Source organism: Sardina pilchardus, chromosome 9 (assembly GCF_963854185.1).
Source record: "Sardina pilchardus chromosome 9, fSarPil1.1, whole genome shotgun sequence".
Lineage (NCBI taxonomy): Eukaryota > Metazoa > Chordata > Actinopteri > Clupeiformes > Clupeidae > Sardina > Sardina pilchardus.
The window spans coordinates 30,074,913-30,147,001 of record NC_085002.1 but is presented as its reverse complement, the minus strand read 5'-3'; the positions used below and the strand labels follow the sequence as shown (position 1 = coordinate 30,147,001).

General features: G+C 43.6%; 4 protein-coding genes across 5 annotated transcripts in view; all 4 read right to left on the bottom strand.

The window, feature by feature from the left end:
* Window positions 1-1,262, bottom strand: part of LOC134091924 (ubiquinol-cytochrome-c reductase complex assembly factor 1) — a 17,459-nt gene extending 16,197 nt beyond the window's left edge. The window contains exons 1-2 of the mRNA XM_062544662.1: window positions 1,038-1,262; window positions 340-435 (exon numbers count right to left, since the gene is read on the bottom strand). Of these exons, the coding sequence (XP_062400646.1) occupies window positions 340-435; window positions 1,038-1,112 (171 nt within the window). The 5' untranslated portion in view covers window positions 1,113-1,262. The remainder of the gene's footprint in view (window positions 1-339; window positions 436-1,037) is intronic.
* Window positions 1,263-26,100: 24,838 nt separating this feature from the next.
* gdf5 (growth differentiation factor 5) lies at window positions 26,101-30,214 on the bottom strand. Its single transcript, XM_062545109.1, has 2 exons — window positions 29,225-30,214; window positions 26,101-27,879 (listed from the first exon to the last, which is right to left on the bottom strand). Exons 1-2 carry the CDS (start codon window positions 29,964-29,966, stop codon window positions 27,011-27,013), a joined length of 1,611 nt encoding a protein of 536 aa, XP_062401093.1. The 5' UTR covers window positions 29,967-30,214; the 3' UTR covers window positions 26,101-27,010.
* A 10,961-nt stretch (window positions 30,215-41,175) lies between these two features.
* On the bottom strand, window positions 41,176-53,803 carry sdc4 (syndecan 4). 2 transcript variants are annotated; one of them, XM_062544660.1, is made up of 5 exons: window positions 53,596-53,803; window positions 43,879-44,050; window positions 43,713-43,744; window positions 43,410-43,602; window positions 41,176-43,200 (listed from the first exon to the last, which is right to left on the bottom strand). In XM_062544660.1, the coding sequence occupies exons 1-5, from the start codon at window positions 53,647-53,649 to the stop codon at window positions 43,049-43,051; spliced, it is 603 nt and encodes a 200-aa protein (XP_062400644.1). In that variant the 5' UTR covers window positions 53,650-53,803; the 3' UTR covers window positions 41,176-43,048. The 2 variants fall into 2 exon arrangements, with proteins under 2 accessions (XP_062400644.1, XP_062400645.1); XM_062544661.1 differs by having other exon boundaries at window positions 43,879-44,047.
* An 8,478-nt stretch (window positions 53,804-62,281) lies between these two features.
* On the bottom strand, window positions 62,282-65,205 carry oser1 (oxidative stress responsive serine-rich 1). Its single transcript, XM_062544659.1, has 4 exons — window positions 64,826-65,205; window positions 63,874-63,983; window positions 63,530-63,640; window positions 62,282-63,435 (listed from the first exon to the last, which is right to left on the bottom strand). The coding sequence occupies exons 2-4, from the start codon at window positions 63,948-63,950 to the stop codon at window positions 62,646-62,648; spliced, it is 978 nt and encodes a 325-aa protein (XP_062400643.1). The 5' UTR covers window positions 63,951-63,983; window positions 64,826-65,205; the 3' UTR covers window positions 62,282-62,645.
* Between the last annotated feature and the right edge of the window lie 6,884 nt (window positions 65,206-72,089).

Below are 72,089 nucleotides of genomic sequence, written 5' to 3'. Positions count from 1 at the left end.
GCTCAGGAGGCACTAATGAGTAGTGACTGACTACATATTCAGTCCAGCTGGAATGGCCCACTAAGCATTCCACAATGATGCATCAATAGTATTGTATGCATAGCAATAATATGTGACGTTCCCCAGCTCTCTTTTAGTATTGAAGCCGTTGAGTGAAATCTTCATCAAGGGCTAAACCCCATCCCTGGTACTGTGTTTTACGATTCAAACAACAGAAAGATATAACATAAGGTATGGAACACCTCTTCACTATATAAAAGTAACAGAGAGGTGTTAAGAGAAATAGTCCTAAAAACATCTCATTTAAGACCATTCTCATAGGAGGAGTCCTTGGCATACCTGTCTACTGCTGTGCAATGTCCTGCATTGTGTCTGTGGGGAAGGGATGGTGGCTGCAACAACTAAAGCTTTGAGACAACCATCTTGTTCAACTGCCTGTAAAATATAAAAATACGCAATAAGTCAATTAGTGTATTAAGCCATGTGTTTTCATCTGACATGGTGAAGAAAAAGACAACAGCTCTACCACAGACATGGGGTGGGCATTTTTCAACTTGAAACTTTATGGAAATGTTGAGTCTTATAAATGACTATACCAAGTGCCTTTGCTCGCTGTTTGTTCTCGGTTAATTGTCTCTTCTTCCGCTAGTCACCATAAAAATATCATAATTTTATTCTCATATATTATTTCGAATATCTCAGCAATCTTGAAGGATACACTTCTGCTGGATAAAGTCTGCTGGCGTGCAGGTACGTCCTAAGACTTAAGGTAATCACTAAACCAAATAGCTAACGTTAAAGTTCCTCCACAATCAGCCAAGTTCATCCAACGTTATATGGTTAGATAGAATGGCTAAACTGTCTACGACAGCTCACTTGGATGTGTTGTTGTTTTGATTTTTACATGGTTACATTTGAAAGAAAACGCTCTTCGACCACTGACATACAATACATTATCTGATAATATTAACGCTAGCTTTCGAGCTATTAGTGTCCATGAAAATGACTTGGTGTTCTAACGCTAACGCTAACATTACCTTTCCGAGAGTGGCCTTGGATGCTGAAACGCTTAAAATGTTCCTGACGGCGGACTGTATTGGTCGCCGATACATTATCCCGCTAACAGTTACAATATTTTAATATTGCAACTTTGAAGCGGTAAACAGTTACTGTTTACACTAAATAATTGGAGCGACAGTGTTACACGTTTTGTAACACCAATATCGTCCCTCCTCTTCTCCCGCAATGTCAAAGGAATCTGCCTGTCCCACAGTATAAACGTTCCGTGCTGAAACAGTTGGCCTCAACACATTCCCAGTGTGTGCAACTTGTGAAACAGCCGGCCTGAGCAAGTCAGAGTCATGCCCGATGTAAATGTCACACACAGTGCACTGGACGTTTTAAGATGACTTGTGGAAAATAGCCTAAGGTTATGATTCACAATATCAGTTATGTTAGCAGTTAGCCCAACGTCAGTTCACCACAGATAAGGTCTAATGTTTTATCCATAGTTTATTAATAGCTCATGATTACTTATTAGGACAAACATTTGGCTTGCGTGTCCATGTATAGTGACGGTCAAGTAAGTAATCCATTTTACTTCCTCCCGTCGATAATTAGAGTGCATGAAAATGCACTCTACTGTTATGCTGTTTATTCTTATTATCGATATTATTACAGTGCATGAAAATGCACTGTACTGTTCTTCCTAGTCTTCAACTTCTTCATCTTCTTATTATTCTTCTTCTAACGCACGCAATTCAGCTTGAACCGTTTAACGTAGAAACTTCATTCAAACTGTGTTACGTAGATCTTACTTACGCGATGTGGGCTTTGTATATATCAACTTTGTAACTTTTATACTTTTTAAACTATTAGTTAAAAACTATTACAATTTCCCCCATAGACTTAACATTGCTCATTATGACATCACGGCAGCAATTAGAATCTTACGCCAGGTGGCCGGCCACCTGGGCACCAACTGTCAGTTTCTCTGGCTTTAAGCATACAGTCTCTCAGAAGACTACATATCCTGTTAACTGTTTCCTCTGTCCACAACTGTTTCAAAATAAAAGTCCTCACTGCAATAATACACTATTAAATCATTTAACCATTGAAACTACTCAACTATTGAACTGTTCAACCATTCCAACTGTCAGTTATCATCCACTATGCCTCCAGTCAACTACATGAAACCTCCATGTACCTAGCAACCAACATAGCAACCATTAAAATTAAGTGTTCATGACCGTTTCCATAGCAACCAACATGATTATACTGCAGTAACTTCTTGTTTCTTGATAGTGGCCACCATGGATACCCTAGCAACAAATGTTTCAAAATAAAAGTCCTCACTAGCAAGTTAGCTAGTTAGCATGGTTAGCATAGTTAGCATAGTTAGCATTTTTAGCATAACTGCAAAAAATCATCAACTAAGTCAGCTAATCAACCTGGTTAGCATTATTAGCAAATTTAGCATTGTTAGCATTTTTAGCATTACTGCTAGAAATCATCGGTTAAGTTAGCTAATCAACCTGGTTAGCATTGTTAGTAAAGTTATCATTGCTAGCATAATTAACATTTTAGCGTAACTGCTAGAAATCATTACCTAAGTTAGCTAATCAACATTTTAACATGAATAGAAATCACTAGTTAAGTTAGAGCTGGAATGTTTCATCTTTAAACTGTCTACTTTCACACTATCAACTCTCTGTAAACTATGCAACCACCATGTTTACCCTAGCTACACCTTAGCAACCATATCTACATTATCTATCTATTTTTGCATTTTCATGCACTGGTAATTCCTTGGAATTGCATTTCTAGTTATTATTCTTCTTCAGACACTTTTTGTGCGTTCAATTCAGCTTCAACCGTTCGACGTAGAAACTTCATTCAAACTGCGCTGCGTAGGTCTTACTTAGGTGACTTCAGCTATGTAATTTTCATCTTCGAAAACTTTATCGTTTATTTTATATGAATTTTTTAAAACATTTTTTCTCCCATAGACTTAACATTGGATTATGACATCACAATGAAGTCGTTAAGCAATTAGAATCTTAAGCCAGGTGTTCAAAGCCACCTGGCAGCAACTCTCTGTCTCAGGCTTTCTGGCTCTCTTAAGCTCTCTCAACTGTTTCCTCTACCCACAACTGTTTCAAAATAAAAGTCCTCATCATTTTTGCATTTTCATGCACTCGTAATTTCCTTGGAATTACATGTCTAGTTTTCACTGTGACAGACAGACATTCGTCATTTTGGCGCCAAAGCAAGCACCAAATAGCCTAGAACTGCCCAGGAAGAGCATAGCCTATCGAAATCAATCATCAGACCTCTGTTTATTTTATAATCAGACCTAATTGTTTCTGGAGCATGGTCCAGTTTTGTTTACCAATGCCAGAGTTTAGAAAAAAAATATTAAATGATTTTCTGTCTGGCTTGCTGAAAAGATGGGCTGTATCTGAATTTGCGACAAGTCTGCTTGCCTAGTGGAACTGGAAATTATAAGAGCTAATGCCAGTTTAGGGATTCAAAGCAGTGTGTCATATAGCCTAACTCATTAGATGAGAATGCACTCTTCATTTGAGCACTGGTGTGGGTGCATTTTCAGCTTTTGAATGAACTGGAATGTTACAGGATATTGCAGGCCTATTTAATTCACCACATTCATTCACTGCAGCCTGCTCACAATGTTATTCCCTTTTCTACAATGTCCTCAGTTTTAAATGGGCATGGGCAGGAATTCAGAATAGAGACATTCAAGACTATTTGTTTGGCCCAAAACATAATGTCTGACAGTATTCTTCATTCATTACTGTGGTGGTCTAATACGAACATCTATACTGGGATACAATTTAATGACATCAAAATGTACTGTAGTGACAAGTAGCTGGCCTGGGGCATGGACTAAGATTAATGTTGGATAAGTACCTGATTTCACAGCTCCCAAGCCACTGAGCAAGCAATGCCACGCATCGTTGCGTCCACAAATTGTTCAAAGGCATCCAAGCATTGGGGCGGCTTCCTGCCTAACAGCATCCAAAAATCACAAAATATGTAATGCACTTCTGCCTGAAAGATTGAGAAAAATAATACGTAAACCCCCACACTACACATACGTAAAAGTACCAAAAACACACTGGGCTTTGAAGTGGGGATGTTTTCACAGCGGGGAGCAGATGAGGTAATGTTTTAGTTGTCTGTGTGTTGCTCTCCAAGGCCTGTTTATGGTAGGTGAGAATTTTCCTCTGCGCATTGGACTTTCACGTAATGTCACAAGTAGCCGGTTTTGATGTTTTGATTCAGGAAGAGGCATGTCGCCCTCATTGCTGATGAAATATTTGTCTAGCTCTCACCACCACTTGTTTGTGCACTCGAGACAGAGGGAGCTTTACAGCATGCATGCAGAAGAGTCGGGTTCAACAAAAGGATTGTGGAATGACTTGATAATTAGGTTTAGAATGGGACGTCTTCTGGGTGCAAAATGTGCAATGTACAATCACCCAGTGTACCATAATTAACCCTCTCTTACAGCATCACATTGTTTGATCTGCTTCATAAACAATGGCCCAAACGTGATGGGAAATTATGGGTCAACTAAGTGGTGCTTCAGCTGTGCAGTATCCAAGAAGACTGTTTAGACTTGTACACCAAGTTTTGACTCATTGAGTCAAGCAAACAGTCTGCTGAGATGAAGAGCAAACAAATGTGTTGAAAATAACACAGCTTGTGTTGTTTTAACACATCTTTATGTCCAGATTGGGACAACACAATTTGTGTTTCTAACACTTTGCCTTTGTTATACTGTGCACACTCTTACAATGAATGTGTTGAAAATAACACAGCTTGTGTGTTTTTTTTTTTTTTAAATTATAATTTGTATTGATCACATCTCCATGTCCAGATAGGGACAACACAGTTTGTGTTTGTTTCTAAGACATTCATTTTAGGGGGTACATTGATGACTGTTTTTTGTGTTAACAACTGAAACAACTAAACAAACCTTTATGAAATATCCTTTTTTTTTGCGTATGACCAAGCTTCACTCTGAAAAGTCTCATTTGTCAAACTACCATTTCCAGTTCAGGGAATAGAATTCTGGGCTCACTCGCTTATAGTGGACCACACGTTTCTGAATTGACATGCCTATACAGTCTTTTAAACAAAACCACATCACTGGACACCAAGTCTCACTCCCAGCACAGGCGCATGTAGTGAGCGGCTGAAAAAGCCAGTGACATGCCCTTCACATTGTTGCAGTTAACTTTTCGGTTCTTGTTTGACTGGCACAGTAAAACTGCACTGTCAAACAGGGCGTTTTTTGTACCTTCTTGCTGCTGGGCCTCAACATTTGGGCACTGAACTTTTTATCACTTCTCATTCATAGGCCACAGTGGTCCTTAAAATTCGCTTGATGACTCAATGTGAGGTGTTCCTTTTTTTCCCTCCTCCTCTTCCACTCAGAAAACAAAATCACCCTTTTCCTCGAGTGGAATACGGGTCTTTTCGCCATGTTTGGATTAATAAAGGGTGATTGATGACGATGGGAGAGGAAACGTCGGATTCCTCGTCTGTTCCTGTTCCTGTGAGAAACCTTGGGAAAGAAAGCAGCCATAAATAAAGAATGTCGGAGCGCTGTGGCCATCCTGCTTAGGAATTCTCCAGCGCGGGCAGAGGGAGGGCTGAGGCCTCATTCATCCTGCTCAAAGCCTGATGGCATGGCTTTGGACGCCAGGCAAGGAAAACACCCAGTGTACACGTATACAAACAAACACACGGCATGGCAGAGCTCGCGCTATTCACAGGCATGCAGTGTGTTTTACAGCACACCATTCCAGACACAGGCAGTGATGGATCGCCAGACCTGTGTCAAACAAGCATTAGAAAACACATAAACTTTTCGCAGATGTATTTGAAATAGAGGCCCTCTGAATGCTGGAATTTTTTGGGTTCTCTCATGTGCACATTTCTCCAAAACAAGCATTTCTTTATCATAGGGTGAGAGATGCTGTTAGATTATAGTGAATACAAAAGGATTTAAAAAAAAAAAAAAAAAAAAAAATGGGTTTGGTCCTGGCATTGCTGTATAGACTCACAGAGGTGAAATCCATTTATCTGTAAAATGCAGGAATTGGGATATCTTGGACCGGCGTGGGGAGGAACAGAAAGGGTCAGCCTCGTATCATTGCATTTCGCCGGAGTGACGCACACGTTCGTGAAACAATAAACCCAGTTCTCATTAGGGGTCTTGTCTGAGCAGTCGCTGCCTTAGAAAAATAAATCCACCCTGCCATGTGAGTGTTGCCCAGTGAGCCGGCCGACGGTGGTTGCCCCGGTGGAGACTTCCTGAATGGAGTGCCATCGCTGGGTTTCGCGCCTAGAGGACATCTCACTGACCAAGCCAAGACACTGGCCACAACACAGAGAGAGCTTGTGAGAGAGGCGCTGTAAGAGGTAGGGGTCAGTGACAATTTGTACAGAAATCCGAAACGTGACACGACACGGAATCTAAAACAGAGGTCCTGGTATTCCAGCCATCATACGCAGAATCTCGCATGGGAAATATCTCCAGAAAGATCTAGAAAAAAAAGTAATGGTCTTGAGAACATCTTGATATGCCCTCATGCCATGTGGAGAATGTTTTTTTGGATGATGTTGCAGCACACAATCTAAACTAAATGTCTATTGATAAAACATTGCCAAGGTCTCTCAGAAACATGATTCTCTTTTGCAGTCATTGGAAGCCTGGGAATTTTGCATTGCCAAGAGTCTGAACTTGATAGAGACATTTGCCAGAACAAAGAAGTTTATGAAGGTGAGAGTACATGTCCTTGCAGGGATTGGACAGCGGTTTGTGTGTTAGTTTGTGTTAGTTTCGAAACAGATGCTTGGGGGCAATGCAAGTAGCAAACACTGGCATCCCTTTTGAATGCCTTAACGCCAGTCTTAGGTCTAAGCTCAACACCATCCATAATGTTGGCTTAGACGATGGCCAAGACATTTGGCTGCAGGAGTGTTGACTCTTCAGCAACTCACATTATGTTTAATCTTGAAGAGGTCTTTGGTTGGACAGCACAGATCATTTAGCTGTGTTCCCCATTTGTGTGCTGGAAGGGATTGCTCAAGTTTATGGACCAAGCATGACATTTTCACTTAAAGTCTAAATACAGAGTCACACAAAGGTGTTGATAGCTATTCCAACAGCCATATGAGGATAAACATATTTAATGACACCAACAGCAGACCTTTGTGAGTTTGTACATATTACACAGTAATATACTAATATTATAAATCATCTAGATGTTCTACAGTACAATAGCCCTGTTGTCTGAACTCGGTTGACCCTATGAAACCTTGTTGTATATAGCTCTATTTAAACTAGACCTTTTGTAAATAGCTCAGTGTTTAGTGAGATCTTGGTTTAACCTGAAACTTTCGAACAGTAATTTATTGAACGTGTTGAACGTGTGTTTAAAGGCTGTCACACTGTATCCAATGCCAGTGTGATCACTTTTGAAACATGAAAAGCAGTAAAAATGCTGTTGAGCCAGTTTCCTTGACCTGTCAAAAGACACTCAATCCTGTTGGAACATTTATTTTGAACTGCTTCAGTAGGAGGCTCTGGGTTTTCCCAGCGGTACCTCAGCCATTACTGTAATCGCTGGGGCAGCCAGTGATGTCTTTAATGCTGCAAGGTCGACCTTGGCAAGTGCCTCTAACTTGGAGTGATGCGGGAAAAGCGAGCGGGGTTGAAAAACAAAGTTGTGAAATCAATCTCCGAGTTCCACTGATGTCTGTTGGCATGGTGATTAGCACCTCCAGCGGCGGAGCCTCGATCCCTGGGTCATGGACCCCCCCCCCCCCAAACAGGGCACGCAGGAAACCAGAGAGCCCCCTTGAACTGGGTCTCTCTCTCTCTCTCCCTCTCTCTCTCCCACTCTCACCCTCTCTCTGAAGCCAGCAATTTTCAGGGCTCCTGACGTCTCTGGTTAGTCTTGCGCGGCGGCGGCCCCTGCGCCGGGTGCGCCTCATTAGCAGCGAGCGCGGGGAAGCGTAATCCGATGTCTCTGTGTATTTATCCAGCGGACGGGGCGCGGCGCAATCACAGTGCCGCCTGTGCCAAGGTGTGAAAGGGAGGCGCCAGTGGAAGGCAGCTGCTCTTTACGGCTGTTTTTAAGGAGACCTCGTGTGGGAAGCGGAGCAGTGGAGATGGTGTGTTGGAGCAGGATGAGTGTGTGTGTGTGTGTGTGTGTGTGTGTGTGTGTGTGTGTGTCTGTGTGTGTGTGGGGGGGGGGGTGTTGGGGCAGGGGGGGGATTCAGTTTACAAGTTTTTGTTTGTTTTTGGCTCCGTGGTCGTGATGGGGTCTCACACAATCGCACACCGGGGTGAAACACATTGTGTTGACTTGAGGCCCCCAAGAAATAATTGGCAAAGTTGTTCCATGTTGCAAACTCAACTCAGAGTGGCGCTCAGCACCCAGTAATGATTTAGAGGCGCGTTGGCGGGGATGGGCCTTAATCAAACTGGCTGGCCGGAGTGGCGGCCGGGTCGTTTTTGTAACTGGGTGAGAGTGATGTCGTTTGGCTCCTAAAAGGAAGGGTGACAGATTGCTGTCTGGTTAGGAAAGCAGCGTGGAGGGGCCATAGGGATTACAGCAAGAAAATATGAGTCATTCACAGAAGCCATGCCTACTGGCCTCCTGCACTCATGCGTACACACACACACGCACACACACACACACACACACACACACATACCCACACACACACACACACACACACACACACACACACACACACACACACACACACACACATATACGCACACACACACACACACACACACGCACACAGACACACATGCACATACACGCGCACACACACACACACATATACGCACACACACAAACACACACACACTCATGTCATTCATTCGAATGCGTCATCATCCACACAGATGCATATTTTGGATGTACCAAAACTCTAATGTAAACAGAATTATTGGCAGTGATACAGTGACTGCGTGCCTCTTCTCTAATGCACACTCACATGCTCCAATGCATGATCTCATCCAAACATACACATGCATGTACACACACAAGCTCTCAGGAGTGCTCACACCCATGCATGTAGAAAGTCACTCCATTGCTTACGTCCAACGTTGAACTCTCTCTTGCTCTCTCTCTTTCTCTCGCACACACACACACACACACACACACACACACTCAGGGGTGGGGGAGGAGGGAGGGGGGGGGGGGTGTAGTGCTGGCTGCGCTTATTCGGTGTTTCCTGGCTTGGAGCAGGTCATGCTTAGGTGGGGAAACTGTGACATGTCAGAGACGCCCTTAATAATAGGGCCCAGCGAAAGTGCAGCCAACAGAAACACACTGCCATCGTCTGCACACGGGCCACTGGCCGGCCTATGGGTCAGATGGCCACACAATCCCCAGTGCAGCGCTGTTCTGTGTAGCATGACCACCATCACGTCACAGTCACAGAGAGAGAGAGAGGGAGAGAGAGAGCGAGAAATAAGGCGACAAAAGTAAATACTGGTACTGGTAGTACACACACACACACACGCACACACACACACACATAGAGACTCAGGAGCGCACACACACACACACACACACACACATGTATGTATGTGTATATATATATATATATACATATATATATATATATATACACATACATACACAAACACACACACACACACACACTGAATAATCTGTTCTTTAACAAAGGGCCACCCCACCTGCTTAGAAATAGATGCAAACCCAAATAAGCAGTGCCTGTAAAAAGCATACTTAGTGAATATTTTCTCAGCGCCTGGTGATGAGGGATTGGATGTGGTAGTTCTGCCGACTTTCCTCACCTCTGCTCCCCTCCAAAGCCCAGCTGGCAAATGGGCCAATTTTGCCCTCCGCTTTTACTTGTTCAGGCCTGCATGATACAACCCAGGACGACGCAATGTCATTCAATCTCCCAGAGCACGGCAGCATTGATTTATGCACTAAAGCCGATACAAGCCAAGCCGGCTCCAACGAGGGACCAGCAGCAGCACAATATATATCCAAATTACTCTTTGGAGAATCAATTAAGAGTATGGTGCTGAAAGCCGAGATGCTTAAAAACACTTCTGGTAAACTGCCAGGCTTGGGAAAGCAGAGGGCAAGGGCACTTATTTTTTTTCTTCTCCTCACTGCCTGTGGCTGGGTTTGCACGGTGGCGAAGGTGCAATGTTTTGCTTGGCATGGACTCCAGGGGCCCGAGCGCACAACAAGCCGAGGTGACCTCATATCTTTAAAGTCCCCCTGTAATGTATAATCGTTCCCCGACTGCTAAGCAGCACACGTTTAAAAGGCTTTGTGAGGCCTGTGCAATGTGACGTCCTGCTGCCTCAGGGCTCTGCCCCCCCCCCCCCCCCCCCCGCCCCCCTCATGCTCGCCTGCTAACTGCAGGCCCTAATTGGCTTTTGTGTTTTATTTGAAATTACCACCGCGTATAACTCGGCAGCGCGCGGGGCATGCGAGGAGGACAATGCACAATGCGTTTTGTTTCATGACGCACTTGCTTTTCTTTTCCCTCGCGCCGCGACTGACGCACTTGATAACGCCACGTCGGAACAAAAAGGTCGAGACGGTAGGTGGGAACGGGCCGCGCGCGGCATAGCCGCAGGATGCACTTTGGAATGCACCGGGCGGGTCCAGGAGCGCCTCTTATCTCTTATCACTGACCTCCGGGCGGGCGGCCTCGTGTGCAGTGTCACGCCGGGAACACCGAGGGGTGCTGTTGCCCCAGCTGGGCCGTGGCCGACGGGGCCCGGGCAGAGCCGAGGGCCCTCGCCCGCACTCACCCGCCGCCGGCGCGAAGGGTGCATCCGCCGCCTCTCATCATGGCAAGCGTGACATGTTCCCATGCCCAAACCGTGGCGTGAAATCCGAGCGCGGAGACCAACTCCAAGTTTTGTCTTTGGGATGGCCCCCGTAAAACAATAGCATTTTCCACACATGTGTTTACGGTTTGTTGACATTCAGCGTAACTGTGCAGTATTGTGCCCTGCCAGGCTTTGTAGGGGGGCCGCTCTATTCAGTGGCTCCTTGTTTTGCAGTCGCTCTCTTTTTTTTTTTTATTGCGGCAGCCTGGTTTTCATTGAGTGTCCCATCAGACTCTTAACAGGGGCAGCTACGGCTCCCCAATGCTGCTCCCAGACAATGGTGCTCTAGAGGAGCCACAATCGCTGGGCCCTGTTAAACATCCAGGCCCCTGATCCCTCACCGGCCCGCCAGCGGCCCGCGCCCCCACCACGCTCCCCCCACCGCGCAGCAGACCTGCACCCCCAGTTAACGCTGCACTCAGGCCCGGCGTCATTGTGTTGAAGCTAGTTAAGCCTGCAAACTTCAGTAATGCACCGCCACTGTTAAAACGTTAACAGTCAGTACACACACACACACACACACACACACACACACACAAACACACATAACACGCATGCACACACACAAACACACACACACACACACACATACACACATGCACACACACACACACACACACACACACACACAAATACACACGCACACACACACACAAGCACACACACACAGGCGTGCTACGACGATTCTAAGGGCCCAGCACTGACAGGGCCCCAGAGAGCATATAGAATATATAGTATTATTGGAATATAGTTATTGGAATGATCGTCTGTCATAGGGCCCACATTTTCTACCAGTGCCCCTGTACACACACACACACACACACACATACACACAAATACACACACACACACACACACACACAAATACACATGAGAGTTTCCTCAGTGGCCCCTTTATTGTCTAATAGTAGTTTAGATAATAAAAAAGATCCCCGGCCGTGTAAACAACTCCGACGTGCAGTGAAGTGCAGTAAAGTGCAGTAAAGTGCAGTAAAGTGAGCCCCTGTGAGTGATGTCAGCACACAAAGGTTAGTGCGCTGGCGCTCTCCGCTCATAAACGAGGCATTACAAAAACAGCACTGGACGCGTGACAACCAGAATGAGAGAACCCAGAAGACAGAGAGAGAGAGAGGGAAAGAAAAGGAGAGAGACAGAGAGAGAGAGAGAGAGAGAGAATGGGGGGAGGAAGAGAGAGTGACAGTGAATGAGCAGCTCTCGGCCTCTCCCAGTGCCCCACGGCCCATAGCCACAGGAAGAAGGAGCACTGTGAGAAGGAGTGCCGACGCCAGTGTGAACCGGGGGAAGCTGTTAAATGGCAGGGGAGGGTGGATGTGGCCACCGTTGTTTTCTTTGGGCTTCGCGCCGCACCCTCCCCGAAAACAAAACAAAAAAAAAGAAGGTTTAACGGGAGAATCACTGGAAAAGTGGCAGATAACTGGAGCAGGACCATTGCTGGATGTGAGGTCACTGTTATCTCTGGGAACAGTGCTGTCAGGAGAATTGTATGCGTGTGTGTGTGTGTGTGTATGCGCACACATGGGTGTGTGTGTGTATGTGTGTGTGTGTGTATGTGTGTGTGTGAGGGGGGAATGTGGGGAGAAGCAGTCGCTGGAGGACTCTCTCCCTCACTAAAGACAAACACCAAGGAGTTCAACACTGAACACCTGCTTGACTTTCCTGACATGTTCTTTAAAAAGAAAACAAAAATCAGGAATCCAGCTTCATGGTGTGCTACTCTTGCATGTGATTTATCTCGGCGACCTCAGTTAACAAAAAGCTTTTTTTTTTCCCCGAAAAGGTTTGAACAAATAGTCCAGCAGGAACCCTTCACTGTTATGCTTTTTAGACTTTAATGACGTATAGGTGTGTGTGTGTAACAGCTCATGGCGGAGCACAAGCGAAGGCCTTCAAAAAGGAAAAGCAGGGTGAAATTGCAAAAACGCTTTTCAATGAAATCAACACTTCAGCTCAAGCAATCTTTAGCTTTTTCTCTGGTTACTGGTCGTTGACAAGCTGCTGACATCACAGCTGACTTGGCCTCGCATTTGCACACAGATATGGCCACGCTCTCTCTCCTCCCTGGACGTCAAAACAGTAGGTGGTAGAAATAATGTGTTATGTACTGAAAAAGGAAAGCAAGAAAAAAAGGTCATCCAAATAATTACGGCGATTCTGTCAGGATTTATTGGGCCACGTTAGAGGTTCGTACTCTCCGTCGGGCCGTAAAAAAGGGGCTGATAAGTTAAAATGAGCGCTGGGACAATGACATCATGAAAGCCAAGAGAGCAATGTTTTCTTTCTCACCACCATTTTTTTTCTCCTCCAAAAAAAAAAAAAAAAAGCCCAAGTGTACCTTTACATTTGGGGTTCACGTCTGGACCAAACGGAGGCAAAGCCATTCATCGGATGGGGTTGTGAGAGTGCAGGAACCTTGTCTGTGTGGATATGAGACGTGACAGCGCGGTGAAGGAGGCCACCTCACCAGTGCACTGTGGCCTTCCAGAGAGTGAAAGTGGACTCGGTAAAATAGCCAGTCGCCCCAAACCTTGAGAAGTCATCTGCTGGACAAAAAAATAACCGTTTGCATTGATTTTGGACATGTTTTCCCTTTGCAATATCACATAGTATACACACACATCGCAATATTTCACATGTACACAGATGTTTTTACATCATGATCATGATCCACCAGTCTCAGTCTCAGGTGTACTGTCGTGTTTGGCAAAAAAAGCACACTTTGTGTAAATCACACACGTAATCACTCCTGGGGGTGAAGCTTCAGAGCTTCCTGTTGAAATCCAGACATGCTCATGTCCTTTGTGCATCTATCACACAATTGTCAACCAGTCTTGGACCTGGCAGTGAGATTCGAGTCTATTTGCCAAATGTGCCGAGAGAAATAAAATTCTACATGTTTCTGGTTTCTTGATCTCTGCAGTGGATCAATGTGGCAACACGAGTCAAACAGAAACAAACAGAGCCGTTAGGTCAGCGCAGAAAGCAACTTTAACAAACTGCAGACGAAAAAGTCAGCACACATTATCCATGCCTGCTGACACTGACTGCAGTGAATACCACTGACAACTTGATAACAGCTCAAAAAAAAATGAAATCGGATTGGCAGTGTAACGTGACAGGCAAGGGGAATTCTTCAGCCAAGGCATTGCTTTTCTTCTCTTCTCTCTTTTTTGGCTTGTTCCGCAAAGTATGGGTCCTCGTATGCATACAGTATAGCGAGCTCCTTGTGGCCTATACTTAGAGCACGTGCCATTGTGGGTTACATCTGGACCAAACGAATGTTAGCATGCCAGGACTACTCTGTTGTTCAAACACCGCTATGCAACATTCTACAACAAGGACAAAGGGCTCATGCTTGGCCCTCGCTACTGATAATTCTCAGGGCCTTTGCCAAAGGAGTCCGATAAGCAAAAAGGGGCCAAAACGGACTCTATTTGAGGAAAAGCAGCAGAGAATACATATTGGTCAATGAGGATGTAATGTAAGGATTTATTGTCAACACTCAAATACATTTGGAGCGCTGAGGGCGATAGCATTTCAGACTCATTCACCTGAGGAGTGGCAAAAAGGGATTCTCTCACACGTATTCTCATTGACTTTCTCCCGGCTGTTCCTGGGGAAGGGTTAACGACAGTGAGAGTTTCTCTGAGCCGCACACATCCCAAATCTTCTTTTATTTGCCTGTAAATGTTAAGCGCATCTTGATCAAGTGCAAGTTTACATCAACGGCAAACTGGACAGCCTGTTTATTTCCAAAGAGTGCACTGTCTTGAATTAATCACGCAACCTCTTGCAAGAATGTTGGTGGGTTTACTTTACATTGTCTATCTTGTTATAAATTGTGTTTGACAAGGGAATTAGATTAAAAACTCAAAGGCTTATTTTCATCAGGGCTGCCTTGAATCACATGTGACATGTACCGCAAAACATGGTGGGGTGGGTGAGGAGCGCAGCACTGGGGCACCTGAGACATTTTACCCCACAGACGCTCAGCCATCAAAAGGCTCCACTGCATGTGAGAAAGAACAAGTGAATGAAAGAAAGAAAGAAAGAAAGAAAGAAAGAAATGAAGAAACAGAGAGAGAGAGAGAGAGAGAGAGAGAGAGAGAGAAGCAGAGAATAACAGTAACATACACTGACGACTCATGAAGCAGTGACAAAATAATGAGGTGGCTGAACTTGCCTCATGCAACCCGAGCAATAAAATTGGCCTTAATAGTTTGGCAAAGCCGATGCCACAAGTGTTTATTTTAGTGTTTAACAGCCACATTCCACTTGGGGTATCTCTGGGAGGAGCTGGGAGTGGGTGCCAGACAGAACTGCATGTTCTACATAATCATCATACTGCGTAAAAAAGAGGCGATACACAAACAGAGGAGTTCACATGAGACGGATCTGGTCGGGAGAAATAATCCGGATCGGGTGCGAAACCCTCCCGTGCCCCCCTCTCAACCCAGCAAACCCCAGGAAGGACTTTGTAAAGTGACTGATTTGAACACAATGTTTGTTTATAAAATTTGATCTAAGCTCCTAATTACCTTAAACCTGATTAGGCAATCGCAACTCTCAGTGTACAGCTGGAACTGTTTTGGCACACTCTGTGGGGAAGTGGGAAAGAAGGGAGAGGAGAGCGAGCGGCGCGAGAGAGCGAGCCAGAGAGAGAATGGAGAGCAATCGGCTGGGCCCGAAAGAGAAGTCATGTTTTTAATTCTTCGCCTGACGACGTTCCACCGCCAGATAAGTGTGTGTGTGTGTGTGTGTGTGTGTGTGTGTGCGCGCACCGCTTCAGGAAGTGCAGAATTCGTTTCTAGAATGTGTCTCGTCGCCATCAACTTAACTGGGTATTGTTTCCTCTGTGCTAAGATCAACCGTTCCTGACTGTGGTCGGGTCATAAACTGCACTTTCATCCATTCCGAATCCCTGTCAACTCACCTCCTTTACAATTTCATTTTCTGAAGGTGTGCCTTTATTGAAAGCAAATGTGGCCCTGTTGCTTTTCGTTATATCAGAATTGAGACCGAAATGGTGAATGGGAGGCCTATGCACAGCCGTGGGGGGCAGCTGTATTATGCTGTTCACACACACACACACACACACACACACACACACACACATGCACACATGCACAAACTCACACACACGAGTAGAGTGACAACTAACTTTGAACTGCTGTTGGGAGTCATTGCAATCTCTTGACAGATGGACGTCACGTTGCCCATAAACAGATATGTGAAATAACCCGGGGAATAACCTCGGCGAGTCGGTCTCTGCATGTTTTTCCAAGTCCCCAAAATTCTGCTCCCACGACCTTTCTCCATCTCGGTGTTCGTGATCGTTACGTCTCCGTAACTCATCCTCTTTAAGTTGTCTTTATCTTCAAGGAATGCGTTCATTTAAACACTTCTTTATATACAGCGCTTTAAAAGCCCTTCTCTGTTATTTATTGCTAGGAGGGAGAGAGGAGTTCCTGCAGCATTTCATCTTATCATTTAGGTCCTCCAAATCATTTTAATGCAGAAGCCTTCACAGATGGAGAAGATCTGTTGGACGTGCTTCTCCGAAACTCGGGTGGAGGACGGCTTGGTTGAGGGTGGGGGTGGTTGAGAGGCAGCCTTCCTCCCTTGTGACAATAAGGGGCTACTGTGGTCAGGAATCGAGTCTCAGTATTACGCCAGGTAATTAATGAAGAGGCCGCGGTTAAGGGAGGGAAGTGGTGTAGCCATTTCTTGTGTGTGTGTGTGTGTGTGTGTGTGTGTGTGTGCGTGTGTGTGTCTGTGCGTGTGTGTGTCTGTGTGTGTCTGTGTGTGCGTGTGTGCTCCCCAGAGCATCAGTCTGCACTGCAGCGCTCACGGAACCCGTCATCCCCCTCGCAACTTAGCGGTCAGGCGGCGGCGCGCTCCGGCGTGAAAGGAGCCCTTTCTTTCCCCCAGCACCCTCCTGCGGCTGCCACTTTCACTAAACACCTCGCAGCGCGAGGGTTCCTGCGGCTCCAAAAAAGAGAGAGGGAGAGAGAGGGAGAGAGAGGGAGGGAAAAAAATGAAACAAAGGCACCGGTTATGTGGCTCTGCTCCTGAAGTGTTCTACCTCAGCCCCTCCACCTCCACCTCCAGCACCCTCCCCCCCACCCCCACTCCACACCCCCGGAGCTCACTTTCACCTCTCGTTTTCAACTCTCTCTTTCTCACTCTCGTTCACCTTGCTCCTTTTTCCTCTCCTCTCTCCTTTGACTCACTTGCTCCCTTTTGCCATCCGTCCTCCATTTTTCCTCTATATCCCTCCATCCTCACCCCCTACCCCCCCCCCCCTTCCTTACACTCTTCCCCCTTTTTTTCTCATTCTCACTCTCGTTCTCCCTCCCCTCCACACCTCCTCTCAAACGCTCCGTTTCTGCCCCCCCTCCCCTCTTCACCCTGCGCCCCAAACCTTCCTCTCGCTCTTGCTCTCCTCTCCTCTCCTCCCTTCCTTGCTCCCACTCCTTTTTTCGCTAGTTGGCTACAACTTTATTGTGCTGGTTGCCATCTGTTTTCTATTGATGGAGCTGAGAAGCCCAGTATGGAGCCCTTGGCCACTGGCCAATAAGACCCTGTGTGGGAGTCACAACAGCAGAGGGCCTGAGGAGATGTGCAGGGCTGGGGAAAGAGAGAGAGAGGGAGAGAGAGAGAGAGAGAGAGAGAGAGAGAGAGAGAAAGAGAGAGAAAGAGAGAGAGAGAGAGAGCGCAGCTAAAAGCACCCCTTGCTAAACCTGGGAGGGCCAAATATGCACATATGGAACCACCCAACAATTGAAACACTATCAGGCTGCACGATAATGCCGTAGTAATGCATGTCTAAATGGAGGGCCGATCAAATCATGGTTTGCCCAACAGGTTTGCCAGATCAAAGGGCCACGCGCTGCACGGGCTTATGCAGCGTTTTAATGGCCAGGGCGGCCAGATGCTTTGATTGGTCGACGCTATTAGAAAGCGTCGGCGTGACATCATTTGGGCGATTGTAAAAGGCGGCGGTAGCCCGTAGCAACAATTTATGTATTCGGTCAAAGACACCATAACCGCCATAACCTACCTACCCTCCGACCACCCTCCGATGCACGATGCCTTCAAATCAAACCCGTCTTGTCTCCAGAAAATAATTGACAGATGAGAGCTTTAGACTCTCGAGGGGTCACAGTGGAGGCATATGCTCGTATTTAAGCACTTGTCATGCAATGTGAGGTTTCTGTTTCTTTCTCTTTTTTCCTTCTCTTTCTTTCCTTCCTTCTTTCTCTCTTTCTATCTTTCTTTCCGCACTGTGAGTTGGAGTGTGGAGGGCCCCGGTGCTGTGGTCCGTGTGTCAAACATGTGTCTCCGCTGATCTACCCTGTTACCCTCCACATCGATGCCCCACCTGCACCCCCCTCCCACACACACACACACCCTGACCCCCCGTTTGTTGTGTTCAGAGGAGTTGACAACAGTCGCTGTTGTTGTTTGTTTTTCTGGGAGCGCCTCGTAGCGGAAAGGTTGCCATGTTGCGCAATGGGATCCCATCGCCGCGACAGTTCAAGGTGAGCAATGATGATAGATGACCATGGAAAGTGCCGGAAAGGAGCTTTACTGAGGAACATCAAACGGGCGTCGTTTAGAGGGAAATGGCTGTGATCTTCAGATCTTCTCTTTTGTGTCTCTGAGAGAAACCTTAGGCACATTGTCCGGCCTGTACACAGTTACACACAAGAGAAGGACTATTTTTGGTCTTTAGAAGGTCAACATTTAAATGCCGGCAATTCCCAAAAATGAGAAACTCAAACAAAAAATGAGAAACCCTGTTAATTGTAATGTCTGTTGTTTTGGGTGTGGTTAGGAGTTACATTTTCAATATTGCTTAACGGCATCATATGAATAATCTGGATCAGCAGACAAAGGATCAGTATTAGTTTGCCAGTTCCACGCTAATGCAGTCAGGGGGTTTTCCTGAATAAACATGTAGCTATTTTTGAAAATATTTTTCTTCAGATAAATAAATAACAAAATAATATGCCTGTCTTGCATTGAGTCAGCAAAGACCTTTTCACATTTCCCATCCTCTCTGGGAGTACAAAAACAAACGTGCTGTCAGACTGTGACAAATCACTTCTCATTTTGGGTCATTCAGTTCTTAAACAACTTGACGGTCATTCAGATACCACCCTCACTTTGGAAAAAAAAGAAAACAGTCACTCATGTCAATCAAAAGTCCCTTTCCGAACAAGAAAAAACTTTTATTCCTCCTCCATTTCTTCGTTTACTCCCCATCCCGCCCCGCCCCACCCCACCCCAACGCACACACACACACACACACACACACACACACACACACAAACACACACACACACACACACACACACACACACACACACACACTTCCTGACAGTGCACTTCAGAGTATGGCTCCGCTGAAGGAAATTGCTTGGGAGAGAGTGCATATTTTCTCCTTTCACAACGGCGTGTTTACCCAGCACCTTGCGGAGAGAAAACAGTGTTTTCTTAATGACGGGTAATGGGTGAAAGTGTCAGCGGGATCGTGTAGCCAGAGGCCCCCGGGGTCTACGGCGCAGAGTTTACACTAAGCACCAGATGCAGAAACCTTTAGCTTTGCTGACTTTGATGGGCCACAATCGGGGGGCCGAGGGGGAACACAAAGGCTGCTTCTTGGACACTGCACCCAAGGGACGGGGTGGGAGGTGGGGTGGGGGGTCAAGGTGGGTGGGGCAGGGAGGGCCACACCAGAGCTAAAAAGATTACCAGATATTAAAAAGCCCTCCTTGGGAACACTTAGCCCCTACTCTATTTTTTGGCCTTTCGGAGTAAGCCTATCCAGTCTTCATGCCCCCCCCCCCCCCACATACACACACACACGCACACACACACACACACACACACACACACACACACACACACACCCCACAGTCGCTGTGAGCTGGTCACTATTCAGACATGACACCTGTTTTATCTCTTTTTAAGGGTGGTTGGGTTGTTTCTACACAGGTGAGTGGATGGGAGGAGATGGCAGCAACAGGGCAATAAATAAACATGGCAAAAGCATCTCTTGTTTAGATGCATGAAACCTCCATTATTGCATGTGGGCTTTTGTGCTTGCCCCTGAAACCTACAGCCTGCGTGATTTGCACAAATGTGAAGAAGTTGTACTGCTCCTCTCCAATTGAGTTTGAGGAGTGGAGAAGATTGTTTGTTATCCCGGGGGACACGACGGAGCAATCTTAACTTGGTCTGCGCTCTTTTAGCCTCTTCTGTCTAAATGGAACCGAATGGGCTGCAGATGCTGTTAGAAGTGTTGCTTCTGTTCAGATTTACACTGGATTTGTTATACAAAGTTGGGTTACAAAATGTACGTCAAGTCATGGTGCCCCAAGTGAAATAAACAAGATGAATGATTAGCCTGTTCCTTGATCACCATGTGCTGGCCTAAAGTTGTAATAGTTACACCCACATATGGCCAGCATGGAGGCTAGTGGAGGACCAGCTCAGGACTGAAGGGTTTTCAGGTGGTATTTGCTTTAGCCACATCACCACCAGGGCGGCGCCGGCGGCGGTGGCACAAGAAGAGATGTGACCCTCTGCTCATGCACGCTCTGCTTTGCTCTGCTCCGCTCGGCTCCACACCACGGAGGCCCTCTGATTCGGGCCGCACATGCACGCCAGCTTTGATTACTGGCAATGAGATCCATACGACGGCCTCAGAAGAACAGTCTGAAACCTGTCCTCGAGTCGCTGCCCTCCGCTTTTCTTTCTGTTCTCGGAAACCGCATGTTGATGTTTCTTGATTGAAGAAAACAGTGTAATAAGCAAGATTGTATTATTTTAGGGCCATCTATTGCTTTCTCTGTCTCTGTCCTTCTCCGTTGCCTGCTGACACACTCATACACTGATGTCAAGCCATTACTAGTGATTCCAAGTAAAAACACCTTTCCTTGGATCATATGAAAAGTTAATATGAGTTGCACATATGTAAAGTTTCTATAGTTTCTATGTGTGTGTGTGTGTGTGTGTGTGTGTGTGTGTGTGTGTGTGTGTGTGTGTGTGTGTGTGAACTTGCTGGTGCGTGACAGCGTACATGCACGCATCTGTGTGTTGCTGAGGCGCAAACCAGGAATAAGATGGCCAATCATAACAGCTGAGACTGAGGACATGTTTGTCCAAAAGCTGGAAATTTTCTTGCGAGATTGAGGAGCCTTCACGGCCAAAAATGATTACAGGTATTTGAACAGATGCAGGGGGTTGGGGTGAGTGTGTGTGTGTGTGTGTGTGTGTGTGTGAGAGAGAGAGAGAGAGAGAGAGAGAGAGAGAGAGAGAGAGTGAGTGAGTGAGTGAGTGTGTGTGTGTATGTGTGTGTGTGTGTGTGTGTGTGGGGGTGGGGGGGTGGGGGGGTTTGGGTGGTGTTGTGGCAGGAGTATATAAAGAGCTGATTTGTGGTAGCCTGGTATTTTTTGCCCTTCCTGAAAATAGCCCTCTTCGTAGTGCGGTCCTTTTCTGCTTGACCCAAAGAATGCTGGCGTACTGGTCCAAATCAAAATTAAGCTTAAAAACATCCAACCCATCAATTATGCATCTTTATGTTGCCATGGCATGGATGCGGACCATTATGTTGTGAGATGTGTCTGTCCTCATTACTGTCTCTCTCCCACAGCACTGTGAAAAACATTGTGTTTAAGGTGCACAAAATAGACCTTAACTTTTATATTCAGCTCAACGTGGTAAGAGAAAAAAAGATGGATAATTCAAAACATTTTGAAGGAACAAACGTCCACCCAAGTGCTCTTTCAACACTGCTTTGTCAATGGAAATGGCCATATCACCATGTTTATTTAAGAATGACACAACCCCGTGATAGAATCATTGCTGGCTCTGTTCGCTTAATGTGTAAGGCTAATATTCATCAATATTTCACTGCATCTGTTGAACTGTGCTCTACCAGGCACATGCACACATTTTATGCAGGAAATGACCTAATTGGGTACATGGCGTTTAGGCAGTTATTCAACTACTAACGGGCAGGCATTGTTTAAAATGGCATCACGGCGTGTTTACTCACTCGTCTTAAATTTCATAGTGCGGCCAAGTGCAATACAATCAAACCAAACGTACCTGTATCCCATTTGAACCCCAGATGAGGCTCCACGGGGGGTTGGTTTGACGGCTGATGTGGAGCCAGGTGAGTCCCAGGGGATGCCGCGCTTTCCTGTTCATAAATAACAAACTCATTCCAGCCTCACCTCGCCCCAGCGGTTAGCGCTGAGGAAGGGATCGCTTCACCTCTAGGAGATGAAAAAGCTCAAGCCAGTGTACCACGGTGCTCTGGAGAGCCACTGGAACAGTTTACAATTAAGTTATTTTGAGGAGTATAAATGTACCAAGTGCCCATTGATCATCTTAGACATGTGTCAGCTCATTATTCTGCTTGTTTGTTTTTATATTTTTGTTTTATTTTGTTTCTTTTTTAAAAGACTACTTCTTCAAGTAGTATTTAATTTTAAAGCCAGTCTAATTCCATGTCATTTCAGAGCATGGCAACAGAATAGTGGCAGATGTTCACATGGCCCTCAAAAGAGGAAATGTTGACTATAAACTCAATGAAACACGCAGCTCTGTTACTCACTCCAGACAGCTTAAAGCTGCTGTCCATGAATCAGAAGTTCATGAATTTGTGTCTCTCAAGCAGCTCACCCAACTCCCTTCTCATCATTGACCAAGCCACCGCACAAATCCTGACCCCGACAAGTACATCTATTTACATGCTTACTACTACCTTGGACGACTACCTTGGACACATGATAAAACAACCTTTTATCTGTTTAGAGTAGAGCAGGATTACCCTGCTAGAGAAAATAGTGCCATCCAGAGGCTAAATTTACATCAAGTTTTTATGGACGGCAAAAATGTCAATGTAACTTTGAAATGTGACTTACTTTTTAAATATTCACATTTTGGATGGTTTGATTGCAAAAAGTTATATCTAAGTCTATAGCTCTCACATCTAGCATATTTTTTCTTTAATCCAACACTTACCACACTACCTTACTACTAGCACAGCTAAAAAATATATCTGAGTATTATGACTAAACCTAATCCTGGGGCAAAGTCATGTCCTGAGATAAGCCTTGTGTCTGACAGTACTTTTTCTTGGCTGTCCCAGATGGAGGGAGAGAGAGAGAGAGGGAGAGAGAGAGAGAAAGAGAGAGAGAGATCACTCTGAGACTCCTTGCCCCGGAATTTCAGCTCCGGTGAGAAAAGAAAGCACCACTGGCATACTACAATAAACACAATAAAAAGATATAAATGGGCAAATAAATACTCCCCCAGGGTGGCCTGCAAATATTATGAGAGAGTCCATTTTCAGTGACAATTGGAAATGTCCATGCATTTCTGCAGGTGTTCGCCACATTGGAAACCGAGGCAGGAAAAGAAAGCAAAGTCAGAGAGACAGGTACTTGGCAGTGTTTTAGGGGGAACACAGCTTAAACAGACCACCTCCTCCTCCTCTTCCTCCATCCCATACCCCCCCCCCCCACAACTGCCCCCCCAAACCGCCCCCCCAATCCCACCCCTCCTCTGCAGATGTGAGACACAGATTTATTACAAAAGCCCAAACATCTCCATTAATATGTCTAGCCATGACGAAGTGGCGCGTTAGGCGGCCGCGGTGTCGAGAACGCAAATAGAAGGAGGCAGAAAAATTGTCTGTCTCCCAAGGCATGCCTTGATGCGAGGAAACGCCAGCCAAAAACATGTGACTCGAGACGTGGAACTATGCATGCCATTGATCCATTAGCCCACACTCCGCCTCCGTGAGCAGCAGGCTCTCTCTCTCTCTTTTTTCTCCGCCGACTAAACATGATGAAAATCGGTATTGTCTAATCTGCTAAATGTATTTCCAACAGACAAAATTCAACGGGACAGGTGACCTGGCTGCGGTATGAGGCAGACAAAGGCAGGCCTGTGTGGATGATCATGTGTGTGTGAGTAGAACGTGTGTATGTGTGTGTGAGTGTGAGTGATGGAGCGCATGTGTGTGATAGAGAGCGAGACTGCACCGAGAGGCAGAGAGAGAGAGAGAGAGAGAGAGAGAGAGAGGGAAGAAAAAAAGAGAGGGAGAGGTGTACACGTGTGAGACAGTGCTAATGTGATGAGAAGAGAGGGGATGAAGAAGTAATCGAAGGCATGCAAGAATGTGTGTGTAATAGACATAGCTGCACCATTACACACTGGGACATGCATTCCACTGCACTACTTTGTGATAGTTAGTCTGGCCCATCTCTCTCACACACACACACACACACACACACACACACACACACTCACACAATTCAGCTCGTACCTTTGCTATTCCTGTAAAAGCATTCCAGTGGGAGTCAGTTGCACAACCCCGTGGATGAGCGTTTGCCAAGCAGATTCACAGTAGGAGGTCAGGCGCAAGGGACCAGTGCGCTCCCCGGAATAACACGCTCCTACAGCGCCAGCCATTTGTGTTGTAAGAGAGTAAAGAGTGTCTCCAGGCTTTTACATGTGTTCAGAGTGCCCCTTAAGATCCTGGCACCCAATCACTGAAACACAACCGAGTATGCATGTGTCACGCTCTTTGCCAGATAAAACTCTTTTCTGTGTTTCTTCTTTCCCTCTGTAATCCCCCCTCTCTCTCTCACTCTCTCTCTCTCACACTCTTTCCTTCTCTCTCTCCGTTTCTCTGCCTCTCCCCATTCCTCTCTGGCTCTCTGTCCAGCTCGCTCTGTTATACTCACTTGCCCATTTTTTACTTTTTTTCTCTCTCTCTCTCTCTCTCTCTCTCTCTCTCTCTTTCAAATATTGGCCTGCAACACAGTGAAATTCCTCCAACATCTGTCAAGGAAATATAAGACTGCATTTACAAAATGCTAAACACTGGTCAGGGAGGCCGTGCCAGATCTGATAATAAAGCAGAAAAAATGCAAAGCTGCGGAGGAGAGACCTCTGGGCCGGAGGGAACGCTCATGCTGGACAAAGCCACAGCAAGTCTATAAAAGTGAGCGTCTCGGGAACTGGGATTACTGGGTGTCCTTTAGAAGTCTGTTTGCACAGACACATGCACACACACACACATACACACACGGTCATCCAGCTTCTTGAAATACCAGAGTGAAGGGAGGAAAAGCAGCAGGACAACTTTGCAATTAAAGTTGTGTTCAATTAGGTTACTCTGCAAGAAAAAAACATTTCCCCTGGAATATGAGCGAGCACGTGTTCCCGATTATGTCCCGACACATAGCACCACTCTTCCATGTCATCTGATCCTGTACCATTTAATGCAGTTTGACACTTTGCCACAATCCTGAGCCACTTACAGTGACAAATGAAACAAAATCCTCTAAACAATTTGTGCATTTGGTAGTGCTGACATTTCAGCTTTCATAAAAGAAGAATTCCACATATTCCATAGGACATAATCGCATTAGGCCTGGCTCTATCAGGGGGCATGTATGCACACAAATCCACTCATTTGGGCAAGTTTTGAAGAACCACTGTTGAGTGAAATCTCTTGTTGATATGTTTTTTATTTAGGAAACATAGGTATGCCACAAATCCGTAAATCCTGACTGTATGTGCAGAAACAACCTGATTGGTGCAGAAGTCCGACACGAGCCCTCGTCTCCTGGACACAGGTGACACAAATGAACAGCAGCAATTGTCTTTGCAATCATGAGAGAAAATGACACAGCATGTTGAGACTCTGGTGAGCTCTGCCTCTGCATACAGTACTAGTTATAACTGGACTCTGAGAGAACCTCTGAGGAGCTACGCGCAAGGAACATTCTCCATTTGCCAATGATCAAGTATTAAGAGTGTGTTATGACGCAATGACGCAATGCCTTTCCTGCCACTGTAAATTGGTGTCAGCACCGTTCAGTTCATATATTTTCTTGTTTTCCTATTTTCTGTCGTCCAACACATCTCCGACAATTTGACTGAGATAATATTGCCACGGGCCTTCACTGAGAGCTGAAAGCCTTTGGATCCTAAATGAAGATAATATGAAGTTACACAAATGTCTCCTAGTTCCCTCACTGACCTTTATTTGTGATGGAAATGACACTCTGCTAGAGGAAACCTAGCAAACTTCAAAGATGCTATATTTCATCTTGACACACAGAGCAATTGTTGCGCAACTGTCATCGACCGACATTACTAAGTTGTCAAAATCGAAGCGACATTTTTGAACAGAATGTGTTTCAGTGAAAGAGTAGCGCATGTTTAAACAGAGGAGTTCAAACCGAAACTGACAACTGTGAAATGGTGCATAATGGAGACAAGGGAGACCCACTTGATCCTCAGCCATTGTTACCTAGGTGACAGTGATTTGGACTACGACATACAGATGTCCACTTCCCATGGTCCAAGTGCTTTAAAAAGTGAAGAAAACAGGTGTGCCGCTAACCTCTGGTGACGAGATGGAATACTGGTCCAAAGCACTGTAATGTTTTCCATTATATAAAGTAAGAGCATGAAATGTTTTTCCATAAAAAAAAACTATTTCCTTCAACAGTGACCAAATGGTAGGTGACATGTACACTCCAAGACACCAAGTTAAATAGATTTATAGATGATGCTTTGAGAAGTACACAACAGCTTTTTTTTTACATATGCATTTCACATACAGTATATGCATTCTATAGAATTAGCTGTCAATATGGCACAGACACAGCCATGGTCTGTTGACTCAGTGGCTTCATACTTCCAGAATCTTCCACTTAAGTGTCCTCAGCTACTCAGAAAACTGCCACTTCTGCCACTTAAGTCACCCAGGCTTTTCAGTTTACCATAATAACAGACAATACTCTGTTACAGTATACCATAGAAAGAGTCACTTTCTTTAGCTTACACATATACCAAGTGTTAGAAGTCCAGTGCCCTAAAAAAAAACACAAGTGGATCTGAAGTTTACAATGGTCTTTCACTCATGTCTTTTTTCTCTTCTATCGTGGGTGAAGGGAGCGAAGGATAACAGTCTTCCGCCGATCGGTTTGTGAACGCGCGTCACATGGCTCGCTACCTGCAGCCGCACGACTCCACCACCATGTCCTCGTACTGTTTGTACACCACGTTGTTGGCCGAGTCTATGTAGAGGATGCTGATGGGGCTGAGCCGGGTGGGCACGCAGCAGGTCGGGGGGGTGGACCGCGGGTCCATGGAGTTCATGAGGGTCTGGATGATGGCGTGGTTGGTGGGCTCCAGGTGCGAGCGGATGGGGAAGTCGCACACGCCGTCGCAGTGGTACGCCTCGTACTCCAGCGGCGCGATGATCCAGTCGTCCCAGCCCATCTCCTTGAAGTTGACGTGCAGCTGGCGGCGGTTGCAGCGCGGCTTGGGGCTCTTGACGGGCTTCTTGGCGCGCGGCAGCGGGGCGCGGCGCATGCGGCGCTGGGTGAACAGGTACTCGTAGACCGTCTTGTTGTCGTGGCCCGAGCGCGCCTTGATCTCGTTGTAGAAGAGGCCGCGCTTCTTGGTGCGCCCGAACACCACGAAGAAGGCCTTCTCCTTGGTCTGGCGGCCGGCGCGGCCGAAGCCCAGCTTCCTGAGGTCCGCCGCTCCCCCGCGCCCCTGCTCCGAGGCCTCCAGCTCGAAGCAGAGCTGCGGCACGTTCCGGAAGCTCTTGAACAGCTTCCAGATGTCGAACACCTCCCACTTGGAGATGCCGTGGTCCTCGATGGGGCGTGACTGGAGCAGGGAGGCCTTCTGCTTACCTGCGGCGCAGGTGTACAGCCTCAGGGTGACGGGGCCGCCCGGGGCGTGCGACTTGCGTGGCTCGGTCAGCCGCTTGCGGAGAATGCGGAGCTCGGCGCCGAGCAGGCCCTCTTTGTCCAGCGAGCTGATGTTGAAGGAGTACCGCTGCCTCCTCAGCTGGGGGAGACGGTCATCTGCGGAGAAACAGAGCGGACAGTCACCTTTCCTGTACTTGGACATGTTCTCATTTCGAGGGGCCAAAAGCTCTCGTTTTCACCTCTGTGGCGAACACCAAATGTTTAATCTTTTCCCCAGTTTTTTTTTCTGTCTTTCTTCAAGCAAGAAAATATGAGGGTGTAGCAATGTACAAATGAAATGAGTCACTTTCATCCAGGCAACGTTTGCTTTCAAAAGTATATTAGAACCAGACGTGTCCAGACTGCGGACCACAAGGTATTGTAAACACACCATTATTATCAACCTGCAGCTGTTTACCAGTGGGCCCACCAGCATGACATATGGCATGTGCCATGAGCACCAGAAAAAAACATACCTGAGCTGACAACTCAAAACGTCATTTTGAGGGGGCAGATAATTGGCTGTGTGTGTGTGTGTGTGTGTGTGTGTGTGTGTGTGTGTGTGCGCATGAGTGCGGGAAAGCACTCAAGTTTAGGAGGGTGTTTGTGATTGGATGTTCTTGCTTGATATATTATATGTCATAGAGACTGAGAGTGAAACTTCTAAAGTTGAGGCAGTTTTGATGAAATGAAAAGCAGAAAACCATAAGTAATCCATCCATTTGTGTTCTCAGTCAGACCAAAAACATATGCAGGCTTCAATTTTCTCTCCCCCATCCCCCCCACTCCCACCCCCATGTGAAGGAGGTCATCTACAATTTTCAAAGGACAAGCTACACAAATAAAGTGCAAATTAAAAGTACATTAGGTGCTTGAAATGTAAACCTTTAGCAGCTAGGAATATTAAACTGACGTGGTTTAAACATCACTTTAAACAGTTTTACACCGAAAAGAAAACATTACACGGAGGCCACCTACTTGTAGCCTCATGGAGAGTTTATTTACGTTTGAGAAGCCGTAAATCTCGCGTCCGGTGGCTAAGCAGAGGACTAGCCTACTGACTAAGACAGGCCAGACATGCAGACAGAGAAGCTCAAAAAACCGCCAGAGCGAGAGGTGACGATCCGCATTACCCTTTTGAAATACTTCCCAAAAAGATTTTCATTGGCTTTCTTGAGAGGCATCTCACGCTGGGCTAAATTATATCTTAATAGAAATAGGTAGGCTATGTGTGTCATCTTGTGCAAATTGTCTGTGAGTGCACAGTGCAGAGAGGTATGTCTATGTTTTGAAGGATTAAACGATTGCAAGAGTTGGCTAAGAATGAACTGTTTCAAGTATGAGTCTAGAACACAATCAGCAACAGGAGCCTACACATTGAGACTAATGTGTCAGCAAATAACAGCAAAACATTGGAGGTCCACTTGCGTTTAACACTCATCGTTATTGTGCTCTCACATACCTTGTCCTTTATCAACAAAACTGGTGATGGTGTTGGCCAGGCCAGCTTCGTGTAAAACACTAGTATTCACTTCCCCTGTTGAAAGCGACCAGTATAACGACAGCATGTAATCATGCGGCGTCACCAGCGGGTGCTTCGGCGTGTCTCTGTCAGCTTTCGGTAGAACTTTAGAACTTCTTTGCGCCGAGGGCGAAAATCCTCTCTGCGCGGACACGACGCGCGCCGGTCCAGTTCTCCCGGCAGCCGGTACTGTCCTGGCACCCGTCTTGCCGCTGCTCAGTGCCGCCGCGTTCCTTCCTAAATGAGCGCTGAGTGCCGCGGGGGCAAACGCGCCACCGGAGGCTGGTCGGCTTCCATCTCCCGGTACCCAAGAACGCGCAGCTTCCCTGCGTCCCAAATTGATGGGTGCCGCAGAGCGACTGTCCACCCCATTTGCGGTCCTCTTTGCGCCTGTCACTGATGTCACGGATTGCGCTTTAGAGGACTCGCCCTTTATCAGTGGGGGTCCAGTTCGGATCCGTGTGATCCTTGCTCCACTGGAAGACTTTCCACCCGTAGCACCATAGTTCCCCACCATTAACGATGCAGTACTCCCGCTTCGATCTACGTCTGTGTGCGTGCCTGGTCTCCTCGCAGTTGAGCGTTGTCCCTCGCCTGGAAGGCCCGTAGACACTGAGACGAAGTTGAGGTATAAAAGAGTCCAGCACCCCAATAAAAGAGGGAGACGTTTCAATACTTTCATCCTCTGAACTTCCTTTGAATTTTGACGTAGGAGAAATGCACACTATCGTCTTCGGACTTAAGTAAGTAATCATGAACAAGTTTGGAAAGGAGAAAAATTGGGATAAAATTAAGTATCTTGGGATAAAATAAATAGTGCAAACCGTTATCCTCTGCCCCGTTCTTCAGTACCATAGTGATGCAAATTGTTAACCTCTGGATTTGCTTTCCGGTATAGATATCCGAGAAAATAGTTTGCATTTGGAAGACCAACCTGACTGCTTAAGAGTCCAGCAATTCTGCTCGATATCTTGTAAGAGACTTGTTTAAATCCCTCTTTTTCCAAGAGGGAAGAATGGCGTAATGCTGTCGGTGTTTTTTTTTCTCTCTCTCTCAAAGTTTGAACCACGTCCAGTGAAAATAGCTCACTCACTGCAACCTGCAGGTGCTCAGAATTCTCCGCAAACCTGAGCTCAGGAATTGGAAACGGAATTCCAACGAAACCAGTTTAATTACTCTCTGATGTCATGCTGTCTAAACTAATTTAATTGCAATATTTCTTCTGATTTCTTCTGCTCTTTTTTAACCACTATGCCACTATGAGTCATACGGTAGGCTACATAAAAAGGCACTGAAACAATTCTTTACATAAAGTCACTTGAAATAAGTAGCCTGTTCCTTCAAATTGTTCAAACAATAAGTTTGAAGTGGCATATATGATTAGTGAGAAATATGTTGAAATTCACAATTTCCCAGCAATGCCACCAATAACAAAAGCATCATTAAAAAAAACTAGCAACAATAAAAAGCAAGCCCTCAGTTTAAGAAGTATAACTCAGTATTACTTTACATTGCACCATCACTCATTACAGTATATCAATATTATTCAATTAGATGGAGTGAAAGCTCTGGACACTATAACATAACATAAGTTTGATCTATCCAGTGAAGCAAACTTTGTCATTGCTGAATGAAACTGTTCAACAGAGAAAACACACTTGCACACAGAAATTGATTAGGCAATGTAATAAGTCACAGGCCCGGTAGACTCAGCAATGGTTATCCCCACAGACATAGGCCACTTCCGAGGACATCTGATACAATTTCACTCTGGTCCATTTTAGGTGGCGTTTGACATCGGGAAACCATGAGACCTGAATTCATACCGTCATTAAGCCAATCTTTTAAGCCTAAAAGCAGGACTGCACAATGAGAACTGGCACGCTCTTCTGTGTTCAATGTTCAACCCCAAACCTGGGGCATACTGAGGCATTAGGGGACGGTGGGAGCACTCTCAGGGTGCACACAATGCTCTCTACTCCACGACCTGTAAGTTAGGGAAGGGGGGCGACTCTGGACATATGTAGCCGCTTCAGTTACTCAACCGCAATAGAAAATGCTCTGTAAGCAGGACAGAGAAGAGAGAACACAAGCAAAGCTAAACGAAATCGCAGACTTCTTCCGCTGGTGATGCCAAGCCCAGTGTCTTTGTGCTTTGGGTTCCACTCCAGCACTTGATATAATAGACAGTCTTTGTTCTTATTGGGTTACACCCCGTAGTAGCTCCAGTACTGGATATAACAGTCTTCAACTGACCCATGTGGTGATCATGAAGGAGCCGCGGCCCAGTGGAATTTTGGGGAACACGGGATAAATCACATTGACCAGTGTAGGCCAGGATACCTCATCAGTTTGTTTATTAAAATCCACCTCCTCCCCCCAACAGTATTTACCTTCTTTCTGACAACCCATCACCCCCCCTCATAGCACATCTTGTTGGATCATACTGCAGCTTTCATCATGTAGGCCGATTGCCAGTGGAAGACTTCACAGGAAAGAACTCTGATCAAATGAATGTTGCTTGACACTTGCTATGAATACCACGCCAGACTAAGGAGACATTCTCTGAATTCTCTTAACAAATTCCATTTCATTCTTCTGGTTTATTTCTGTTCCATTACCTACTACCATGGTTTCACTTGGGCCAGAACTAAACAGGGTAAATGGCCAAACTTGTCCAGCAGAGCTGAACTCAGATCAGTTATCCGTACTTTGCTCATTGTTACCATTCCCAAATCCACAATCCCTGCTTTCTCCGATGCAAATACGCATGTCAGAGCAGAGTGAAGGCCTCATGCTTGAAGACCACAGTTTTCAGTAACAGAAGACACTGATGTTTTTGTCTCAGTGGATACGAACTTGGAGAAGTAAGCCACCCTGTGTCACGCACGCGCACACAGTCACACACACACACACACAAACACACACATAGACACACACACACACACACTCATGCACACGCAGAAAGACGAAGACACATTCATGCACACACACACACACACACACACACACACACACGCGCACACACACACACACACACACACACACACACACACACACACACACACACACACACACACACACACGCACGCACGCACACACACACACACACACACACACACACACACGCACACACACACACACACACATAAACATTCTCATTGAGGGATGAAAATGAAAACCTCATTGCGCAGGCACACTATTGAAAAAGGTGAGCGCAGCACATTCTCAGGCTGACTGTCCTGGACCGAGCTCTTCTCAGGATGTTTTAAGAAGCTCAGGAGGAAATCTGTGACCAGCTTGTGGTCTACCTCACGCCTCAGCGGCACGCAATGGCAAGAACATATCTTTTGTCCATGTGCTCCTCCGCACACACACACACACACACACACACCCCATCGGCAGTACCCCGACACGGTAATAACTCTGTGTGGAGAAAAGTGTACACTATCGGTATTGAGACGGGAGGCGGTTCAGAACCCACAGAAGAATGCTCCATCGCCAGCCCAGTTCCCAATAAAATAAAGAGACCACTTGTTACCATGAAGGTGGACAGAGTTTTGAAATGTTACTAGGAGACCTGACTGCCATTGGGTGGCGACCTCCCCTATTAAGCATTCCTGTATTACTGGAAGATCTAGAACAGTCTGTGCCTGAGGATTGCAGGATCATTTCTGAAATATGTTTGGGAAAGTTTATAGGACGTGTTGAGTGGTCATATTTTATAAATAATGTGGCAGATTGCATCGTTAACAGATGTTGCGTTGGACAGTTATTGATACAAATAAGATGTGATCACCACACAGGCATCTGGGGGTTGACAGAGAGAGAGAGTGGTTGACAGGACGAGCACACAAATAGCTCACACAGCACTGCCCCCCTCAGGCCACTGTCGGTCAGCCCCTGAGGAGAGACAGAGAGGGACCCTGGCCTGGGAGATCTGCGTTTGTATTGGGGAAATGTCGCATGTCCTAATGGCTGGACGTCTGTTGTGTGTCTTCGATGAGTTAGGCATGAGTGACTTTTGACATTATCAAGTCAAATGTCCAAACATATCATCTAAATTAACAACATGGTGATGACAGAATGACAACCATGATGACGAAGATGAGCATATTACTTGTGCCTTTTGACGGTGATTCCCAAGATAAATATTCCCATAATACAGAAATCTTCAACAGGGGGTCCGCAACCCTCAGCAGACCCTCACAGTGGCCGCAGGGGCTCAGCATGGTATACACTATGTTAATATGTGCACACGTCTACCTACACGTTATTATTCAGCTGGTTTATTAAACAACACAATTTAATAAGTTAGACTAGCTAGCAGGGGGTCCCTCCACCATCTCAGGGGTACTTGGCCCTTAAAGGTTGAAGACCTCTGCTGTAATGCATCAGACAAAAGCCACCTTATGAGGCACTCTATGGCTGCTAATGCACAAAGACCACAGCATAAGGCTGACCAGGGAAATCTCAGCTATGACCTCCTCCATTCTACTACATCCACCCGGCCCCTGGAAAATTTCATCTTCGAGTCCTATTGCTCGCGGATTTATTTGGCCATCCTGAGGGAGCATACATTACAGATGTAAAGGCCATTTCCTGAAATCCTTCTACTGACCCGCAGCAAAGCGAGCGAGCGAGCGAGCTGGCTGCTGCCCCGTCCAGCAGATAATGAGTGGGACTCGCCGAAACGCTCCACAGCGGTGTGTCAGGAAGAAAGAGACGTCTGTACCCAGAGCATCGTTTTCCACCTGAGCTGCAGGTGTTTGCTTTACGTGCTTGTGGGCGTGAGTGGCCAGGCCTCATTCATTTTAAATTTGGGACGGAAATGTTTACCTTGCGCTCTGCAAGCAATTGCTTCCCAAATATCGGCTACCCAGACGCATGAAGCCGATATTTTTATTATCTGTGTTGACTCTTCGCTGCTCTGCTTTCCGCCTGGCTTGAGTTTGATTGACGCTGTTGTGAATGTCATTATAAAAATGGCCCTGCTGGGAAATTACATCCAGGCTGACTATTAGATATTTAGACAAATAAACATTTCCATGTGAGAGATACTGTTTAAAGGTCTATATGACGATTCGAGATTTTGCCATTTTGCCATCTGAGAAATTCATGCTGTTTGCAGGTCAAGGGTCACTACCACAGGAATCACACGAGTTGAGTTCAGTAGCCCATCATTTCACAAAAGTAATGATTACTGTAAAAAGTAACATAAACATATTGTAAGACTGTAGATACTGAGGCACAATCTTAATCAATACACAAAGTGTTTCAAGACATTTGTTTGTGCATCACAAATTAACTATGTTTTTTAAAAAATAATCTTTGAGCTGAAAGATGAAGGAACCTTTTGATCATTGTGAAGCACAATTCACCAGGCATTGGATTGTTCACCCACTAAGAGGGAACGTGAGCTGGGGTAGGCTGTCGTGAGACAGCTTTTATGGTTATGGTTATGGTTATGGGATTTGGCAGATGCTTTTGTTCAAAGCGACATACAAATAAAAAACAATGCAATAATTAATTTAACAGTGAACAATTTAAAAAGCGCTTAATAGACCAAGTGCACGTTGAACAGATATGCTTTTAGATACCTCTTGAAAGATACAAAACTATTACAGGAATGGATCAGTCATTCCACCACCATGTTGATGTGTTGTTGCAATGGTAATCCTGCTCAGTAGTAGAACACACAGTTCAGACCTAAATATGATACTGAACAAAGAAAAGTGATTTTTATAGGATTCATACCACAAACAGACTAAATAAAATAACAACGCCAACTGCATTATGCTTTCCTGCTGCTAAATTAGTGGAAATGTGTTAAAACTATTTCTTACGGTTGCTTAACTATTATTTTGACCCACCAAACATAGTTCTTAGAATCCATTTGTAGTTAATTGCAATTAATTGGTCAGTGAATCCAGAAAAAAGTCTGGTCCAGGCCAACTGGTAGCATAATGAGTGGCCCTTTGATTTAAGCATGCAAGCGTGCTACATGAAACCACCTGAAACATTTTTTGGTTCTCAGCCATGTTTCACTTTAGGTCTTCGGGGACTTTTTTTTCAGGTGGAAAAATTAAACAGGAGCACTTTTTTGATGTCTTGTAAGGCATAGCACATTACTGATGACTTTGACCTGGCTTTTGAGGGTGAACTTACAACTCTTCACACATGTAACTTAAGTGAAATCACCTTTGAGACAAGCAAAAGCCTGGAGAGTGGCTCATACATCGCAATACGTGCTCCTGCATGACAGCCGCAGCCTCCAACCTTTGCGTGGCCCTTCCGTTACCCAGCTTGCGGATATATCGGTTTATTTATGCGGGGATACTTTTTCTAGCATTCTCTGCCAGACACAATATTATGCTGGAAACATACAGGTATTAACTGTTAAAGTTACGAATGATAAAATAAACTACAGCGCCTGCTCCTGGCGCTGCTAGACAGAGCTGGGATTGTGCGCTACTGGCTAATGAAACTCTGGATAATGAAATCACTAATGATTACTGCACCCCCGAACTCCAGGTGATTACTGTATGTCATTCATCCTTGTCTCTGCTTAATTTTTGAGTAGACTGTAATTGTCTCATTTTCTGCTAAAGCCACAGTTCCTTCATTGCAATGTAAATGTCATTACACAAGTTGTTTGATTTAGGTTATTGGTAGGCCTACTGGTCTTTTCCACTGAATTGTCTTTGTCGAAGGATACATGAATGACGTCTGGACCCCGACATATCCTTGGCCCTGTTGTGGAATCTGTTTACCTTTGGCCCTGTCAGTCATTTTCCTTATTTACAACCAGGGCCTCTTTTGCATCTGTTTTGTTATTCAGCCTGAAAATGTGACTCACTAATCTTTGCCATTGCTTAGAATAATCAGAAAAACAGATGAAAGCCATTTGCCTTCTGAGTGTTCACAAACGTCCCATAACATTTATAAGAGGGAGCGAAATTGAGATGATGTGGGTTTACAATGCCATCTTGTGGATAAAACTCGGTGTAAACGTCAAAGTCAATGGATGGCAAAGCTAAATCCACTGACTACTGATAGTTATCAATACTAGAATCTGTGATACATATTCTAATCAGTTAACCCCTTCATTGATATCATCTTCTGAAAATGGGATGGTTGGGAGCAATGATGAAGGCAAGAAAGTCATCTGTGTGATATTGATTGATTTAGCAGTGTTTGCAATTGTAAATGTCAGTTCAAACTTTTGTGTCAGAAAGATTGAGAGAACTTCTTTTTCACTCTAATTTTTATGTGGTATTTCTAGTGGTGGTGTTGGAACTTTAGATCTAAACTATACTAAATCAAAAGATATATCAGAAGCAAATATGTGGTCAAGGACATAAAACATCAAGGATGCAAAATATCAAAATGTATTGTAGTCATTAGATAACAACACTTACTCTTGGTTGGACATGTCAGCACATGTTATTACATAACATGAAATATTTTCTTGAGCTGCCAAGGTTGTAGTAACCACTTTTAGCCAGCAGAAGGCAACAGTTCCATGCATGAAAAACTTCAATGGGTAGGCCTACATAGTAAAAAATATCCTCAGATATATCAGGTGACCCATAACAGAAAACATATTGATCTACAATTTAAATGTCAACTCAATTTTAGTGTTATAGAATTAAAGAATCTTGATATATATAAAGTAGAGCATATAGGCCTAACCTAAAGATAAAACTGTTCCAGTCAATCTGCTCTGGTGAGGGCTATGTTCAGTACACTTTCCTATGCTTTATGGTATTATTAAAGACCTCCATCGTTGTTATCGCTTATCTCAGATGACTCATTTCCTTGTTTTTGTTCTACAGCCAGAGGCGTTGTGACACAGCCAGCAGTCAGGTATGCAAACAGCCAGGTGCTTACGAGTCCTCCGCTCTCCTCTGGGTTTTTTTTTACTGCAGGGGAAAGCCAGGGGTCTGTGTTGTCATGCATGATGTTCATCACACTTCCTTGTCTTCTTTTCAGAGAGCAGAAAGTTTATGGTTCAAGGGAAGAGAGAGAAAAACAGAGAGGGAGACAGATAAAGAGAGAGAGAGAGAGCGAGAGAGAAAGAGAGGAGAGAATGAAGGGTTGAGTATTTGTATGCAGCTGCTTGTTTTAAGTTGCTTGTAGGGTGTGTGAGGGAGGGAGAGAGAGAAGAGAAGGGAGGAGTGAGTTATACTACGGGAAAAACAACTGTGAGTCTATTCATTCAAAAATCCCAGTTTATCAACCATGGTCTAACCAACCTATCTTGTCTCTGAAACAAAGGTGAACTTTAACTTGCTTCCTTATCGAAACACTGGGGTATTCATGTAAGCTAACACCATGGCACTCTGTAAATAGAACCAGGAAATCCCCATTAAAAATTCCCGCTACATCATTAACTTAACTAAAGCAATGTTATTTTCACTGCAAATGAGACATGACACCACAATGAATCCTCCTAATCCTTTGAAAAGGAGATAAGCCAGGCAAGGTGATATTTTTGAAACAACCCAGTGGAAATGAATGAACATCTGACGAATATGAGTGTTGATGTTTTAACCATAATTTCCATTGTGTCATGCTGAGTACTGACTGCAAAAACAATGACTTCATTTACGTCAACTTCTGTAAGTAATTCAAAGTTAAGACAGAAATTCACCCTCTGACACATTGGAGTACACTGAGAGTGCATTTAAAGGTGTATTTTTCAGCCATAAACTGTTATACTGCATCAGTGTTTGCCCTCAATTGCCCTCCTCGGGCCACCCCATGGTGCACGTCTTCTGCATCAACCTCCTTGGCTGCTTTAATAATAACAATAATAACGATACCTTATATTCATGTAGCACCTTTCTCAAACTCAAGGTCGCTTTACAAAATCAACACAAGCAGAGCCAACCCAAGACAACAAGACAACCCAAGACCAAATAAACAAAAAAAAAGACAAGCAAAAATATGCAATGAGTCTATGCAGTGGCAGAAGATGTGAAGTGTTCCTGACACAGGAAGGCTTTGACTCCTGTTGCATAGTGCTCTGGTTTTCTCCCCATATGGCTCATCAGCTTCAGGGAGTGCACAAGAACACAGTGATCATAAGTGAGAGTGTTTACAGTGCCTTTTCCTGGTGGCTGTGCGCACCAACTGAATAATGTGGTGGGGTTTTGATGTGGTCAAGAGATTACTCTTCTAAACCAATCAGCTGGAGGCCTTGACCTGTTGGTTACAACGTGAGATATTGAACCATTATGCATATGCATGATAGAATGGCTGGTGTGAGGAGAATCTGACTGCTCTGAAGGCGGCTCTAAAATCAGCAGTGAATTAATATGCACAGCGGAAAACCATCTAAAATCACGCAGACAGTTCAATTCAGTGTGGTCCTGATGCATGGTTCTTCTCCCCAGTTCAGCAGAAGGGGAGAGTTGAGGATTCACCACAGCCACAGCCTCCAGCCACATGTTTCTGCAGTTCCAGGTGTTGTGAGCGATGCGTCATACCTGGTGTGCTGCCACCGTGCTACTGGAAGCTGTGTGTCAGAGGAGCCTGCAGGTGATGAGGCATGGCCGTTATCCAGAAGCATGCTGCTGACAGAAAAACGGCATGAAACCTGTTGCTGGAGGGAGCATGCCAGACTCTTAAATAGTTGGGGCAGCGAAACTAATCTTACTCCTACTTCGGGGAGGACTGAACAACACAAAGCATTTAAGTGACCATTACATTTATTATCAGGGTTGCATTTAATATTCATTCATGTTTATGTTATTTATTTATGTATTTGTTTGTCTTCTGTTGCCCACACTGACCTGCTGCTCAGGTTCTCTATTATATTCCGACCTTGGAGGTTGAAGTTTGAATATGTACACACTGGACAAGCTGGACATGAATTGCCCTTCTTGGGATCCATAGTTCTTGAGATCCAAACTGCTTTTCGTTTTTGTGCTTGTACAAGTTGAATCTAATCTAATCTCATTTGAACTGAAGTGAATCACCAGGTCAGAGTGGCGGGTGGGGGAGTCTGTGGGTCAGGGCTGGGCTGAACCAGACACTCCTGCAGAGTCACACTTGCACACACACACACACACACACACACACACACACTCACCACTCACTCACTCACTCACTCACTCACTCACTCACTCACTCACTTACTCACTCACAAACAGACACAACCTCAGGAACCAATGCACCAGGGATGACTAGCCTGGCGCAGGTCTTGGTAGATGGATGACGGCGTGGATGGGGCCTGTGAAGTACAGCCTACCTGACTACAAAGTCATCATGTTAACCATGAAAGCAACTGACCTGACAACCACTATAAGCGGGACACAAGCACACACAGGCTGTTCCTCGCCCCATAGTGAGATATAATGTAAACCCTCTACTCGTAGCACGCCATTATGTAACCTGAGCGCTTGCCGTTGTTACGGACACCTGTGGTTTTGACATGTGACGAGTAGTGAGGAGGCTTAAATGACTGCAGAGCAATATTGATGTGTAGAGTTATTGTGAAAACGTGGCCCGCTCCTCGGCATTACAGTGTCAAAGGTAACAGGTACAGGTAGCAGCCAGGGGAGAAGTCTGACTACTGTATGAGTGGGGTGAAGACGTAGCTGCTCAGCGTGGCTACTGCTGCTTAAGACAGCTGCAGAGAGACAGGCCGTGGCACGCTGGCTCATTGTCCCTTTCTGGATCTTTGCACACACGTCTCAATACAGGGTGGGGTTATTCCCAAGTTACCGCTAACGCTGATGACTAACTTCCATCCATTATTCAGGGTAAAACTAGCCTCCAGAGAACAGGATCATGCAAGGTGATATGTTTCTGCAGAAACTAATTCATTTTGAAATATTTCAGTAAATGTCTACCACTCAACTTTTACAGTAACTGACAGTTTTGTGTGTAGCCTACTTGCAGTAACAAGTACACAAATATACACAAAATGCAAGTCGCTGTCATCCTACAGAAGATAGAGCAACAAAAAACAAAACAGGATCTGTTCTTTAGAGAGAATGAATGGCTGTTTAACAGTTTAAAAGTTTAATTTGAAACAGTTTAATTTGAAATGCTCTTAGCATAAGCAACACTGTTTTATCCAGATACAAATCTGGATACCATGCATGTTATACCATGCATTCCATCAACATTTATTTTGCTTTTCATTTTTGACAGTGTTTATTTATCTTCACATCAAGCTCTCAGCAGCAGTAGGCCTAGTAGGGGCTGGAAAGCCAACTACCTAAAACATGTTGAAAATGGAACAGCCATGTGAGCACTGGAAAAATACCACTTCCATGCTAACTGGTGTCTTTAGACCACGAGACCATAGTGGGGAAGGATACTTCTGAGGACCCCCCTCATAATCATAATAATTAAGCACAGACTCATTTTCAAACATTTCTTCATTTCTTAGGAACGGCTCATCATGACCTGAGTGAAATGATTCACATCAGAGTTAAAGGTCAATGTGGGGCAAGACTCAATTTGGTTGTTTTATTGGTGTAAAAGGTCATCCGTAGATATTATATATATATTTAAAAAAAAAAGATAAAGCACAACTTTATAATTTTAAAGCAAAATGTTTTGCAGAAACTTTGGCCTTGGTGTCGCAGCCCTCCTTTGAGAACCACTGCTTTATATATGATAGCTGCATTGTCTGACTGAAAGCATTCCATCCTTACATGACAATCCTACATTTTTGCAGGACGTGTGGTCCTGGACCTCAGAGCTACATATAGCTTAGATGGCTGGTGACAAAGACGTGTCTGTTATTCACATAAACATATACCATAAAATATAAATTTGAAGATGATACCAACTAGTTTGCCTTACATCAAAAGGGGTAACAGACAAGAATAATAATAAAAGGCCCAAGAGAGAGACTGGAGAGGTTCAACTTGTGTGCATAAAAATAGCTTTATTTCCAAACAGATCAGAATCTGCATACAGAAATCAATGATTCATTGACTCCTCCACTCGATTGGTGATTCACATCTCTTGTTATGACGAAAAGCAGCAGATTTATTTTTCCCATGCTAATGACACATGGCTCAATCCTCTTCCCCTGAACAATTACATAGCAATCCTTCTACAAAACATAAATATATACCGCTCAAAAATGTCTAAAAGGAATAGAAACTCTTACAAAATAAAAAACTGCTTCAAAACTATTTGCTTCAGAAATCTTAAAACTAGTGTATAATATATATTTTATATATAAAAAACAAAAACAAAAAAAATCAAATCACATATACAACAGCTTAGAGGGGAAAAGCCCCAACCTGAAAGAAGGCAATAAAATATTTGACAGTTAAATTAATACATAAAAAACCTGAAACATGTTATCTACCAGAACACTGAACACAGACGAAGAAGTTAGTACTAGAATTGGTCATTCATTTTGAAAATGTGTCCCACTGAGTTTCTAAAGAAACTAAAAATTGTGCAGTTTATTTCTGTGTCTATGTTTATAAGCAGTATTGTTGTGAAACTGGGGGGGGAAGAGGAAAATCATGAGTGGAAAACAAAATAATAAAAAATTTGGCATTTAAATATTTGGTTACTAACAGTCTGCCACAAAATGGCCCAAGTACCCATTTTTTTTTTCTTTTTGACTTTATTTTGATGGCTATTTACAAATCCCTGGAAATTCAAAGTCCATGTGCAGAGAATGTGAGTCATCAACAGCAAACATGTACCTGTTAAAAACGGCTTTGCTGACTAAGACAGCTGCATCCAGAGAGCCTATGCGATTGGGCATAGCAATCAGCTGATAGAACGCCGCTTTAGAGTATATGTGATCTTTCCCATATCACACACACCACTCCCTTGTACCGAGACTGAGACCATGCTCCTCCCCTTACACCTAAAGCAGCTTTCTCCTTTGAGTCCCTCCGCTACATGATAGCCAGAGCACATAGTACCAACCGATTTTATTTCATATTAACGCACTGCATTTTCTTTTTTCGAACCACTGATTTTTAGCCTTAGCTTAAAAAAGGATAAAATTGAGATAATCACATCAGTCATTGTACACAGGGATTCATCCAAAACAAGAAACTTGAAAAAAAAAAAAAAAAAAGAAGGAAAGAAAAACACATAAATGCCACAGTAACATCAACTCCTGCAGCACCATGACGGATATGAGGACAGGTGTGGATGACTGGAAGGGAGAAAATAAATAACGTTACGATGATCTCAGTACCATATCACAGACCGAGCACCGCATTACAACTTTTAGTGTTCTAGCTTAAAAATGAACAAAACAAAACAAAAACCTCCGGAGGGGCGTACACACCGATAGACATATTGAATTCCAGTGCAGCTCAGGACATTAAGCATTTCACTTTGGGTGGAGTTATTAAATATTTAAATTAAAAGGAAACAAAAGAAACAAATATTTGATGTTTGGCAACACCTCTCCTAATTGCCTTCTCATGATGTTAATAAAAATAAAAAATAAGAAAAAAAGGAACATGGCCCCTTAATTACAAGACCCACTGATTGGGGGACATCTCATCAGATTACAATGGCATGACTGAGGAGAGAGTATTTTACAGTCAGTCTTTCTTTCAATTTTCAGAGTTGTACCTCTCCCTCTCTCTCTCTGGCTTTTCTGGTAGCATGGAGGATCAGGTGTGAGGCAGTCCAGGAATAGAGAGAGAGAGAGAGAAATAGAGAGATAGAGAGAGAAAGCTTAGCGGCTGAGTTTCAGAGGCACTGTGAGGAAAGGAGGGGGGGGGGCTGCAGAGGCACTCCACTCCCCGACCTTTAGGCGTAGATCTCCATGGTGGCGGCTTTCGTGTAGATGGGCTTCTTGCCCAGGTCGTAGCTGCCCTCATCTTTCTTCTTCATGCGATAGACGAGCAGCAGAATGAGGAGCACGGAGAAGAGCAGGCCCACTGCGCCGCCAGCAATCAGGGCTGGAACAGAAGAGACATCAACATCCATTCAGGCGAGCCAGCAGGGAGGTTGTAAACAGTGCACAGGCACAGCACGCAGCTACAATTAGGAAAGACATTGGCCAGCGCTAGCACAGCATTCTTACATGGCATGCTGGTGGGACTTACGTAATTGTGTATCGTGATGTTGGGTTGTATTGTTGTGCTGTTGTGTGGGGAGGGAGTCTTACCTGCAATCACTTCAGTCCTGTGAAAGAATTTATCGTCTCCCGACTGGGACATCAGCACGTTGGGTGGGTACTCCTCGAACCCTGACGAGCGCACGCCGACCTCGTTCTTGGCCACAATGTCGTTCTCGTCCACGGTGGGTCGTGGCTTCTCGGAGTCTCCCTGCTCTGGGATCCTGTTGTCGTTGAGGTTTGGCTAGTGGGGAGAGATGAACATGTGTTACATGTGGCTCCAGACTCAAGTAGTTCTAATAGATCTTGTTCATTAAATGAGTAGTGATGGTAAGCAAAAGGAATAAGTAATACCTTAGATGTTGGCACAATCTCTTTGAAGGACTCTGTAGATCACAGGGAGAAAACAAGGAGGAAATCACGTGAGGTATAAACAATTGCAAAAATGTAGAAATATAATATTACTATATAACGTGCTTTTATGAATAAAATGTATTATTATCATCATTCACAAACTGACCATCATCTCCAGAGCCTGAAAAGCCATCATCGTAGAATGAGTCGTCATCATCGTCCTCGTCGTCGCTGGTGATCTCGAAGTCGGAACCGTTCTGGGAGTCACCCGACGACACCAGGTCCTCCTGAGACTGCTTAGCCTTCATGGGCATCCACGTCTCAGTCTCTCTCGCCTGCTGAGCGGAAACACACACACACATACACACACACGTGAGAAAAACAACACTTTAGAACTGGCACGCTAACAAAGCAAGACAATGAGCTCAGGGGAGACATTTCACAACAGCAAGGCTACTTCATAAAAGGCTAACTATTTCCCATGTATTTGGTTTCACATAGGTCTTTTTTAATGTTGTGGGAGCAAAGAGGACAACCGATCGTCGCACGCCGTCTACTTTACAAGCATCCTGGTTTTAATAGACAGTGGTGGTGAGAAACTCGACTTCAGACAAAAAACTATATATCTCAAGGAGGAAGTGTCTTCAAAGGTCAAACCATATGAGGAAGCCATTAACCTTTGGCCTATCTTATCGGAAAGGAAAGGCAAGGCAGGAAGTGGCTGATAGCCCAGCCACATGAACAAAGACACACAGCAGTCGCAGCTAATTTCAGAGAAATAGACACATTACACCTTTGCTGATCTGGTTTGGTTCACAGCTTTGACCTTTTACCCTTTGCATACCCCTGAAAACAAACATGAAGGGAGGTGCTGGTGGCGGGGGAGCATTTAAGTAATGGTTATCTCCCCATATCCACAGTCATCACAAGGCGGAGCTTATTGTACTCGAAAGACATTACCCTTGCTAATCATATTATCACCATTTAACTTCATTGCCCTTTGCCAAGTAGGCACAGTCAATGAGATTAAACAAAGACAATTTGATGGCCTGATCCAATTATCAACCATCCATTGGCCTGAGGATGCTGCAACATGCACTCGCAGACACGTATAAACACACAGAGTGTGGGCGCTGGCCCCGAGGTGTAAATGGCCAATGTTCTCGCAGCGGAGTCGGAGCCAGGCATGTTTGGGTTAAAGTCTCTGGCAGGCAAAGTCGCGCCCCGGTCAGATATCATCGCTGTGCTGGGTTTGCACTGATTGCAGAGCAGACACCAGACGCAGGCATGCGCTTAGGTAACACCTGGCTGGGCTGTGGCCTCGTCTACGGTTAAAGAAACAGTCATGCATTATTCATTGTTGAGCTTCGGCTGGACTGCCAAGGGAGTGAGAAGGGGAGAGGAGTGAGAAGGGGAGAGGTTTTTTTTTTATCAGTTCTGGATGGTTGCTCAAGGCTGGTTCAGGAGAAATGCAACTCAATGCCTTCAAATATCCTCAGCCAGGTGGTCTGCTCCTTACATACAAAGCCCAATCCTTTTCTTATCCCATCACAAGTCAAAGAGAGAATTAGATAGGGGACGTTCTCCTTTTTTTTAAAGAACAGAAAATAGCCAGTCTGTTAATTGTGGTGAACCACTTCCCTTTCAAAACTAGTACAAAAATCTATCGCTGGTGTGACCTTTAGAGTAGGCCTACCACATTACTCAAGATCTCATTGGGGTGATTATGCGTAGGCTTCTTTTATCAGGAGCTGGCAACAAAATTCCATGCCGGAGGCAAAGACTTCCACTGATTTAATTGGGCTGAAATGCTTTGTTTCAAATTGGCTAGATGGAAGTTAATCCCCTCTCTTTCTCTCTGTCTCTTTAGGTTGCATTTGACTTAAGGGAGTGCTCAGAGAATGCCATTGTTCCAGACCGAGAGCTGGAACAGGACAGAACAGGAGGCCATTTTATTTGCCCTGTTGCCACAGCAGCCAGCTTCCACATGCTTTGAACCAAGTGGTGTGAAAACTGCTCCAGAATCAAAACGGCAACCACTCGAGCACCACCATGGAGAATTAAAAACAAAACAAAACAAAAAAACACTACAGTTCTGTGGTGCTGCGCTGAAAAATTAATATACGTATGCAATGCAACAGATCAGACAAATTGGATGGAGCTCAAGGTTGGGGACTTTCCAAGACTTATCTCAGAACTCCATCTTGCTCCAACAAGTCAGAGCCAGCAGCCATCTCTTTCTCCTTCTCAATACACACACACACACACACCTGGCAATCCCTCCATTTTATCGTAAGCCACCCACTCCTCCCTATAGTGGCTATGCAGGGGAGAGAGCCTGTCGTGACAGGTTTGCTGGCAGCCAGCTGAGCGATGAAAGCTCAGGGCCGGGGGAATGATCTTGACGTGTACACAGCAGAAGCTCTATGAGGTCCCGCTCTCATGCCAATTGTCAAACACAAGACCGACCAGATTTGACATCAAAGTCAAACATGAACTTACAAGAGGAAAAGGGCAAAAGAAAAAAACAACAAAACAAAACAAAAACATCCTTACTCAATTTGTTGTCTTCAACACCTTAAGCTTCTGTGACTTCTGTGAATTTGCATATGTTTTGAAATTTTGTTTGAAATAATAATAATAATAATAATAAAGCTAAACGTTTCAGAGCTATGAGACAAACAAGAACATTTAACAATGGTCTGAAACCTTTCACCATACTGCACAACCACAGAAATGTGGGCAGATGACAGTCATTACAAGAAAACAGCCCACATTCTAAGGCATTTTCCACAACAATATAAACCCAAGTCATGCCTGAGTTGATTGAAAAGACACAGGCACACATCTTCACAATGACAATTGGGTTAAGAGTGGAATGGTCTCCATCTTGGGTCAGACTGTGATTTTCAAGTTGTTTTCCTGTGTTCAAACACCTCTTGCACAGAAAGTCCCTTCTGTGGTCGGTTAAACCGCTTTCAATTTCATAACGCATTTTTTTTTTTTTTTTTTTAAAGCATTTTCATTTCATGTAAAAGACCAGGCTTTCTCTCTAAGCCGGGTTTGTTACTGCACCCCTTGCTTTGAGGACAGTTCCACTGTGTAACGACACTGACACTGCCAGCGGAAATCAAATAAGTTACAGCCCTAACCATGAGCAGCATCCCTCCCCCAGCTCATTAAACTGAAGTGAGTAGTGGCTCTGGGAGCCTGGAGTCCATGCAAATTAAGAGGCTAGCTAAACCCTGGCCTTACCCAGGGCTGGCAGACCAGAAGAGCTAAATCCCCCCATCTGCTTGCAAATGGCCGAGCATCTGTTCCATTGACTCAATCAGTCCATGCATGAGGGTCTGCCTCTTGCAATGTTTAAACCATGTGAGGGTCTCTCAACCTTACTGTTTCTAAGAGAGCTGAGAATTTAAGAACTGTTCAAGTAATTGATGAATACATGTATGGCCATGAAATTATAGCTCAACTTTTATTTCCTTTTTAACCACAGTTGGGTCCAATACATTTCCCAAACAGCCTCAAAAAAAATATGTTTTTGCCAAAGTCACATTCCTAATCACAACCCCATGGCAACGGGTTGGTGGCAAGTCCCTGCGGTCCGTCGTCCTCTGGCTCAATGAGATTGACCACGTCCTTTCAGATCACATCCAATTACTGCCCTGGCTCTTGTTCCGTGTCACTTGAACCAATCGGATTTGCGATGCACAGTTCTGCTTCAGTTTAGGATGCACATCCTCCTGAGATACATACAGCCTGGCTGGCTGGAGTGAGGCAGCCTCAGCGTTGTTGCGGACACACACAGGGGTTGAAACCGCTCCAGATTCCATCCACCTTCAGTGGAACTAAAAATAGCCGAGAGTTTTCATCTGGCCTCGTTCGAGCCTCGCTCACCACCACAGGCCTCCCCATGGCACGGCAGCTCGGACTCCCGGGACACAAAAGACAGACATCTTAAAGCAACAAGCTCACTTGGCTGTTTTAGCCTAGCCAACGCAGATATGTTGAAATCAGAAAGAGTGCGAGAAGTCCTAAAAAGGAATGTGCATCAAATCAATGATATGGCTACCAATCCCCCCTTGACCCAGACACGTACGCGAGCACACACATGAGTCATCCAAATCTTTGGAAGTCTGTGTGTGTACTCATGCTGTTCCAAAATACTTCTACATCAACCATTCCCGCTATAGATGACTCAGAGGAATGTGATTTCCCAAAGGGAAGATCAGCAACAGAAGACCAATCCCTGCCCATTTCATGTGAAGTTCTTTCATGTCTTTGAGGATGTCACAGGCTTTCATTAATTAAGCTCCTCACTTCTAAGTGAGGGTGTTTCAACACTCAATGGCTCTGAACAACCCGAATGGCCAGGTCATTGTCCCACCATGCCAAACAATTGGTATTGTATAATACAACTGTGGCACAGAAGTCTCCAACAAAAACAGTAATACTGGTTAGAGTATAACATGAGACAATGTAGTCTCTATGGCCAAAGACCTTTTTAAAAAGTCTTTACACTGCTTTGGTTACCTAATTGACTTGAGTGAGAAATTAAGTAAAAAAAAAAACCTAAGAAAGCAAATCTTAGGGGAATTTTGTGGGGGCATGTTTCTTGCAGGCGCAATGTCGAGCAATAGCACTGGGGAAACCCACTGGGGAGCAGAAAAAAAAACTCCTCGCTCTGCCATCTTGATTCCTTTCACAAGCCACCTCATAATTCACATATGGCCTGCACAAAGGGGTTTGAGAGCTTTATATCTGCCTTCAGATCTACCACAACCAGCAGACTGTGAGATTAAGATTTAAGCGCATGCAGCATCAGACCTCACACATCAAAAGCCTGTGGTTAACACATATGCGACTGTTCAACGCAGTGACAGTCATTTCTCTACAAGCATAGGGAACGTGGGTTTCCCCAACACAAATGTCGCTGTATTTCAATGACAAACGTCAACTAAAGCTTTCTTGTCTGTAGAGAAGGTTACATGTTTTGGAAACTGGAAACAAAAACTCAATAGTTGCCATACCGTCCTAGCCTGGCTAACGCCTCCCACTTCTCAAATGAGACGTGGTCTGGCAACCAGACGTTCATTTTCTCGTATTTGAAAAAATGCCCAGATCCGTTCATTGGGCGCCACGGATGTCTATCAAATGCGCATAGCTCACCCAACTCGTTCGTATGCAACGCTAAGGGCTGCCGTAAATCCTTTGGCGTCGAATGTAGACGCAAGAGGGCAACGGAAACTTCTCGGATGTTCTGTGATTGGTTCGCCAACATCAGGCGAACATTAGGGCGTTAGTTTCCAGACTGGCTTAGCAGCGGGATTGAAATCACCGCGCAAGGCAGTATGGAAAAACCCAGGCTAATACCGTCCCAGATTTTGCTCAAAGTTTGTCAACATTACCTTTTGTCCTTGATTTTTAAAGCTATTATACTGTCAAAAACACCTCATCTTGAAAGCCATGTTTAGATGTCATATCTTAGAAGTAGCATTTCTAGGCTGACAAAACTTTGTAGGATGGAAGAATTAGATACATTAATCTCAGAATTAAAGTTTGTATTGTATGCCGATTGATTTTTTACAAAAGTCACTTATTACCCAGGGGGCAAAGGGTGTTTTACAGACATGGGCTGCTGTAAAAGGTTGTCATGCAAAAATAAAATCTAGGGTGTCCCAGGATCACAACCTGGGTGGCCAACCCGGTCAATAAGCTGCTGTTTGTGTGCTATCGCCCTTTTTATGCCCCATTATAAGTCTATGGACGAATATATTATGGGGTGAATAGGGTAAAAATTTTAACAAATAGATATCCCCACAAAAATTTCTCAGGTGATTATTTACATTAAGGCAATACTTTTTTGTATTGCAAGTTTTTTAAATATCATGCACAAATATGTAAATGAGGCATCATACACTTAAATGTACGCAATAGAAAAGTTTGGCCTGTACCTTATGGGTAAATACAGTAAGAAACAGCCTAGGCTGAGCCTAACCTATATATTTTCTAGGATCTTAAACCCTGTAGATATGATTTAATATGTGCTGAGACAAGTCTCACCTTCTTCCACAACATTTGACAATGAATCTCTCTATAGTATTTGCATTGTATTGTAATGCATGGATTCTCAATGTACACCCATGTAGCTTTATGTTACTGTAACCCAAAATTGTCCCATGTTAACATTCATTTTTATATTCAGCATAGTCGGACCTTTCACCAAAAGTTTGTTTGGTTGATAGAGGTGCACTTTAAGCCCCCCAAGCCCAAGGCTATATGTATATGCAAATCCGTGCATATTTCATTTGATAATGGTTCATCTACATAAATGTATAAAGTATTTCAGAAAACTTGCAATACAAAAAAGTATTGCCTTAATGTAAATAATCATCTGAGAAATTTTTGTGGGAATATCTATTTCTTAAAATTTTTACCCTATTCACCCCATAATATATTCGTCCATAGACTTATAATGGGGCATAAAGAGGGTGATAACACACAAACAGCAGCTTATTGACTTGGTTGTCCACCCAGGTTGTGATCCTGGGACACCCTAGATTTTATTTTTGTATGACAACCTTTTACAGCAGCCCATGTCTGATTTCCCTAACAAAGGGGGTTTTGCCCCCTGGGTATATATTTTAGATTGAGAAAGTTTTAGTGTGGTATCAGACATCACACCTCAAAACACACATATACAGTTGTTCAAGGAAGTGACTAATTTCTCTACATGCATGGGGAACATGGGTTCCCCCTTCCCAAATGTCAAGTAAGCCTACATCAATTGGGAACTAGATAAGCAAACAAAATAAGTTGGCTATGTACGACGTCCACTCGCAGACTTTTACCAAATAGGCCTATTGAACAACTTCACCAGAGCAGCTAAAGAGGTTAAGGCAGGGGCACGTCCACCATGTAATCAAGAGGACAGGAAACAGGGATGTCTTCCCTTAACAATGAACAAAACATTATCTACAAAAAAACACATTTTTATTGAAACGTGTGTCTACCATTTCCCTAAAGAATATCTGGGGAGTTTTTTGTAATGGAAATCTTGAAGAAACATTATACTAATCAAAAAACAACACAGGCATTTAAAAAGAAAAAAAGACTAACAGGCCGCTAATGAGCCCGAGGACAATTCAGGGGAAGACGGAGTAAATGCATAAAATTCTTAACATCTTTCTACCAAAAGCAGATCAAAACCCTCTCTCACACTGCCAACATTCCATCCTCAAAAAGGGATTTTATAGCCCAGTGGACAGCAATGCAGAAACCATTATTACATCCTGGTGAAAGTATTTATCATGTTCTCCCTGTGGCCCTTTCACGGGGCATTCAATTCAGCCCATCAAGATGGAGCAGAAGAAGAAAACACAGGCTCATTCTCGTGCAAATGATCTCACGCCTAATTCAGAAAAAAAACACATTCCTACAAGACATAATAGAGAGACAAGAGTTACAAGATTTTTTGGGGAGGGGGGGGTGTTTTGATTAGGGAGTGTGGTTGGTTGGGCAGCTGAAAGTTTCTTTTGCAAACTGTTCAGGTCAAACAACAAGCCCAATTGGTTGCTAGGCATTGCATTTAGGCCTACGTGTTCAACGAGTTAGCTCCACTGTACTAAACTATTGCATATAATATTAAGAACCATGTCAGTCAAAAAAGGAAGACTTATTACCATTCCACAAATATACCTACAACTTTAAGAAGTACAACAACACTAACAGTCACTTTAACAGCATCTGAAAAGCGTGGCTTATGAAAACGCATCCATAATTTGAAAGAGGGTGGCTAAACATTCTGTTCACAGAGACAAACGAGAGTGTGGGTCATGGCGAATGAATGCAATTCTCCTGTCCAGTGGCCTGGGAGGAGGCTAACGAAAGAACCCTGACCATTTAAATCCGCCCATGTGTGCAAAATCCCAATGAAGGCCGGTCAAGGTCAGCAGGGGTCAAATTCCACAGGAAAACGCAAAAGGAGTGGGGGGTGGGGGGGGCCAGAGAAAAGGAGGTTTTTTTTTTTTTTTAAATGAAAGAACGAGCAGCAGCTTCTGCATGGTTTTGAGGAATGTAGCAGTCTCTCTTGCTCTTGGCATGGGATGTGCTTCAGAGTTCAGCGAGCTGTGCGCAGCTTTTGATGTATGCTGGTCAGCCACTGCCACTGGCCCTTCCAAGTTGCTGGGAAAACAGTCGCGCAACCATCTACAAAACTGGCAGATGAACAGAAGCGCGCACACACACACAGACAGACAGACAGACAGGCCGACGGACCGAAGTGCGGGCACAGCTCCCAGCCAGTGGAGAAGCCGCTCATATTTTGGCCATCGAATCACGTTGACACACCATTAACCACCCAACAGATTGCATCTCAATCCATTTGCTCTTGAGTGTTGAGTATTGTGAAAAACGACACAGGGGATTTGACCTGTATGAAGGCCTGTAATAAGATCTGCTGCCTGTGTTGAGCAATAGATTAGGATCTGAGGTCCACTAGAGTGGAGGTGGAGAGAGAGAGGGGGGAAACCTAACCTACACCTTTTTCCCAAGGCCAAAGAGTGGAGTGCTGTAATCTCTCCATGACGTTCATTTGCATTCTGCTCATGATTTTGGCTGCTCGACCACCACCCACACTGGGTGGCTGGCATCTGTCTATTACCATTCCATTCTATTTTGACCCACCCCCATATTCAAAGCAGCGCCGACATCTGCACATGGCGACTCTTTCCCATTAGGAAAACAATGCATCAACAGTGACGGGACATGCCACTCTCAGGTGCTTTTAAGTGAGAGCACACATAGACACACACGTAGGGCTAAAAAGTGGTAAACCTCAAACCTCTGTAGTACCACAAATAATTCATTGATAAACAAGTAACAATCTTTCTATAATAATGACATTCTGCAAACTCCTGAGGTTTACATAATGACGACTGTGTTGGCTGTACTTTGAAATCATTTACAAGAACGTTGTGTGTACTTTCCCCAAAACAAGAGGGGCAGGGCACAAAAAAACCCAACAACGAAAAAAAACATTTCCATGAGATTGCAATGTACACAGGCCTCTATCTCAAACATAAAGGTCAACAACCCTGTACACTACATTGCCTATAGCTTTGAATAATAGGCCCAAGAAACTCAATGTAAAAACATACAAAGATGTAGCTTGAACTGCTAACCCATTGCAGAGGCCTCGAATACAAGCCATTAAATTAAAAAAAGAATACAAAAACAGCTAAACAAATACTAATCGTCCACTAGGATAAACTAGTTTAAACGTGATGCAGTGCCAACATAACCATTGTTAAGACTGGAGAGTGACTACTCAATGGTATTACAAGTCCATCTGTCTGAATTGGATTAACCTATAGCTATCTGGCTAGTTACAATGGCTAGTCTTAATATCCCAATAACACAGTAAACGTAAGCCCCTGGATAAAGACAAGTCCTTCTACGTTGAGTGATCAAACGAGTGAAACATAAAGGGGTACAATCTATCAAGTGTCAAAGACATTCGGTGTGAAAGGACACTCTCGAATCAACAATACACTAATTTGTTAGTTAATGTTAGCTAATTTAACTTAGCGCAACACAGTAATGTTAACGTTCACGTTAACTTTCACCGCACACTTCCAACACATCGTACAACACATTGTGTTCAAAAGAGTTTACTAACTAGAGACGAAGAAATCGCGTCAACTTCGCTTACATGAAACCACATAGGCATTCCGTCAGTAACAGAACACCAACTTCAACATAGACTTAGAGGAAAATTACTGGTTAAAGCAACCTTGTGTAACACAAAATTCTTTAGTTTTTCAGCTATCGACAGCTAGCCAAAAGCTAACGACTGGCTGTTGAATATTAACTTACTCACCGATTCAGAGCAGACTGAAGCGACTAAAACCAACAAGAGGAACAGCTTTTGCATCTTTCTTCTCTTGACAACGTCGAAGGCAACTAGTATTATTCTTGTAATGATGCACACAAAGACTGATGTTTAACAGACGTTTCAATAATGTTACTATCCTCTAAAAAATTCGCTGACAACTTCACAGGTCCTCTTGCAGTCACCGAATCCACGTACAGAGTCACTGACCAGTCAAGTAGAAGTACGCATTGATTTCTAGGACTTTGCACGTCAGGCTCCTCCTCCAAATGTGACGTTAGACCAATGACAGTCATTTTCGAGTCGTCATTTTCCGGGAAATTCACCACCAGCATCAAACAACTTTTACTGTCTGTCCAGCAAGCAACAGGTTGATCCCTGGGTTATAGCTATGGGTTATAGTAGTAATCAGACCATCAATCTGCTAACTTACACTTTATCTGAAACAGGAATTAGGTATGGTTTCGACAACAGTTTAAGGGGTCAAATGATTAGCCTACAAATGGTAGGCCTAACACAAAATAAAATGTGTCTGACCAAAATCAGCTAAATTGTAGACTAGGCTATAGCCTAGGCATAGGCTAGGCTAAAATAAGTTACATGAAATTGTTCAAATATGTAGGCTAGCCTACTCTTTCTTGACTTCTTTTCATGTTTCCAGGGAATTGTTGTCGCAACCTAAACATGGATTTTTCCGTTGTCGTAATCTTCCGGAATTTTTAGGATCCCCGCCCCCCCAAAAAAGGGAACAAGGGAATCTGCTTACTGCCTCTCTGACGTTTGCATGCAATAATTTCCCCTTTCCTTTACCACTTTCCACTTTCGATTTCCACAGTAGTGTATTGCCCATATCAGTCTTAGACTAGACTACTACCCCTTTTTACTTCCTTAAAAGTTTCGAACGCTGTTTTTGACGTTTCTTGATGTGCTCAGCTTGTAGTGAAATTTCTTTGATCAGCAACATCACCTTCAGCTACCACTTTCTTTACATGGCCGTCACCTAAGCTAATTCATATATCCGGGGCCACGCAGGTTAAAGTAGCCTAAGCCTTTGTTTTGATTTTATTTGTCAACTTTGACATTAGGTCTGCATTTGTGTGACTGTGACAATATCTTGCGTTCATCCTTGAACTAGAACTGGTAGCCATGCTCACATAGCCTAGACCTATATAGGCCTTTTTTTAAAAAAATATTATTATTTTATTTCTATTTTATTTTTTTCAAAAAATTGATTGCAAATCAATTTGAATCGCAATATGAGAATTCACAATTAGGATAGATATTTTCTCCAGCCTAGTGGTTCAATCTAACTGGATAGAACATACAGTAGGCTAGCCAATGATGTACAGTAGACCTTCATGTCTGTCTATGGCATTTTGCAGTAAATTAGCCTACATGTTAATAACTTTTGACACAAGATAGCCAACAGGCTTTTTTTGTGATAATGATTTATTATTGTTATTGTTATTGTTATAGGGGTAGTAGTCTAGTCTAAGACTTATATGTTATTATTATTATTATTATTATTATCATCATTATTATTATTATTATTAGGCTACTATTTTTATTGTTATTATTATTATTATTATTATTAAAAAGTTGACTGAATTAGCCTATACAGAAGTGACCTGGTGGTAGTAGGCTGTATTAGAGCAAGCGAGAATAGGGTAAATAAGAGATTAAGTTATCTAGAAACATAGTTTGCATTTTGTTTTGTAAGAAGCCAGTATAATGGAGCCTGTGAGTAAACTGAAACCTTAACAGAAATGTCATGGACCTGCTATTATCAACAGGTTATCAGCAGAGACTTGAAGCTCCATACATTCAGTTTCCATGATCAGTCTACCCGTGTTATTTAGAGAGAAGAAAACGCTTTAAAAGAATAACAGCAAATTGTTTTGATCTAGTGGCCAGTATTGTGACTATATCACAAAGAATGTACTGTAACTGACACAGTGGGAATGATAGTGTAGGCCCCACATGTGATATAGCAAAGGTCGTACACTGTTGGGATTGGGTCACTAGCGCGTCTTGACATCAATCTAAATCAAATCTACATGTATGAAATTAGAAAACTAGGCTCACTTGATATAAATAGGGGGCAACATTGCATGTTTGGTTTAACAGCATCATATGGGCTTTTCACTGAATGCAAATACTAAATTCCACACAACCTCTGACACACATTCAGATACACATTCCTTTGTAGCATACAAAGAAAGTCTTTGTGTGCATAATGCTCTGTGTTTTTCATTTTTTAATTCTTCACATCTTCACATGAAATTTTAGAACAACTTTCTGGATGAGTTGACTGGCATGTCTAAGCATGAGACGTTCTTGTTCTTTACAAATATTCTCCAATGGATGATGGATGACTACAAAATCCTTGTGTCTGTGTCTGCAGTGAAGAGAAGCCACCCACCTAAGTGACTGAAACTCTTCAGTGTGGCCATTCTCAGTTTGACCCTGTTTTGGTAAAAATAACTCTGACAGAAGCTGCTGATCAAATAGTCACTATTCGAACAGCTATAATTGATTAATGTTTACTTCAAGTAGGCTCTTTAAGGGACTGGGCAGAGTTGTCTACGTATATAGTCAAGGCACTTACTTCTCTATCAACAAGTTAAGTATGAAAATGTTAAGTATTCTGTTATATTATTTGCAGCTTTGGACAACAATAAAATTGTTATACCTTAGGTATAAGGCAACTTGATCTAGCAACGTTGATCAATGTGAAAAAGCAATAACTGTCTCTAATATTGACTTTTTAAGCTCCTGAAATATGTTTTTATCCTGGCTTATACTGTAGGCTGCTGCTGTTGTCTGTTTTATGAGACTGAAATTGTTCCATCTAACTCAGCTTTTAAATCATAGCACTTTGAATTCTCCTGCTGATCATTTCTGTGATAGCCTACATTGTATTACTTCTTCTGTATTATCTGTACTTTTTCGTATGCCTTTGCCATTTGCCTTTTTCGCAAATAAAGAATCACGTTTGGCTTTTAATAGCAGTAGCCTATGCCTGGAAATGATGGAATGAATTCCCATGTGAGGTGGACATTTTCATTTTCCAGTGATTAATTCTCTCTCCCCCTCAGTTTCTCTCTTTTATTCCCTTGTGGTTTCCTACTCTCTCCCATGACTCGATTTCATTGTACATTTCATTTGAATAAGTCCTCGTAAAGTTAGTCTATGGACTTTGTACCTGCTAATATATTCAGAGCGTCTACCTGCCTGTGCCTGCATTGTTTGAAATAAGTCAAGGTTTCATCATCTTTCTGTCCAGGCAAAAACATATTGCTCATTGTATAAGCACTCACAGGACTAACTGCCAGATACAGTGTTGATAGAAAACATTAATAAACAAAAGAACAAGAATTTTGAGACTGATAATTATGTGTGTGTGTGTGTGTGTGTGTGTGTGTGTGTGTGTGTGTGTGTGTGTGTGTGTGTGTGTGTGTGTGTGTGTGTGAGTGTGTGTTTGTTGGAGAGGGGTGATTTCAGTTCAAGAGCTCGTGGGAGGAGACAGGAAACATCAAGTGGCGATTTCAAAAACAAAAACATTGAATGATGATGGGAATTACCCTGGAATTGGCGGAATTTCTGAAACATGAAAATTAAACTTTCTGCAATTAGAATTCTTTTGATAAGTAAGAGATATATGCATTGTAACCAGATTGTAACCAGTGTATTATTCGTTAGACATTCCATCGTTAGACTGCTGTCATGTTAGTTGGATGGATGAGCATCTACATTTTCTTTTTCTCATTTGGACCATTCTCTCCATTTCTCATCTGGTTCCAGTCATGTCTCGTTCTGCGCCAAATGATGTCTGCACTTGTGCAGTGTTTTGCCACTTTTGGGTGGGGTAGAATCTAGGCTTACCTGGCTTTATGGCACCTTATCTGGCTTTATGGATGTTTTAAAGATTATAATAGTGGGAGATCATTTGACCACTTCTTAAGTCCCATAACTAGAACAACAATCTAGACACACCTCTCTTAGAAGACTTAATGGGCCATTGTATGGTGTTCCTTTTCAATACTCTTTTTTCAAAATTGTCAGAGGGATACAGTCAAATAGTAGTGATATCTGCGTGGTGCAGACTTGAATTCTTGTATATGTTTGGAAAATTTAAACTTCAAATATTTTCCAGGATTAACTAGCCTTAAGGTGTTTGAATTGAGTTGGAGCAAGGGGGTATAAGCAGGGATCAAGGGAGATGAATCGCAGTCCCGAAGTCTTTACCATAGTGGCACGCACTGGGTTGGTTCTTCAAAGAACCACTGAAAGGCTCCGAAAATATTTTCCCCTCTTGAGAAAATCTCCTAAAGCAAAGGTTTGAGGCTTTTTTTGTATAAAGGGGACTATTATGGTTTGATTTCAGGAATGTGTCCCCTTGAACAGCTGTTAGCATTTTCAACTTTGATACCCAGAGTGATGTAGTGCTGTAGTTCCCACTCGTAATCTAGCTCCAAAGACAAGGTCCTCAACAAGGACACACTTATCGAATGCAGAGAGAACGTCGGTCACTATTAGTTCAAACAATATTTTTTCCCCTGGAAAAGTAGTGCGCAATTTAGAGTGTTTTCTTTAAATAGATTGTTGTTTTAAAACTTAAAGTCCTAGGTCACTTAAACCTTGTAGCTATCTTTTTGCTCAGAGGAGAACATAACAGCGCAGCTTAAACCTATAGCATTACTTGTTGCATCTGACAGGAAAATCAATTGAATAAAGGGTTCAGTGTGATTGTTTTAAACTCATAATCTTTGAAATGATATTAGCCATTATTATTTCCTTGGACACACTGGCAATAGCCTCGCATGCTCATGCTGATGTATGAAGATAAACGTGGTCAGCCCATTTGGCCTGCTTTTGTCCCTATGGTGTTTCTTAATAAAGATAAGAAAGGCAACAGCCATAGCCCCAAATGTGCAACTCTTGTTGTTGGGAAAGTGTATTTTTGGACAAGAGGACAAAAACACTGTGTTCCACAAAACATATTGATCAAAAATCAAATGTTATGCTTGCGTCGCATGATTGACCTGCATCTGTTGTCAGTGTCTGCATCTCTTTCCCAGAGCAGTTAGGGAGTGTCATATGGAAGTATTTAAGCTGTGTGGCTCTGAGTAGCCCTGTCGCCAGTCAGCCAAGAACCACCCTCAATGGGGCATGATCCTAGCAACAAAAGGTTAGAGGTCACCGAGCCAGAGTGAGCCCAGATAGACCCCAGACCCTTAGAACAACACTAAGATCAGGCCTAACGCAGATGGGCTTTGGGCACGGGGGAACCCAGAGGAAAGACTGAGTTTTTACATGCAACCAAACAGGTTAGACAGCTACTGCAATTCTATACTGGTTGCCTTCAGGGTGTCCGCCCATACTGCACGTGACAATGTAATTTTTCCATCCATACATATAGATTATGTACATATATAGCCTATGTGCATAAATAGGCCTACACCTTGCCACGGTTTTAGGAAGACCAGCATGTTAATCTTAAACGGTGTCATCGACAGTTAGCCACTCTTGTGGTGCATATATGCAGTGTGGAGTCCCAGTGGAACACAGAAACACTCCCAGTGGGAGATGCAGCCAATAGGGCAGGACAATGGCGCCCTTATTCCAGAATCAGCCATTGAATTTACTGTGAATTCAATCTGCGAGCAAACATTCCATCTGACAAAAGGAGGGAGGGAATCAGTGCAGGTGAGAGAGCAAGTCAGAACATGGCCGACATGATCATATTACACAAACCAGTTTTGATGTTTTCATGACAAGCTTCACTGACAATCTATAGGCTGTTTTTATTATCCTTAAAGCTTTATTGCACCTGGAGAAAAGTGCTTCATGTTGATAATATGTAGATTCAAATTAAATAAGTATCTTAAGTCTTTGATAATACATTAAACATATATTTTTAGTGCTTAAGTTTCATCAAAAGTTCACTAGTTTGTTACATGGGAAAATATGTACAGAATCAAATCTTTTTCATTCCCAGGCAGAAGGGAAATCTGTGGTTCAGAACATATGGACTTTGATAATTAATCTTTCCATTCTCACAAGTAGCTCCATTAGATTTCCTCCACCTCTTTGGCACAAAAGATGTGATTATTAGGCAAATTGGTTAGCCAAGCAGTCCCTGTCAACTGGCGACATCTAACAGATCCTTTTGTCTGTTTCCATAGCTCTGGACGGTATGCTTTGATGCAGTTGCCCCTTTGTGTGCTCCATACAACTTATAAGCACTCGGAGAGAGGCAAAGATGCCAATGCATGAGCGGCGAAGCAGACAAAAACTTAAACATGGTCGTACAAATTAGAGGATTTCTGGAGAATGACAAAGCTGCCTGACCAGTTGCCGCATTCTGTGAGAAAAGTCAGTGGTAGGGAACACTGGCCATGTTTTGTTGGAGGACATGGTTATTTTTGTTTCATTCAATATGTCAAATGGGACACTGAATACAGGCAAGTTTATTTCACGGGACGGTTTGAGTGGGTGTGTAGCTAAGCGAATGCATTTGGGTATGAATAGATAGTGACTTTGTTTAATGTTTATTCACTATGCAACCATCTCTTTGTAATCATAGTGTCTTCAGTAATACTACACTTGACACACTGAAGTTTTCTTTAACATGTATGTTTGAAAACATGTCAGATGACCCTTATGACAAAGGGCCATTACAGCCTGTTTGTCTGCTAAGATCTGGTTCACAGCCCAAGGGCGTAGAATGCAAAAAGTCAGCTGACAAGGAGGAGCTTCTGATGAAGAAACTTTACAAAGCCAATCAGATGAGGGGCAGATATACACAATTTATCTTCTGGGTCCCTTCATTCAGTACGTGGATCAAATACAGTATATGTAATAACAGTGTTCATTGACAATAAAAGGCAGGATTGGTTAAAAACAAAAGGTCAAAAGTATGTGAACCCTCATCCTCACTGTAATTCAGTGGACTCAAATGCATTATTATGCATTCTAGTTTCATTTAAATACCAGCTTTTATTTAGTACTGACAAATAAACCAACTGAAACAATTATAAGCTCATTGGCAGAGGTATGTCTGATGATAAAAGAGGTAGGGAATAGGGATACATGATCATTTAAGGGGTCACTTGCAGGGCATTTATCCGGACCTGTTTTGGACGTTTCTTCCCCTCCTCGAGACTCTCTTAGCTGCATGTTTCTCCTCCTATTACAATAGTTGATTTCTGATAACAAAAGTCTAGACAATACAGATAACTGAGCTAGGTTTATATGAAAACTGTAATAATACAATAAATGGTTTATTGTATCAGTAAAATGTTTGTTGAACTATCCCTTATTTTCTCTAGTTGGATGGTATCTCCTTGGCACCAACTCTACTACAATTAGGCCAAACCCTTTTTAAACTTACTTAACCTTTCACTTTGCCTGTGACTTGACTCCCTTTGCAAAACAGCAGTTGAACTTGGGATCAAAAACGTCAGTTATACGGCTGTTTTTCTGAAGCACAGTGCAGTACAACCATCTTTCCATATCTGAAATATTTCCTGAGGTGTACTAACTCCTCCAAAACTGCAGTTTTAACACGAAGTCGACTAGTTGTGTTTATTTGTTTTAACGGTCTTGATAGCTTGCCAAAAGCCTTTATTATTATTATTATTATTATTATTATTATTATTATTATTATTTTTGCAGCATGTCAGTTTGTGATGGGATAATACATCTGACATATTTCTCGTGGGTGTTTGGTTAGGCCATTTTGCTGATAAAATAAAACATGCATTTTTCCAATTTCATACAGAAACGCACCCCATATTGTTGGTAGCCTACAGTTAGTAGGCTACATGACCTCAGTATCCTCAAGGGAAATACTGGCATGCTGACAACATAGCCTAAAGTTGCAGAGTAGACTGCTGCTGACGCACATTTTCCAAATACGGGTAGGCCTAATAGCTTTCTCAAGAGACAAAAGAGTTCTTAGCAAGTGCGCAGTGAACCTAATGTTTCTCAATAGATTGCGTGAGGAACACCCTCTGCAATAATTCAGCTTTTCTGCCAGTCTGGAAACCAAAACATTTACGCTGGATCCGTACTAGCCTGTATATCAACCAACAGCTTTGCACTTGCGCTCTCTTGTGGCAGTTTAAGTGTATGACACTCGGTGGCAGAATTACATAATAGTATCATACTGTTGCCAAGACAAAACCGAATCACATGTACAGCCCTATGATACATGGATTGTTTTAAATGGTCATTTAGCGTCCAACTCAATGTGAGCAAATAGGTTTACGTTTTCTGTTCTAAAAAATGACTGCATATCCAAGACAAAATCTTAGAATACCTCCTGAGGATTTCAGTGAATGAATCACCTAGTCTTCCAGCATTTCTGAAATGACTTTAATGGAAACAGCATGCTAGTCACAAGTCAAACCAAAAAAGATCTGTTTGCCCTTGTCATTGCCCTTTATCCTTTAGTCTTTCAGACCATCAGCTTCTTTTCATTCCACTTTGTATATATATATATATATATATATACACACACACACACATACACACTCACTTTTATCAAATGTATTGTATGTTTAGTTAACTTGGTTGACCTCCTCTTAATTGTTAAAGGGCTCATAGGATTCCATAGTTGTCTGGGAGGGCTTGCTAAATCATAAGGTAAGCAAACAGAACACACCTGTCTTAAACAAACTCTTTATTGAGACAAATGAAAACTCAAAAAAGCACAATGAACAGCTTTGTTTCTCCGGAAAACATAATCATAGTTGGCATTACAAGTTTGCATATAGCAATAAGTCAAACTTGCAATATTAGCAATAGAGCTTTGGCAACATGTGTACGTAAATATGAAATTGGAACAATCATAAAAATACCAAGACAAAACAAAAACAAATCTGATGGAAATATATTTGTTAGCTCTAATGCATTTAACTTAGGAGAAGTGGAGAAAACTCAAGGGAACAGTTAAGTTCTGACCAGTTATAACCTAATCTATGTCATAACCGCTTAACCATTCCACATAGGAGGCAATCAAACCTATAATCTTAAGTGTACATCATTTCGGCCATGTGTGACATTTTCTTGGGGATGTATAGGTAGTATTCCATATAACCAGAGAGGTCTTCTATTGTTATGTCGTCAACGTACGCCCGGGCCTGTTCCGAGCAGGAGCGTGGGGAGCCAGAGGTTCCAGTGTTCTGAGTTCTGCGGTGGGCTGCGCTATGACCGCTGGCTTCCTCCGGGTTCGGGAGGCCCCTCTCGCACTCGGAGATGACATTCCTTAGGCCGGTGAAGGAGTACACCTCCACTCCCTGCCAGCTTGGACACTGGCAGTCGCCTTGCCCACAGGGACATGCTCGGGTTTCGTTAAGCCGGGACAGCGACTGAAAGTCTGAGGCGGACGTAGCAGCGGCAGCTCCAGTGGTGACTGTGCCGGGCTCTGCTGCAGGGTCCACCTGCTGCTGCGCCTCTGGGGAACTTGGGCCCCCGGGCGGACAAACGACTGCCTCAGAACCACTGTCCTCGTCGGACTGGTTCCTGTGGCAGAGCTGCGGAGAGCCAAGGCTTTCTTGGGACACGGTGACATGGAGGTCGTACCCCGTGGCTCCAAACACAGGCGAGCCGTGGCTGGAGGACAGGAGCTCTTTCTTGGCAGGGATTCCGAGGGAGGCACAGGTGTCTTCAGGCTCTGAGAGGGTTTTATGCTTCAAGTGGCCGGGAGGTGAGGACATTTTTGAGCTGCAATAGGTGAACTTGGGAGGGTGGAGGATGGGAGATTTGGAGCGTCGCCTTCTCTGGCTTCTTACCACTCCTCTTGTAGACTTCCGCATACATCTGTTGAAACAGAAGCATTGCAAGCTTGCATTGAAACTTCAATTCACAACATAAATGATTGAGGCTTTTACGAATTTACGAAGCCTTTACACACCCATGCCAGTTCTCCTTCGGACAGGTTATTTTGGACTTTGCTCCCTCGGAGTTGGCGCGAGGAGACAACCTTGTAGACACAGTCTCACTCAGAGGAACTGCAGACGCAGCACTGGAGAAACACACAAACACACACACCGTCATTCCATATCGCCAGGCAAACTAACAGTTTCTTGTTAATCCTTAAGATAAAACAAATATAGAGTTTTACAACATTCTAAGTAGAGAATACTCTAGAATAATAGACATTTTACTCTTCAGCTCTAATTAAACCTACTGCAATGAGAGTTCTTTGTGTTTGCAGTAGGCATCCCACACAGGACAAAAACAAAATATAAAATTCACCTCTCAGCATCCACTCGAAGCTTCTTGAAAGCCGTCTGCAGTATCTCTTCTTCACATTCTTTGCCACCGGATTCCATCGTGGCTTTAGAGGTGCCTCAACAGCCTCTGAGCTGTTGAACATCAGTTAAGAGTTAGAAATTCAACTATGCCAATTATCAGTTATTTCTAACATTATTCACAGCAAATTGCAATTTATCACAACACAATATACAAACATGCCTACCAATCTTTAAAAGCGACTACATGGACAGAAGGTAGCCCATGCTATTCAAAGTGACAGTTAAGGGAATACCTTTGAGATTTAACTGGTGTAAATAGACTTTAAAATCATCCAAACAACTACTGCTATTAATTCTTATTTTCGAGTTAATCACCCAACTACAAAAATACGGCATTCCGCCACTACAGTATGGTTACTTTCACATTAGGTCAGTTAAATAAAACTCTCCATTACGTTTAATGTTCTGGGTGCCTGGGATTACAGAACGAGCCATCATTACAACAGTAGCATAACATGCTAACTAGCAGTCAACAGGCTAAAATGGTAAATAACGCTTCACTGGAAGCTAATGTTAACATTATACGAACAACACTGGCAACAATTCCGATGATCTAGCATAGCGCAGATAACCGCTGCAATAATTAGAGAGAATAATCAATATAGATGTCATAATATTGACACAAATTCTTCGGCTAAGGTTAGGTTAGCCAGCTAGTGATGACTAACGCTAACTACTATTTCAGTAGCCTTGTAGCATAACAAGCTAGCAAGCTAGCACAGAACAAACGCCTATCGAACAATGCTATTGCTATCTAGCGTTACTTGTAGCTATGAAGGACTCTTATTTTGTTGGTTCCATAATCAATTGCCTTACCATTGGAAGTGGTATAACTTTAAATCTAACTGTTAAAACAGTGGTTTAAAAAAAGAGCAGAAGCATAAAATACTCACGGCTCAGGGCTCTAGCCCGTCGTCCTGGCTAGACTGGGCCTAGGCATGCAGGGGCGTTTCAGCCTCTGCACAGCGCTAACTGAGGCCTTGAATGCGGGCAACTTAGCAATTAAGTTAGCTGCCTAGCTAGCTATCAAACTAACTAGCATTAGCCAACTAGCTCAGCGCGTCGCCTCAACGATTATCTTAACATGAAACCCAGTTTAAAACATAATTTCTTGGCACGTAGCTAGTTGCATTAACACACTTAACATGTGTTGTTATATATGAAACAACAATCCTAGTTTAACTAAATAGATATAATGGATTATCCAGCTCCAGAGTTTTCCTCAGCCAGTCTCTTGTTTACACTCGAACCACACGGAGTGACTCTGCAACAACGCAATTTGTGCTGACGTTACACGCACGAAACGTAACGTACATAAAACGTAGGTGGTGGTTCTTGTGTAATCGAAAGTTCTCGACCACTCACCACTACTAGGCCACTCGCCGCAGTGAGTAGCCTAATAATAACAATTTAAAAAATCATATATAATGTAAAGAAAAATTCAGCCACAAAATTGGTTGCTGGGGAACAACCCTTCAAGTTCATTAAATGTATCTTTGCTGGATTTAGTTGATAGTAGACAGCCACCAGTAGGCCTAGGCTATGGCTATCAGGCCTAGTAGTCCACCCTCAAGGTTAAAAATGGGGGGGGGGGGGGGCAAATACCATAGGATATTGGAACAGAATAACCTATAAGCTGGCACTGGGAAAGTCACAGAATAGGTCTACTTGGCCTTGTTCCTGATGAAGAAACTGTAGAGTGCCCCCCTACACAACTTTATATTAGCCTACTGTGTTAGCCTATTGAAAGCATTATGCAGGCTGGAAGCCTTTTCAATTTTGTTTGTAAAACACGAAAGGGAACATTTTACATTCCCTCATCAAAATACCATTAGGCCTAACACTTGGTTCACAGAATCAGTGAAATGTGATGATAAATCTTGAAGTTCATCACAAAATGGTCTATCACTTTTTATCACAGTTCAGTAGGCCTAAATATCTGAAGTGCCACATAGCCTCATAACTTATTGTTTTGGTAGGCTAATATCTAGGCCTTCATTTATATTATGGTTTAAATGTAACCTAAGATTATTTCAAGATACGCCCAGTTCCCTGTAACCACATACAGTTGTTTTGACATGACTTCTGTCTGTCAGATAGTGATGGAACATTTGCTATTTTGAGAGTAGACAGAGAGACGTGTCTTGTAGACTGTCTGTGACCTATCAGGTTGTCTGCATATAAAAGCAAATGTCACACTCATGTGAGAGATGTTGAGCTGACCGAACATTTCTTACTCTGAAGGGACCGAAACTAATTCCTTGGAGAGTTGGAGAGATGTGTTCCATTTGTTACCCATCACCATTGAACACTGTTTCATGTTTTCATTCAGTACATCTTTAAATCGAATTGCTAGTCCATGTTCTTGGCCACTTTGTTTCCACCAGTCTTTTTCTCAAGGGCTGCTCTGACCCAAGAAGCCTTCCATAGTATTGTTGCCTTAGCTGTAATGTATATAGGTGGTCAGCAGATGGTGCTAAAGCATCGATTATGGGTGCAATTCCAGCACACAGTACACAGGTGAGCTGGGTAATGAGTGGGCCCATAAATTAATGTCATGTGGATGTTGAGAATAGATTTCTTGCTTCAGCAGTAATGGTCCAAGGTATTTAAGCCCATGTTTACATTCCTCCTTTAATGCCATTCCTCTATTGCATATCCTTCATTATCCAATGTATCTCAGTAGAGTAGGTGGTAGCCTGTAATAATTTGTAATATTTCAAATGATTATAAAATAAAAACATCAATCACATTGCTCTTAAAAAGTGTAAGTGAATAGTGAATGCCAAACACAATACTCCCTGGTATCTTTATCTTGAGGTATGCTGGCAGGTTATGTAACGTCCTGCATGCTAGCCAGAGACACTTGGTGCATTGTTGGCCCCCAGACTCTGCGGGCTCCTGCGTATCTACAGAGTGGAAACTCTTGAGTAAATAAAGACCTGTGCCTCATAGTGTGCCATTACTCAATTTATGGAAACACTGCTGAGCTATATACAGTTCTCCATTCATTAACACAATGCCAGCCTTTTCTTCCCATACCACTCACCTTTCAATTCCTGAAGTAATAGATTGAGAATATACTCATGAATAGACTGGGGACTCTAAGGTATAAAGGGCATGTTGTGTTTATGGAAATTCTACAATTACAGTACTTGAAGATAATTGTTTGAAGACAATTATATTTGGGAAAGTTTCAGAATAATATTAGGTTGTTTTCCAGATTTTTTTTTAATGATATTTCAACTTTTGCCAGGCAGCTGTTTGATGTTTACTCTTGAGCAGGACGTCAGTGTTGTTCTTTTGTGACGTGTTAAATCCCCAGTTTCTTTTTGCTATATTTCCTTTTCACACCTGGGGGAAAAAAATCATAATCCCAAAGAATGCCGATTGTGATTGTGAAAAGCTACAGTCTCAGCCTCCCATCATTATTTTTGAGGGTTGGGTCTTCATTTCCTCAACAGAAATCTGAGGTCCTTAATAAACAGAGGAAGCTAAAGCCGTATCACTGCAAAAGATCGGGACTTTTAGTATTTGCCCAAGTCAAAGTTCAACTGATGGCATTTCTGCCATGTGTTTTCTACTGGCTCACTTCAGCTGTGTTTCTGGTTGTATTTGTCATCATTAGAATCAATGTGATTTCTAGGTTTGGCAAGTACGAACCCTGCCATTTCTACTTTGACAATTACAACTCTTAGAATTGAAAGCTCTCTTAAAACCTTGCATAATCATGTGGTTTCCTTTAACTAACTCCATTTTCATTCCGTTCCAATCCTTGGCACAGCAAACCTTGCAGACATGCAATCCACTAAATATGCACAGGTCAGGCAGTTGAGGGACGGGCCGTACTCATGTCAAGACTTTTCATATCGGTTTTCTTTGGCAACATGCTCTCACCTGGGAGCTGAATTGAATGGTAAATGGACAGTAACCTGGGTCCAGCATGAGGCAAAGTTACATGCACATGGTATACTGGTCATATGGAGTACTATTAATGTAATACCAAGGCAGCTTGTGAATAGTTTGGAAATGAGGGATGAATTCAGAGACAGAGAGTCCCTTTTGCTAGTTGTGTATACTGTAGATGCAGGGCAACCTTAAAATGTCAGAAGATCATTTTGTCCTGCAGAAAAGACAGTTCCTGTGATATCAAAAGGCCAAATCTGTAACAGTGTCAGGCCTATAATGCTCACTTTAATAATGTTTGAAATTGTTCTCTGCGTTATTGAAGATAAAAAACCTTTCATCTGCTTCAGTTACTCCTGTGTTGGCCCTGAGTGGAACATTCACATTCCTTTGCCTTGATATCTGATTGAACTTGAAAGGTTAAAGGTTAAAGTGTATTGTTTCCTGTCTTATTCCCCTGTGTGGGCATGGCGCAGTAATCTGTATTTTCTCATAAACACGGCAATGTTCTCATGATGGTGAGATGGAGTTCTCAGTCTGCAATGTTGCAGACCCACAGCACTGCAACGTGACAACCAGAGGAAACATCTGATTCTGTTTCTAATGAATTCTTGAGAGTGTTCATGCAACCTCAAGGTGTGGTTGTTCTACAGCAACCATTTAAAGCATCCAGACTGGGAGACTTCAAAGCAGTCTTGTGATTAGGCTCAATTCCAGTGGGGATCTTTTGCCATAACAAGAGGCGGCGTGGTACCCGAGGGCCTTTTCATTTCAAGGGAGGGATGTACTCACCATACTGCGCTGCACGTCAGGAATAATGAAACACAAATGCTCCTGAGGTGCATTATAAAGTGACTGCATGGTGCGCTTGATTGTTGGCATTTCTATTAAGCGCTGTCTCGCGAGGAAGGAGTACATTTCCATGCACAATTTGATTAAGACTGAGCATCACACCTGAGAGTTGGCCTTTATAATGGGCCAGATTCAATCTCCATTCTCCACTGGGGCAAAACACGACGGTGAGACCTGCACCCAGAGTCCAGAACACGATTAAATGAGGTCAAGCGTGGTCACAGTGGTTTGCACGAGAATCATATCAACACCTCCGACTTTCTTCAAAGCTTCGATTTATCACAGGGAAATAAATTGACCTTGACTTGAACTTTTTTTGGCTACTTAAGGGATTATCATAAGGTGAGGTGGTATCATGAGGTGGTCTGAATTTTCAGGAATAAGATAAATATGCCTCAGTGAGTTTTGGATGTCTCAGAGTGTTTCAAAATATGAATGGGCAATTACGGATACATTTGAAATACCATTTAATTGTTTCACTTCATGACTGTACAAATGACTGTAGGTCCTACTCCTGTGCATAATGTCCGCCACTGCCTTTTGCGATTTCTGTTCTTTGTATACATGGCCTCTATGGCATGGCACATGTATACATGGCATCTTTCCTCCTCCTGCTTCCTATTGCCAGATTTGAGCTCAATGCAATCAAGAGCAGGTAAGTAATAAAACGGGTTTATTTACCAAATACTCTGTGGCACATTTTCACCCGGAAAGCACTTTTTGGAGGCCAAAATTCTGCAGTGCCAGCCAGAGAGGGCCCAAAGACAGATGGAAGACGAGAGTGTGTGCTGGAGTCAGAGAGGCAGTGAGAGAGTGAGAGGAAGGCGCACAATAAGCTACACACAGCCCGCCGTGTTGTTTTTGGCTTCTGCAGGGGACGGAGGCTGAAGCAGGGATTATTTTTCACCAAAATTTCCTGGGCATAAACCTCGCTTTTATCACCGTCGCCCTCCTCCCCTCAATGAAAACACAGTCATTGTGCGAACTTTGCAGGAGGGAGAGCGCGGCGAGCGCATACCGAGGCCTCACCTCCCCCCCACCCCCTGGCTCCTCGCTCTTTACCTGCAGGCGTTTTCAAACAAGCACGTTCTCTTTTTCCTCTGCAAATAAACAGAAAAAGGATAACAACATGTTGCACTTTGTCACTTGACAAAACGCTGACACTTTGTTGAGTCCAAGAGCGCCTAGGGCCCACACAGTGTCCAAATCACAGGGGGCTTCTCGGCTGTCTGTCTCAGAAGGAACGCTGGCGGCTGAGCGGAGGCCAAAATGGCCCCGCCCGCTCACCCACACGCATCATCCATGTGCTCTCTACGTTCCGTCGAATATTGCAACGTGATGATGATGCTGAGTTATGTCATTTTGACTGGTCTTGACTTTTGGCCCTCTCGGTCTCACAGGCGATAGATCAAAGATGTCTTTTAAAAAAAATAATGAATTCAAGATAACTTGAAGATCATCCCTGAAAGAGTGCATTGTCTGAGCTTTCGAGTAGTTTCGCAGCAAATCAGATGAAACTGAGAGGGATGTGTCCCTGTGAAACAGCTTTGTCCTGAAGAGCAATATGAGATGCGCTGCCCATTTTTCCAGTAAAAGCATCATCTGAATTCTCATCCTTCCCGCCATCGCACCATGTGGCCACCCACATCTGAACTGGAAAACACAAAGACACCCTTCAGCTCCACAGATCAAAGGCATCGGGGGAAGCAGCTTCCATTATTGTTGACGCAGCTCTGTCAAACAAAATCATTTCATGTAGAAACAGAATACCTGAGATGATTATTTATATCATGTTATTATTGCGCTTATCTGGTTGTCGTTCTGTCAGAGGCTCCCCTGAGCCAAATTCCATCCTCTGGTTGCCAGGTTGCTATCTAAACGACCGGCTATTTTGCATACCAGGCTTGCTAGCGTATTAGAACAAACCAGGTCTGTGGTATCGTAAAATCTTTCTTCTTTGGTCTCAAACACAGCAGTTACATTGCACTACACAGTGGACTGTTATGGTCTCAGCCAAAGATCCTTGTCCAACTATGTGTCAGAGGGGAGAGATCAAAAAGGCTTCTTTTACACTGTTAGACTTGGCCAAACATATTCTTCAGCGTGGCTCAGCATGGCTCACATATTGTCATATCACAACCCCGACAGGATTCTCAGAGAGGCCGCAAGAGACATTTCCAACCCAGAGACTCCTCTGGAACTCCGTCACAGCGTGGACAACTTAAGATTAGGAAGATGAAAATAAAAACCTAGACTACTTTGTCACCATCGAAAACATAACATCCAAATCTGTCATCAAAGCGTTCCTTCCAAAGTCTCACTGATGACACATGACAAGAGATCATGAACGTTTGGCTTTTCAATTAAATCAGGGAGCACAGATCACAACCTGTTCTGCAACCCGAGGGAGTCTCTTAAGCAGAGAATTATACGAAGTATGTCACCAAAATGGTCAACAATAGCATGTAGCCTAATTGTACAACACTTGTGTTGTGTGCATGTCAATAAAACCAAATGGGTGGTTAATCAAATCAAATGATTGATATAAGGTACCGTAAAGACAGATTTAGGTCTGTACTGAATTTGAATTGCAAAATTACTATTATGTGTTGAATTTGCAAAACAATATCTCTCATTGTATATGTGCATTTTTTCAATACGCAACATCTTAATTGTAAACATGTGACCCACAGCATTAGGAGATAGCAATGCTGGCAACACAACAAAAAGCTCAAATCAAACAAATGAAACACTGACTCTTGTGATAGACTGGAATATGACTCCCCCCCTTCCAAATGAGACAAAGTGATGATCTGTTATGACTATACTGATATATAGGCTAATCTTGTGGGTCTGGGTAAAGGCTCCTTTACCCTTCACACAAGCACCTCCTAACAGACCCTTCATTCATGGGCTCAGATCAGGCTAACGTGTGTGTGTGTGTGTGTGTGTGTGTGTGTGTGTGTGTCAGCATGTGTGTGGGTGACTGTAAACGTATGCAAGTGTGTCTGGGTGTGTGTCTCTGTGTGTTTGTACATGTGACTTGGCGTAAAGGGAAGGGTTAGAGAGTGGAGAGGCTTATTGACACTGAAAGGGGACCTACTTCCTGTAAGGAAAGAGAATCCCGGCGGACCACTGCCCTGGTGAGGTGAGCCGGGCTGGAAAAGGAGGGGTACCCCAGCAAAGACAACCCTCTCTCTCTCTCTCTCTCTCTTTCTCTCCCTCTCTCCCTCGCTCTCTCCCCACAAACCACACAATTAATAGCCCTGAATCACAGGCTCCCCTGCCACAGCTCTGCCTTTATTGTTTTTAATGAGGCCCTCTAATAATACCCCACATGCCAGGAATCCTCACGTGCTGCCATTTTCCCAACCAGAGCCACGGCTGTTTAGCCCAGGC

Coding starts and splice junctions, on each gene's coding strand:
- gdf5 (XM_062545109.1), bottom strand. CDS start 29,966: ATGAAAGTATTGAAACGTCTCCCTCTTTTATTGGGGTGCTGGACTCTT. Junction 27,880..29,224: donor TTTTGTTGATAAAGGACAAG/GTATGTGAGAGC, acceptor GTTTCTCCGCAG/ATGACCGTCTCCCCCAGCTG.
- sdc4 (XM_062544660.1), bottom strand. CDS start 53,649: ATGCAAAAGCTGTTCCTCTTGTTGGTTTTAGTCGCTTCAGTCTGCTCT. Junction 44,051..53,595: donor CTTCAGTCTGCTCTGAATCG/GTGAGTAAGTTA, acceptor GTTTCCGCTCAG/CAGGCGAGAGAGACTGAGAC. Junction 43,745..43,878: donor TTCAGGCTCTGGAGATGATG/GTCAGTTTGTGA, acceptor TGTGATCTACAG/AGTCCTTCAAAGAGATTGTG.
- oser1 (XM_062544659.1), bottom strand. CDS start 63,950: ATGGAATCCGGTGGCAAAGAATGTGAAGAAGAGATACTGCAGACGGCT. Junction 63,641..63,873: donor CTTCGAGTGGATGCTGAGAG/GTGAATTTTATA, acceptor GTGTTTCTCCAG/TGCTGCGTCTGCAGTTCCTC. Junction 63,436..63,529: donor CCGAAGGAGAACTGGCATGG/GTGTGTAAAGGC, acceptor CTGTTTCAACAG/ATGTATGCGGAAGTCTACAA.